Source organism: Pinus tabuliformis, chromosome J, assembly GCF_031772625.1.
Source record: "Pinus tabuliformis cultivar Carrire ecotype Pingquan chromosome J, CPIR1, whole genome shotgun sequence".
Taxonomy (NCBI): Eukaryota; Viridiplantae; Streptophyta; class Pinopsida; order Pinales; family Pinaceae; genus Pinus; species Pinus tabuliformis.
This window is the reverse complement of record NC_142295.1, coordinates 1,512,636,542-1,512,708,630: the sequence shown is the minus strand read 5'-3', so window position 1 is coordinate 1,512,708,630 and position 72,089 is coordinate 1,512,636,542. Positions and strand designations below refer to the sequence as shown.

The following is a 72,089-nucleotide window of genomic DNA, read 5'->3' as shown; positions in this document are numbered from 1 at the left end:
AATGTTTCAAAAAAAAATTGTCAGCTAAAATAATAATTTCAATATGATGAGCAAAACTATGCACTAAGTCTTCCTTGATTCTTAAGAATAACACAGGGAGGATATATAAGATGATAGACAAGAAAATAAATTTCAAATGAATCCTAATCACAAAGAAACCTTCATTCTAAAGTATGTTGATTTTCGATATATTATTTCATCAATTATTCCAATGGTTTCCGATAATTCAATAATTGTGACCCCGAACTTATGTTTACAATGGTGAAAGGATATGTTGGCCTGTGGCACGGACACGTCTTCTACAAGCTTAGACTGGACAATGGCCGAACTACTGAAGAACCCTCCAGTGATGAAGAAGCTTCAGGAGGAGTTGGAACGTGTAGTTGGATTCAATCGCATGGTAAGCGAGTCTGACCTACCTAGTCTCATTTACTTACAAGCTGTGGTGAAAGAAACACTTAGACTCCATCCAACGGGGCGGTTTGGGGTTTCCCCACGCTTCTGTGGAGGACTGCACTATATTGGGTTATCAAATCCCCAAGGGAACTCGCGTTCTGGTGAACCTTTGGGAGATTGCAACGAATCCTGAGTCATGGGGGGAGGATGCAGATACTTTCAATTGAGAGAGATTTATGTGTTGAAATATAATTTCAAGCGTGTTCGTTCGTTTGTACAATGCCAAAACCGCTCCTCCAAACCACCTAAACTTACTGGACCGCTTGTGGTCACAAAGCAATTTTCGTATAATTGAGCCCGATCCAATTATCCTCAGCGACGTGGTCCTCTCTATACGTCAGCAGAACTGACATTTCGGACGCTAAAGTTCAGCGTGAAGTGGGCTCCCGATATTCATTCCAGCCGTCCGATCGCCTTCAAAGTTCTATCGTCCATCTTTCAACCTGCATACGAGCCAACATTAAATACTTGCGTGGAGTAAAATCAAATTTGGTTGACCTCCGGTAAAATAATTTAATGAATTAAATGTGCCCGTAGAAGTATTGGTAAGAGTTTTAAATTTTAATGTTTTTTATATATACCAAAGTATGGGCAAGTCAACGTACTGATAAGTTTTTTTTTGTTTATTGATATATGTAATGTTTCTTATCCATTTTTGTATGTAACAAAAGAAAAGGCATGAAACGCACAGCGTGTGCGAAAAACAAATATTACCAGAGTCCATTGTGAGAGAAATTGCAAAGCAGTGCATGAAGAAAAGAACAAAGGGAAGCCCATATGTTTTTGTAGAAAGTTTTTATATGCGTTGTTTTTTTTGAAAGGAGGATATACACAACAGTGCGGGGAGTATGAGCATATAATTTCTTTTGGAGCTGCATATGTAAGTTATTTTTACAGCAGTTTATGTAAAATCTTTTTACAGCAGTAAAAAAAAATGGGAATTTTTCCAGCAGTGTAAATTCTCAGTTTTTGGTGAATACCTCTCAGCAAAGAGGATGAATATATATCAGGCATTTTGTTATAATGAATAGAAATCTTTTTCTGGGTATGTAATACTCTGTTTTCAAGAATTTTTTTTTTTTTAAAGCTTCCCTGTGCAAAGGATCATGTGGAAGAAGGAAACAGAGCATTGCCTCTGTGTGTGTTTAGTTTTTATTTGTTTTTGGAATTTTATCAGAAAAATCCCCAACAGTGGTATCGGAGCACGCTTAGGCTCTTTGAAGGTGTTGAAGAAGCTGAAGGGAGGAGTCTTTTGTTGCAGCAATAAATCTTCTCCAGCGAAGTGAAGTCTCAGGCAAAAGATTCAGGTATTCCTCAAAGTTTTCTTTTTGTTACTGCTGAAACAGTCAGTGTTTTAAAATACACAGTCAAGAAATTGAAGCATAGTTGAGGATGCAAGGAATGGTTAGCACCAGCACTAGCATGGGTATGTTTAACACACAGTTCCCACAGTTTAATGGAAAGAACTATGACTACTGGTCAATAACCATGAGAGCTTTATTTATCTCTCAAGATTTATGGGAATTAGTTGAATCTGGGTTTGAAGAACCAGCAGATGAAAATCAATTTAACAATTTAACTCAGGGAGAGAGAGATCTGCTGAAGAGAAATAGGAAGAAGGATGCAAAAGCCATTGTATTGTTGTATCAAGCAGTGGACCAGAGTGTGTTTCCAAGGATAGCAGCAGCTAAGACATCCAATGAAGCATGGCAAACCCTCAAAACAACCTATCAAGGCATGGAGAAAGTAAAGACAGCAAAACTACAGTTGCTGAGGAGAGATTTTGAAAATCTGAGCATGAAGGAGTCAGACACCATTGACTCATTCTTCACACATGTGATTGGTCTGGTCACACAGATGAGGACTCATGGAGAAACCCTTGAAGAAAGGAGGATTGTGGAGAAACTGTTGAGGGTCCTACCCTCAAAGTTTGATGTGATTGTCACCACCATAGAAGAGACAAAGGATCTCTCAAACTTTTCAGTTGATGAGCTTCATGCATCACTGATAACACATGAGTAGAGGTTGAGTAGAAATGAAAACTCATCTATAGAGCAAGCCTTTAAGACCCAGATGTCCTTTGGAAGAGGAAGAGGTCAAGGCAGAGGAAACAAGAGAGGAAGAGGCAGAAGCCAGAACAGAGGTGGAAGGAACAGTCCAGCAAATGCACAAGAAAGAGGCAACAATCCAAATCAGAACCAAAGCCAAGGCAGTAGCCAGCAAAGAGGACAACATCATGCTCAAGGACAAAGGTATGAAAAATCCAATGTCCAATGTTATTATTGTAAAAAATATGAGCATCATGCCAGTGAATGTAGGAAGAAGCAACATGATATGAGCAATAGACAAAATGCAAATGTCATTATAGAAAACATCAGCCAAGATAATGTGTTGTTAGCTTGTAACATGGCTGAAACAAACAGTGAAAACATATGGTTTTTAGACTCATGTTGTAGCAACCATATGACAGGAAACATAGCCCTCTTTCTGCTTTAGATCAAAATATACAATCAGAAGTCACATTAGGAACTGACAGCAAAATTTCTGTTATGGGAAAATGAGAGGTAAAAATATTTACAAAGCAAGGAGAAAAGAAAACCATAGCAGATGTCTACTATGTCCCTGGAATGAGATGTAACCTCTTGAGTATTGGACAACTTGTTCAAAAGGGTTACAATGTTTTCTTTGTGAATGATGTGTGTACCATCATGGATATAGCACCCAGCAAACGATGCATTGCTAAAGTGAAGATGACAAGGAACAGGATGTTCCCTCTTAGAATAAGGGCAGATTTGAAAAACAAAGGAGAAATTGCAGCAGTCACCCAAGAGGCTTTCCAAAGCGTGCCAAAGGATGAAAATTGGTTGTGGCACTTGAGATTTGGACATCTCAACTTTGGAGGTCTTAATTTGTTGAGCAGAAAAGGAATGGTAAGAGGATTACCATTGATAGAGAAACCGGACAGCCTTTGTGAAGGTTGCATTTTGGGGAAACAACATAGAGAAAGTTTTCCATCAGGTAAAAGCATAAGAGCAAAGGCACCCTTAGAGATCATCCACTCAGATTTATGTGGACCGATGCAAGCTCCATCATTAGCAGGCAGCCAATATTTCCTAACATTTATTGATGACTTTACAAGAAAAACTTGGGTATATTTTCTTAAAAACAAAAGTGAAGTGTTTGAAAAATTCTGAAATTTCAAAGCACTTGTGGAGAACCAAAGCGGGCTGCATATAAAAGTTCTGAGAACTGATAGAGGAGGTGAGTATATCTCCAAGGAATTCCTACGATTTTGTAGAGAAAATGGAATTCACAAGCAATTTACAGCAAGGTACACCCCACAGCAAAATGGAGTTGTTGAAAGGAAGAACAGGACCATCATGGATATGGCGAGGAGCATGTTGAAGGCAAAGCATTTGCCAAATGATTATTGGGCTGAAGCTGTAAATTATGCAGTTTACATTTTGAACAAGTTTCCTACAAAAGCAGTGTTGAACAAAGTGCCGGAAGAAGCATGGAGTGGGAGAAAGCAAGGAGTCACCCACTTGAAAGTTTTTGGATGTGTGGCCTATGCACACATACCAGATCAGCTAAGGAGGAAGTTGGACAGCAAAGGGGAGAAATGTCTTTTCATTGGATACAGTGAGGAATCCAAAGCTTACAGGTTGTATATCCCATCTACCAAGAAGTTTTTTGTCAGCAAAGATGTTCAATTCATTGAAGAGGAAGCTTGGGATGGAAGCATAGAGAAAACAGTGAATGTTAAAAACTGTTTGTCTCATGATGAAGATGAAGAGGAGATGGCTGAAATGGATCCCCAAACAGCAGCGCCAACACAAGGATAGCAAGGGACACCATTGAGGATAAATGAAAGTGCTTCTCCAAGCACATCACAAGGAGGAAATTCAAGTGCATCTTCAAGCACTTGCACACCAAATGAAAGAGGTAAGAAGTTTAGAAATCTAAGTGACATTTATGATGAAGGAATGAATTCCTTGTTTGTTTTATATTATCATGTTGATGATCCTATTCATTTCGAAGATGCAATTAAAGATAGGAAATGGATAGAAGCTATGGATGAGGAGATGAATGCCATAGAGAGAAACAAAACATGGGATTTGGTTGAGCTACCAAAAGGCAAAGAAGTCATTGGAGTGAAATGGGTCTACAAGACCAAAAGCAATGCTGAAGGCAAGATAGAAAGGCACAAGGCAAGGCTGGTTGTCAAAGGATACAAGCAGCAGTATGGGAGAGATTATGAGGAGACTTTCGCACCGGTTGCAAGAATGAAAACCGTGAGAGCAGTGTTGTCCATAGCAGCTCAAAACAAGTTGAAAGTTTACCAAATGGACGTGAAGTCAACATTCCTAAATGGAGTGTTAATGGAAGAGGTTTACATTAAACAACCTCTAGGCTATGAGAAGAAAGGTGAAGAGCACAAAGTGTGCAAATTGAAGACAGCTCTTTATGGGCTGAAGCAAGCGCCAAGAGCATGGTACAGCAGGATAGATTCCTATCTATTGGATAATGAATTTGACAAGTGTGAAGGAGAACCCACCGTCTACATCAAAGAAAAGGATGGTAAAATTTTAATTGTTGTCTTATATGTTGATGATGTTATTTTCACAGGTAATGATGATCAGCTCATTGAGAATTTTAAATCAGTGATGAAAGAGGAATTTGAAATGACTGACATGGGTTTCTTGAGATACTTATTAGGCATAGAAGTAGATCAAAATGAAAAAGGAATTTTTATCTCACAAGCTAGATATGTAAATCAAGTGTTGGGCAGATTTAACATGCAAGAATGCAAGGCAACAATCACTCCCACAGTAATGGGATTAAAACTCAGCAGAGAGGACAGCAGCGAGGATTTTGATCCTAGTTTGTACAAGAGTATTGTTGGCAGCCTTATGTATTTAACAGCTACTAGGCTTGACATTATGTTTGTTGTTAGTTTAATTTCCAGATTCATGGAGAGGCCAAAGGAAGCACATTGGCAGGCAGCAAAAAAAATTATGAGGTATGTCAAAGGTACCAAAATGTTTGGAATTTTATATACTATCTCAGAAAGTTTAGATTTAATTGGATACACTGATAGTGATTGGGCTGGAAGTGTAGATGATCGGAAAAGCACTTCCGGTTATGTTTTTCATATGGGTTTAGGAGCCATTTCATGGGCTTCTAAGAAGCAGTCCATTATAGCATTGTCTACAGCAAAGGCTGAATATGTGGCAGCTACAGCAGCAACATGTCAAGCAGTTTGGATGAGAAGAATGTTGAGGAGCTTAGGCCAAGAGCAGGCAAAAGCGACAGTGATTTTTTGTGACAATAGCTCAGCTATTGCATTGTCAAAGAATTCAGTGTTTCATAAGAGAACGAAACACATTGATACAAGGTTTCACTACATCAGAGAATTGGTGAACAATGGAGAAATTATCCTAGAACATTGCAGGACTCAAGAACAGGTAGCAGACATCTTGACAAAGCCATTGGATCAGAAAAGCTTTGAATTTTTGAGGAAGTGTCTGGGTATGACCGAATGCCCAGCAGTTGAAATTAAAGGGGAGTGTTGAAATATAATTTCAACCGCGTTCGTTCGTTTGTACAATGCCAAAACCACTCCTCCAAACCACCTAAACTTATCGGACCGCTTTTGGTCACAAAGCAGTTTCCGTATAATTGAGCCCGATCCAATTATCCTCAGCCACGTGGTCCTCTCTATACGTCAGTAGAACTGACGTTTTGGATGCTAAAGTTCAGCGTGAAGTGGACTCCCGATATTCATTCCAGCTGTCCGATCGCCTTCAAAGTTCTCCGCCGTCCATCTTTCAACCTGCATACGAGCCAACATTAAATACTTGCGTGGAGTAAAATCAAATTTGGTTGACCGCCGGTAAAATAATTTAATGAATTAAATGTGCCCGTAGAAGTATTGGTAAGAGTTTTAAATTTTAATGTTTTTTTATATATACCAAAGTATGGGCAAGTCAACGTACTGATAAGTTTTTTTTTGTTTATTGATATATGTAATGTTTCTTATCCATTTTTGTATGTAACAAAAAAAAGGCATGAAACGCACAGCGTGTGCGAAAAACAAATATTACCAGAGTCCATTGTGAGAGAAATTGCACAGCAGTGCATGAAGAAAAGAACAGAGGGAAGCCCATATGTTTTTGTAGAAAGTTTTTATATGCGTTGTTTTTTGAAAGGAGGATATGCACAGCAGTGCGGGGAGTATGAGCATATAATTTCTTTTGGAGCTGCATATGTAAATTATTTTTACAGCAGTTTATGTAAAATCTTTTTACAGCAGTAAAAGAAGATGGGAATTTTTCCAGCAGTGTAAATTCTCAAGTGGAGAGAGAGTTTTGTTGAATATATTTTTGGTGAATTCCTCTCAGCAAAGAGGATGAATATGTATCAGGCATTTTGTTTCAATGAATAGAAATCGTTTTCTGAGTATGTAATACTCTGTTCTCAAGAATTTTATTTTTTTTAAAGCTTCCCTGTGCAAAAGATCCTGTGGAAGAAGGAAACAGAGCATTGTCTCTGTGTGTGTTCAGTTTTTATTTGTTTTTGGGATTTTATCAGAAAAATCCTCAACATTATGAAAGCTGGCTCCATAGATTCTGTGTGTGTTCAAATTTTATTTGTTTTCGGGATTTTATCAGAAAAATCCCCAACATTATGAAAGCTGGCTCCATAGATTCTAGAATTCAGAACTTTGAGTGGCTTCCGTTCGGAGGAGGCAGGAGGGGATGTCCAGGACAGCAACTGGCAAGAGGCAGGAGGGGATGTCCAGGACAGCAACTGGCAACTCTTGTTGTCGAGTTTGTGGTGGCCCAACTCGTGCCCTGTTTCAATTGGAAGCTTCCTGAGGGCATGGATGTGAAGGACCTGGACATGACTGAAAAGTATGAATTTACAATGCCCAGATCCCACAAACTGTGAGAATAATGCAGAAATGGTTAGTTATGAGTGGTTGAACTGAATTAGTTGTAGGTGGTTAAACAGAATTAGTTATGAGTGGTTAGGAATTAGTTTGTATTTAACCTATATAAGTGTGATGTAATTGAGCAAAGTGATCAATAAAAGTTTGTGAGTTTTCTGTTTAATTTGGTATCAGAGCTCAGGGTTTGAGCTGGGGTGAGAGCGCAGGTGAGGAAGGCCGAGTGGTGGTTGCGTGAGGCCGGATCTGCTGTTGAAGAGTGTGGAGCCGTTGGACTGGAGCTGAAGGCTGTGTGAAGCCGGTTCGGTTTTTGAACTGTTGGTGCGGTGAGCAGTTGCTGGTGCTGCTATCAAGAACCGTCGCTGTCCAGAACGCAACCGTTACTGTCCCGAACGCTGTGCGAGGGTGTGTGCGTATACCGTCAAGGTGGGCAGTGCGTATACCGTCAAGGAGGGCACCGTTGTGCTGCCAGAACTCCCGTTGCAGCCATCAAGGAGGGGAGAACCATTGCTCGTGCTGCCAAAACGCAGAACCGTTGAGAAGCAAGGTGTCGTTGCTCGTGAGCCATCAAGAAAGGCTGCATGGAGCCAGTTTTTATGGCCGTCTTGTTGAAATAAGACCCTTCTCCTTTGTTTCGGTGCATTTTTTTGTTTGTTGAGTCGAGTTTTTTGTGGAGTCAAGTTTTGCTAAACTTGAAAGTCTGCGCATCTTGTTTTATGCGTTTTAGTGGACCACTGCCATTGTTGGCGTGTTACCATCTCTGCGTGGACTGAGAGCCGTCCGCGTGCTGCCAAGACCCCTGTCAAGAACTCGGGTAGCAGTTGCCGTTGTGCGTAACCGACAGTGAGCCGAGGTGCTGTGTGAGCCTTGTCTCTGTTTACTCCACAGGTACTTTGCTGGTGCGCTGTCCAGAACGCCGTGGAGGTTGGTGTGCTGTCGAGAAGAACCGTTTGCTGGTGCTGTATTGAACTCTGCCGATTGAAGACTGCTTCAATTGCTGGTGCTGTCGAGAAGCTGTGGTGAAGCGAGACAGTGAGGTGCTGTCCAGAACCGTCCGTCTGAGAAGCGTTGCATTCGTGAGGCTGTTGGGTAAAAAAAATCGAGTTTTGCAGACTTAATAAATTGGTGAGTGAAGTTGCTTGTTTTTGCGGTCGAGGTTTTTTAAACTGAAGAAAGGCTGCGTGGAGTCCCTGTCCAGAACGTTGCCTGGTGCTGTCGAAGACTGTCGAGAGACTGTCGAGAATCGTTTGCTGGTGTTTTTTTTTTGCAAGCTTACCGTGGTCATTTTCTTTTTCAGTCGGCCCGGTTTTCTTTGTTTTGTTGCAAAAATCGTGTAAGTGGGTCTTGTTCAAGAGAGTGCTGGTAGTGAGCACCGTTTGTGACAGCTGGTCTAATTGAAGGAGCCCGGAGGGCCAAGGAGAGCAGAGAGAGGCAGTAGAAAAGGCGTTTTGTTTGAAGTGTGATAAAGCTAACTGATATGTCTATTATTTTAGACAATGATCTTTTTAATGATCATTTTCTCATGAACCCATTTGGGATTAGCAATGTTTTTGAGTCCATTGACAAAGAGTTTCATGTTGTTGAAGATCATGTCCCTGAAGAAATCACTCATGTTGTTGAGGATCACGCTGTTGAAGAAATCACTGAGATTAAAACTTGCCCGGTTGTTAGAAGTTTTATTGGATCTACTTTCAAGATGATTGCTACTTTGGAGGATACTACCATGGATGTTCTTCGAAGGCCGCTCATGTTCAAAGATGACTGCATTTTGGTGAATCCTTCGTTGGTTCCTCATGGAAAGTGGGGAGAACATGAATTAACTTACCTCGTTCGAGATCTTGCATTGCCTCTCAATCCAAAAGAGGTTGTTGACGTTAAGTATGTAAGCAAGGAGCAAAGGAATTTCATAAGGAAACCCAAAAAGGTGAAGATGAAACTGCACCAGCAATGGAAAAGGAACAAGCATGGACCTTTTAATAAGAAGGCAAAAATGAAATGTTTTGTTGTAAGCCTAGCTGAGACTTAGACCAGCAGGCAAGTTAAAGTTTAAGTCGTCATGATTAAGAATATAGTTTCTTGTATATCGTGCTATAGTATATATTTGTTATATAGTTGGAATTAAGGGGGAGTGGTAGAAAGGTATTAATTCCAACTACCCTCTGTTAATGCAGTAGCTAGATCAATCTAGAGAATACAGCAGATGTTCAAAGTACAAGTTCTAGAAGTCAGTTAGGTATGGTAGAAAATCCATTTCTCCATTAAGGGAGGATGTGAGAATAATGCAGAAATGGTTAGTTATGAGTGGTTGAACTGAATTAGTTGTAGGTGGTTAAACAGAATTAGTTATGAGTGGTTAGGAATTAGTTTGTGTTTTAACCTATATAAGTGTGATGTAATTGAGCAAAGTGATCAATAAAAGTTTGTGAGTTTTCTGTTTAATTCTCTTTGCGGTTTCAACTACTCGATTTGCCGTAGCAGTGTAATTACGTATGTATCGTATTGCCAACTGGTCACATTACGTTGTGTGGGAGTAAAATAAAAACAGCAGACCACGTAGAAGCTGGTGAAATAAAGCCCTGGTCTGGTAGAAACTTCTTACCAGACGGGACATTATACTTTATAGTGTTTAATAGCTTGGTTATTAATTACATAGATGTTAGGAATTTTTACTTAATTCCAAAGATGTGATTTTCATTTTCTGCTCTAGAGCTGTGAATTTCTGTGACCAATTCGCTGCGACCAGAATTGAAAAACCTGTAACTGAGTTTCGAGACACTGATATAACAGGATTATACCGGATATCTTATAATATCCTCCTTGTCAGTAATACATTCACACGGAATATTGTTGAATTAAAATCTTACCATGAATCAGATCGTTGGATAGGAACAAGTAGTGGCGAAAAGTAGAAATAGTGGAAAAGTAGAAATTTGTAAAGATTTATCTTTAATATGGATTTGATACGAGTGGAAGGTTTTTATTTTCTTCCCTCGTACTTTTTAAATGAGTTTATATTATTCAATTGTTTTTTATTTTAATGAGTTTATATTATTTAATTGTTTTTTATAGTTATTTAATTTTTAGATTTTTTATAATTTTTGTTTTATTTTACTTGATAGAGTAAAATTTTAATTAGATTTTGATAACTAATTACACATCATACGGCACTATAGGCTTCTGGGCTTTCTGAGCTTTTTGTTGCTATAGTTTTAAATTAGAATTTGGAAAAATAATTTTTAATTTAAATATTTTTTTTAATATATAAATAGATTTGTTTAAATACATAAATAGATTCAAATATCTTTAAAAAAAATATATGGAGTATTTAAATTATATAGAATTCATATATCAAATTTATAATTCTAACAAAACTTTGCTATATTTTGAAAAAAAATAATCTAAAAATATATAAATAATTATTTACAATTATTTATATTTATATTGTAAATAATTTTATTTTGTTTCTTTTTGAAATCTTGTTTTGAATAGCTGACAGAGGTTGGGTCTCATGGCCATCGAACGATTTGCTAAGTCGTCTCTGTCATTGTGCAGGTTCGAGCCTCGTCTTAATCGAGGGTCGTTCTTGTGGACTGGGCGGTTTCTCCTAGAGGTTATAGTGGCAGCCAGTGGGATTTGACCCCGTTAGATACCGCCGTTGTGGGATTTGACCCCGTTAGATACCGCCGTTGTCGTTGATTTCGCTGGTCAACAAACAAAAAAATAATCTTGTTTTGAATATATATATATATATATATATATATATATATATATATATTCGAAAATATTTATAATAGTGTATACAAATCAATGATTGAGATTTATTTCCAAATAGTTGTCTTTTTATTTTTTTAATTTAATCTATTATTTAAAAACTGTTATATAAACAAATTTCATAAGATGTGAGTTATTATTTCTAGAGCATGTGGTATTGATAATCTATATGGTATTGTAACAAAAATATATATGCAAATTAAAAATCTCCATAATAAAGTGTTTGTAAGTTTCCATGATTAATGAGTTTATTGCATGTTTTTTTAAATATTTATATCTTTAACTTATATTAATATTTTTATAATTAATATTAATTTAAAATAAAATCATAATTTAATTACCTTTTATGATTTTTTTTTAATCTCATTCAAATATGTACTTACAAGCCTATGACAACATCATTTATTTTATATTTTAATATGTTAACCTAAAAAAATAGGTTAATAGCCAAATCTAAAGAAATAGGTTATCGAGGACCTACATTTGCCATGAGTGAAAGTTTCTCAATTTTTTACCAAGGGGGTATTTGTGGATAATTATTCCATTCATGAACAAGTGTAATATGCAACATTGCTTCTTAGTACCTGCTTCTTATGAAAAACGTAATTGATACGAGAACTTATTTGTTCCACCAAAGATTTCTATAAAGTAATGGTGGCCGAGGGAGAGGCCAAGAAAAGCTAGAAACAAGGATAGAAAGGACACATTCAGAAGGGATGAGAAGAGGAAATACAAAGATGGATGAATATTGGTAGCGAGGAGATGAATCAGCAAGAGCTACTAGTAGGTAGCGCTTAAGAGAAGAGAAGAGAAAGGGATTGCCTCTCAATCCCTCGAGGTTGTGGGTTGAGTATCTAGTCTCTTGAGCCTTGTAACAACTTAGGGTCCTTCGAGACAGTCGGTTGAGATAGGATCCCTAAATCCCTATAACAGCTTGGGTCCCTAGAGGCTATGGGTTGAGACAGAGGTCTTTGGATCCCTGTAGCAGCTTAGGTCTCTAGAGACTATGGGTTGGGATGGAATGTTTGGAGCCCTGTAACAACTTGAGTCCCCTAGAGGCTATGGGTTGAGATAGCAGACTGTTGAGCCCTTTAACAACTTTGGAAGAGACCATCCTAGAGTAGTAGTAGAGGAAGACTAGATTGAATACTTATGGTTACCGCCCTGATCGAACAATGGATTTTGGACTCCTTAGAAGGGGGAGAATCACTATGTGTGCAATTGGAGCTGAGGTTGGGAGACTCTAGACTCCTGGTGTCTACAAAGCAAGTAGTTATCAGTTAGTGGGATTGAGGAAGGAAGTCCTACGGGGTCCCTGATTCAGTGGCAGTTGATGTCCTAGTCCTAGAAGTAAGCTTCCCCCCAGACTCTAGAATTTGTCTTGGGGGTGACGACTGCAAGTAAGTGTGGTTGCAACTATCTATGGTTGGGTGGAGAGTCCTTGTCCTAGACTCAGTTTCCCATCAAGTTCAAAGATAAGTATCTTTGTATGTCATTTATCTTCTAATGAATCATGTCGAAGTATTATAGATGATGGTTCTAGATTCAGGGACTACACTATGTTGATTATGCTTGCATATGTGGTACATTTTCCTTGGGGATATGTTATTGATATGTATATACATATATGTGTTGATCATATAGATGCATGTGTGTGTGAAAGATGAAAGCAAGAATGCGTGAAATGATTGTGAATGATGGTCACAAAACATCTGATGCATAATAGGCATAAAAAACTACATGATAACAAAGGCTAAGCCACAACACTAAGCTGAGCCTAGACCTACATACATGTTTAATAATGTGGAAAGCAGCACATACATAACTTATTAAGGAAGAGACAGAAATCGTTACATGTCATGACCGAGCTATGAGAGCTTGGATTAATAGTTGAAAAATAGTGGGTTCTGAGACCCCTTTTATCAATATGTAGATTACATGGAAGACCCTCTGCATACTAGGGCTTGTATTCACTTATATGTCATTTTTTGTCAAGTTACAAGTTGTTGTGTTGCATGGCAAACAATGCATTAATGACAATGAGAGTTTTCCCCTAGAACCAATTGAGCCGCCAGCTTTGCTTGAATGTCTTTTAGCCTGGCATTTTCAGCAGGTTGGATACCTATTGTTGGCATCATTGGGTGGTTGTTGAGGCACCCGAAGGCTCCATGTAGTGTCATGTAACTTCTCATAGGCTCGACACAGGGTCCGCTACCATTGGCGTGTGGTAGAAGAGGTAGGAACCTCTCAAGACTACACACAAATCCCGTGGTAGGTAAGTGACGTAGGAGCGCCTATGTCACCTTGGGTAGCATTCCCTCCTAGTGGGAAGGGAAGAATTGTGGGCCAAGTACCCAATGGAGAATCTATCACCTAAGCTCAGGCAGGATAATGTTGTAGACAACCCTAAGAAACCAATGAAATCATCATGAAACCATGAAGCACATTTGGTAGTCCACCATATTCCTAAAATAGATCCATTTTCATCAAGACTGACTCAAGGAAGCCTGTGCGGTGGTAGAGCGGGTAGTCGAGGATGTTGCAGATATCTTTGTCTAAGACACTATGTGATACAGAGTCGAGTTCCCTTGACCGATTCATGGCAAGAATGAGGAGGAAGGCCTTGTTGTGGTGTAGAGGAGTGAGGCCATGAACTTATAGGAAAAGTGTGAGCTAACCTTATCCTTTGCTCAGTCAAAAATCTAGTCAAGGGAGGGTTTCAATTGGTAGAACCATATTCCCCCTCACATGATTGGTCGGAATGACGAGGCAAAAAATATGTAGAGCCAATGCCCAAAAGATAATTTAATTTGAAGTCAGGGACTTGAGGGTAAAGGGCACCAAAGTTCTATCAAGTGTTGGTCACGAAAACTTCTTCCTTCACTTGAATCCATTAGGCGGGGAAGCTACCAGAGGTGGCCACCCCAGAAGCCGAGAAGGTTGGAACCCTGGAGTGTTGTTAGATGGATTTCTTAAGGGGCTCCGGGTTCAAGGGTTCCCGTTTACTTAGCAAAACCAAGTGTCAACCTAGTCATCGGGGAATCCCTCACTTTCCTTAAATAAGGCAAATGACGACTTATCGTCAAGGTTGAAATGACATCAACATGACACTGTGAAGGACACGTCATAAGCATTTTGGGAGTGTTTGGTACCCAAAGCAGCCACACACGGGTGACATGTGGACCTCTTGCAAAACGACACAGTGTGGATGATGTTGACATGATGTCTTCCGAGCGATGGTGAGACCCCAGAGGTCAGAAACCTTGTAATTATGGATGGATGAAGGTCCTGAGAACCGTAGGTAGCAGGGATTTTCAGTTGAAAGTGCACTGGTTGACAGATAAATTCTCTGTCACCTGGGGCCGTTAACCCAAAAGTATTCTGATAAGGGCATCAGGGTTGTGGAGCCCACAGGGGCACTAGTGGATAGTGTGTGGATGGTTGCATGGTAGCTGGAATATTGGAAGTCCTTAACCATTACAGAAAATAATATCGAAAGTGTCAAGGTAACAAGATGGATAGAGTATGGGTGGTCAAACCCACACCAACATGGCAGGTCATTGATGGGAAAGAAGGTCATCATCGTAGAGTAGTGGTCTGTCAACCAAATGGTCAAATTTCGGGGGGAACCTCAACATTAGAGTTCAAGACACGCTGAGCGTCCTAGAGTCGTCACATGCCAGCCAAAAGATCAAGATTTCGAAAGTGACTCTGGATTGCAATTTCAAGGTGTGTTGAGGACCCAAAGCTGCATCGAATTAGTTAGTGAATATATATATATATATATATATATATATATATATATATATATATATATATACCCCCATTCCTTGAATGCAAAATGAAGGGATCAGGTACATTACAATATTTTGTTTTGGAATTTATTATAGGTCAAAATTCGTATTCACTAAAAAATATTTAAGGGGAAAGTCTAAAGGCACCTATAAATGGTCACATTCCAAATCATTATTTTATTTATGGGTTTTTCAAATATATATTAGAAAAATATTATATCATTGTAAATTATTTTTCTTCTGAGTTTGTAGTTTTTAAATGGAAAACTCAATTTTTTCTTTGGCATATTCTTTTTTTGGGAAAATTTTGAGTTAAATTACTTATTTGGCATTTTTTTTCTAGACAAAATAAATTAGATGACTTATTTTGCAAAAAAAATAAAAAAAAAATCATTAATTTAGTAAATTTAAATGAAATTATATATGTTTTAATCAATTTCAGGTTTTTTAAAATAAATTTTTATAAAAATTTCAATTTTAAAAATTATCTTTTACAAAACTAAAAATAGTTAATCTTTTTAGATTTTTCATTTTAATTATTTATTAAAACGATTATAATTTTTACTCTTTTGGGATAAAATCAAATTAGGAATGTCTAAATATATAAAAACATTTAACCATTTCCATTTTACAAAAATTCTAATACTCCCTCATACAATTTGTAATCAACCAATGAAATACATGTGAAATTTTCTATAATCAACATATTAAATACATATATACTCGTATAATTTGTAATCAACAAATGAAATAAATGCGAAACTTTCTATAATCAATATATTAAATACATATAAGAAATATAATTCAATTTCTAATAGAAAAATATAATAATTCAATTTACAATGGAAAAATATAATTCTATTTTTAATGGAAAATATAAATATCGTAAATAGAATTATATATTTTTGTTGACTACATAACAAATCTTAATATATAATATAATTCTATTTTTAATGGAAAATATAAGTATCGTAAATAGAATTATATATTTTTGTTGATTACATAGCAAAAATATATATATATATATATATATATATATTTTAATTTCAATTTGCTTTTAAAAATTTGATTTAAATATTTTAAATAAAAAATAAAAAATATTAAAATTTATTTTTTTTAATAAAATTTTCATTAACAATTATATTTTCATAAATATTTTAAATAAAAAATAAAAAATATTAAAATTTATTTTTTTTAATAAAATTTTCATTAACCATTATATTTTCATAAAGCTGGGTAAACATTATGCAAAATTTTAGAAGTCAAAATCACACTTTCAATCCCAAGTTATTTCCTGTGCAGCCAGGAACAAATAATGGAACGTGATCGAAGTATTATATGAGACAAGACATATCATCTTATCTTATGATTCTCATGATAGTTTGATGATGGATCATGTTTTTGGTTTGAATTAGCCACCATCATCAAAGTTGATATTTTTTCATGTAAACCAAAATAAAATAAAATAAAAATAAAAAAATAAAAAAAATAAGATGAATTTGTAAAAAAATTATATTTGAAAAATTGGATCTTTCTCAGCTCATATTAGATCTGTATTTAAGATGGATCTATGCTAGTCTTATTTTCAATATTAATCATTTATGTTTATTTAAGATAATCTGAAAAAATGAAAGATAGAAAATGGGAAAAACATGCAAGTAAAATCTAATAATATGAATGACAAAACCCTAAAACTCAAATGTAATGTAAAAAATGAGCTACTAGATATTAGTAGGCTTCAAGTGATCTCCATATACCAAGAAATTTATAGGTTAATCATTGTTCTCCTTCCATCCAAATTTATTCAACAATAAGTATGTCTAAATTAATCCTTATAATAGATCACAAAAAATAAATCTTTTAAAAGAATTCCAAACAAATTATCATCATTATAATAATAACTATTCTCCAACTATATATATAATATTGGGCAGGTACCAACGAAAGATACGAGGGAGAAGATGAGGGTTTTTCTGCTTTCTCACGCTGGGCAATGCGGAAACCAGATCGAAGGGAGTTTCTGGGAAGTGCTACGCGACGAGCAGGGGGTCGTTCCCACTGGGACTTCCAGAGGGAACTCTGATCTGCAGTTGGAAAGAGTGAATGGCTATGAAGACAGCAGAGGGCGCCAAATCCCTCGTGCGATTTATATGGATCTGAGGCCGGAAACCATAGACAGTCACAGGACGCGGCCCTATGGCCAGATCTTCAGGCCCAAAAATTTCGTTTTCGACCAGAATGGCTGGGCCAACGGGCTTTATACTGAGGGGGCCGAACTCATTAACCCCTTTCTTGAAGTCGTCCGCCAAATAGCCGAGAATTGTGTTTGCCTCCAAGGAGGGCTACGGGAGCTGATCATTGATGCCTTGGTTAGGGTTCTTACTACGACTACCACCGCCGACACTCTGCAAATCAAGAAGGGGAGCTCCCCAGATCTAGATCGATGGCCTAATGTAGTCGGGGGTATAGATCTCGGGCTATGGACAGAGCTATGCTCTGGATCTGAAGCGGAACCTGTTTTATTTGTCGAGGAGCTTTCTCTCCGCAGAACATGGCTGATCCACAGTCATGCCGTTTTGAATAGGACAGAGATCGGTCGTATTAGAGTAGGGCTGAAAGGACTCATTGGGATGGTAGAATGTGTAGCTGGGAAATAGAGACTGCCAAATACAAAGATCACTCCAGATCTTGGTACGGCCATAGGGGCAGAAGCAATCGAAGGCTCGATTGTGGGAAGAGAGGATTGCCAGACTGGATCCCAAGCCCAGATCGCTAGTTCTAGCTTCGCTGGATCAATTCCTCATAGATTGCAAATCTTCCTCAGAACGCCAAAGGGGAATTCAACCTTAATCTGGATTACTGCAACAGATAGTGTTATAGATCTGAAAAATAACATAGCCAATCAAATTGGTTACCCTGCTGGCATACAACACCTAATTACAGGGGGCAGATCGCTACAGGATCATAGAACCTTGAAGGATTACAACATCAAATCAGGATCCACAGTCATTCTCAATATGAGACTACGTGGAGGTGCAGCAACCAGCAAAACAACAGGGGGCAGTGGGTACAAAACCAACCCAGAGCACCAACAATACAACAATGAAGGAACATCTTACAAGAATATTTTACAAAGGGGAAAACCTCCACCTACTGCTCCAAAGCAGACCAGAACCGAACCAAGCCCTTATATAGTGGAGCAATTGCAGCACACACCAGAACTAACAATAGATATAGCAGAAGCAGAAAAGGTACGTGACAGCTATGAAAAGCAAGCCATAATATGTCGTTTTAATGGTTTTTGGCCCAAACCCGTAGATCTGTTTCATTGGATACTCACAAAATGGTCTCTGAACTGTGAGATCCATCTCTGCTCCAAGGGATTTTTCATAGTCAAATTCCAGTCACCAGAAGTCAGAGATGCCGTGATTCAGGAAGGACCATGGTTCTGGGGATCATCGGGTCTTTTTATCACTCCATGGTTCCCAGATTTTGATGCAAACAATTTTGTTGTTTCTAGGATGCCTGTATGGGTACGTCTCCATAATCTCCCTATCCATTTCTGGGATCCAAAGATACTTGCTTGCATAGGTAATTCTATTGGCAGATTTATCAAAATGGACACACAAAGAATCGACGAAAGAATATTTACCTTCGCACGTATATGTGTAGAAGTAGACCTTAGCAAAGGGCTACCGGAAAGTATTATACTAAAACATAAAGACCTCAGTTGGCTACAGTCATTAGACTATGAAAACACAGCTTTCAGGTGCAGAGTATGTCGGCAAACTGGACACTTGCAGAATGCATGTCCAGAATATAAAAAGAACAGTGGGAGAAAGAAGAAAACAGGCAACCATAAAAAAGGATGGAACTTCCCCCCCCAGATCCAGAAGAGGAGGAAGACAATGAGGACGAAGAACCCATCCCAAATGAATGCAACCAAACAGAAACCCAAAAGACATCTCCTCAAGAGCCTATGGAACCACAATCGGAGAAGAATCCAAATACAATGGAAAACAGTGGAATCAAAAGGCAGCACACACCAGACACCTCTGATTCAGATAGAGAAAATTCTCGACCCGGCGAAGACAATCCACTTCAACTTGTTCCCATAATTCCGTCCCAAGGAGAATGGCGGAAAGTTGAGAAGAAAAAGGGGAGGAAGACATGATCTTCCCAAATATATAGTTTTTTCCCGCTGTGGCCTTTCTCATAATTTTTGGTTTTCCTATTCATTGAGCTCACCTGTATGAGCTGCTTCAAGACTCCCTGCGTGGAGAACAATGATAACCTTCTTGTCTTGATAGGCAACTTGCCTCCATCTGCATATGCTTTAGCATCTACAAAATGTAATTTCTCTTTATTAATAGAAATTACTAGTTTTTTCCAAGTGAAAAAAAAAACTATTCTCCAACTGACCAATTGCTATTATCAAATTAAATTATAACAATGAAAAAATATATATTTTAAAATTTTTACAAATTTTTAAATATAAAAGTTAACCTTCTATGTAATTTTTTAATACAAAAATTCCATTTTTTTATGAAAACTTACCAAAAAAGAAAAAGAAATGTATTGTAAATCTTCCGGTAGATGGATGCATGCTACTTAAAAAAGAAAAAAGAAAAAAAAATAATTATAAGTTGTTTGGGAGTATCTTGATTGGAATAAAATGAGTGCAATATAAAAGTGAAGTTGTTTTTAGTGTGATTTTTCACATTTTCTAGTCCCTGAATTTTATGGAAAAATTTGAGGTGAAATATTCATTTGTGTTATTTAAATTCAAAATTTGAAGTGAAATCTTGATTTGTGTTATTTAAATTCATTTTTTTGACTGTATATATGGATTTAGCAACCTTAAGACAATTCTATCAAGCTAGATTACACATCAAACGTATGATTTCAATAAATTCCTACCGAATTTTACAGAAATTAAACTAAAAAAACTGACCTAGAAAATTTAGAAAAAAAACAACTTGAAAAAAATTACGTGTCCACACCACTTAACATTGACGCTAATGAATTCTTGGTCATAAAGCATCAATGATGTTCTTATAATTGAACCTGAGAATTACACGTATTCCTGTCATGATCTTGCATGTGTTCAATAATTTTGACTGGCTACCAAAAAATTCCAATGCCCGTGAGGACGTGCTGGTCGATTAGGGTTCCAGCAACACTTCGACTGACGAAAACGCACGACCAAGAAACACAATTGCAGCTTGAGCAGTCACATGACCGATGCGAAGGTCTGATGACGCCGGGGACCATTAGAAAAAAACAAGAGTAGATCTGAAGAGTCTCTGTGGCCGGGGCATGAAAAGTTATTTAGAATGCATGTACGTTCATCAAAGATCATTAAACAGATTATCATTCTCTCTCCTAAATGTAAATAAATACTCTTTTCAAAGTAGTGTTAAATAGAGTCAATAACAAGTTAGAATCGAACAATAATTAAAAAAAACTATATAGTAGTCAGTACTTGCGATTTAGTTTAAATAGAGTTTAATAAATAAAAAAATAATAAAGACAAAGATTTCATCACAAAATAAAATTATTAAGAAAATATTGTATTGTTGAATGTCATCACCAAAAATTAAAAAAATTAATTAACTAATATTGTTTATATTAAGATACATATTTATTTTTATTGATATATCTAATTTTTTATAATTAAATTTCTTAAAATATGTTTTTAATATAATAATAAGTTACTTTAGATTGAAAATATTGTGAAAAATTTATAATTTATGAAAAAAAAAAACTTTAAAGAAGAAAGAAATAAAATTAGTCACTAATAAAAATGGAAGGCATTTTTGCTATCAAATTCTTATTTGTAATGATAAAAAAATTATGATATTTAAATTTATTAATTTAAATAAATTTAAAAAAAAATTATGATTATAGAAGTTTTACATCTACAAGACCAAAGAATTCATCACAGTTTGTTATTGTAAGACCCATTCATCAAAATCAAATTTGAAAATGACGTGACACGTGAATAATAATAATAATAACAGAAAAGTTGAGAAGAGAGGATGTTATGGCTTCGTAACTCTGATTCATGGGTAGGAGAGTTTCAACATAGATTATACTACATCGACTAATAACAATGAACAAATACTCTTAATTCATCTCCTCAATTAAGGCTTCTAAAACATCATATATTTGTTCAATGTATGTTTAGTATTGTGGGCAATTTTGGTATGAGTGTTAGTTTTTGATTGAATGTCTTTGAAGTTGCTAGTTGAGTTTATGTCTTGGGTCGGATATCTACCAGAAAATAATTGCATTTGTGCTTCAGTTTCGATTTTTTTCAAGTTTATGTTTAGGTTGAGTGTAATTTAGATTTGGTTGGTTAGTTTAAATGGCCATGGATGAGTTTGGTTTTGATAGGATAATTGTTTCAAAATATTATTGTTGTTATAAGTTATTTTTGAGTCAAATCCTAGGGAAATTTTGCAAGAAAAAAGAGATTCAAATATTTTTTGGGCACAAGCCCAAGCATTAATCTCTCTTAAAAATTTTAAATGCACTTATATACCTACAAATTTAAAGGGAGGGGGTTTGATCCCCTGACCTCTTCCTGCCTCACCCTTTTTTAATTGGAAATTTCCATACAAACAAATCAAATTAGAGGAAGGGTTCAAACCGGTGACCTCTTCCACCTCAAATTTTGGTATTGAACTATAATGAAAATCTCGTTATTCGAGGATGAGGGGTGGAAATATATATATATGGGGCTTTCCACCCCTCATCCGCAAATAGTGCATGCAACTAACCACCATCAAACAACTGGAAGCACCTACCTCCCAACCCCTCTAAATGGTCCTATAATCCAAGAATATCATTGCTTACGACATGAAAACCTCCTTCAGTGATGGTTTCTACCATTTCTTACCTACCACTCATCAATCATCACTGTCACTTCTCTATCAGTTTTTGCAATGCAGAGGGATTAGGGGCATATCTTACCACTTGTGTGGAGCCATCATAACTACTCTTTTCCACCACCAAGGGTTTTGGTTTTTGTTTATTTAGTATGTAGTTTCTTATTTTATTTATGTTAATTTTTTATTTTTTTCCCATATATATCTATATATATATATATATATATATATATATATATATATATATATATTCGCAAGGAAAATTCATGATTTTATTAATGAAAACAAAATTACATGTTGCACATGCTTGAAAGCATTCCATCATCTAGTCAATGATTGATGATCATAAATTCATACAAAATAATCAACTAGTCAGACGAAGAGAATAGATTAAACTTTTCTGCATTCCTTTTTTCAACCTTTCGCTGTTCTCCTTGAGATGGCAATGGGGAGACGATGGCTAGTTAATTTCCTTCTTCTATTCTTGGATTTCCTTGTCTGAATTAGAATTATCTGATGTGTGATGATGTTTGTATCCACTAGAATCCTTTGCTTCTAATATCCTGGCTAGCTGTGTCGCAGTGACCTGTAAATCAGTTGGTTCTTGAGATACTTCCCCCTTTCCTTCATTGTCTTGTGATTTCTAATTTTCCACATTGGCAGTGGATATTTTTTCTACTTCGTCCTCTTCCTCATCTATCTCATTTGGTCGAAATTGCCATCCTTTGGGCTACTTCTGTGGTTTCTTCTTCCTTCGTGGTTCTTTCTTGGCTTCAGGGCACAAGTTTTGTAGATGTCCTATTTGTCAGCATATTTGACATATAAAGGTTGTGTTCTCGAAATATAGGAGCTGAGTCCAGTTCTACTTGTTGTGTATCAATTGTATGTGATCCCATAGGCCTTTACTGAGGTCCACTTATACGCATATTCGAGAAAAAGTGTAGATTTGTTCCTCCATTCTTTGTGTATCTATATTTATGTATCGTCCTAAAATATTCACAATGCCTTCTAGCACTTGGTCATGCCAAAAGTGTAGGGGGAGGTTATGAAGTCTAACCACGATGACATTTTTTATACAGTCATGGTGTTTGCATCAAATTTTGGGAACCATGGGGTAATGAAAAGCCCCGTAGATCCCAAAAACCATGGGCCTTCCTAAAGTACAATTTCTTAATCCTCCGATCATACTTTACGATGAAGAATCCTTTAGAGAAAAGATGTATTTCATATTTTGTTGTCCATTTTGTGAAGATCCACTGGAATAGACCCATTGGTTTTGGCCATAAACTATTAAATCTGCAAATTATGGTTTGGGCTTCATAAGTTGTGCATAGATTGATTGTTTCTAAAATATCTATGACTAGTTCTGGAGCATAATTCACTTGTTCCACTATGTATGGACTAGGAGTGTTAGGAATTTGTTCTGGCCATGTTGTAGTTGTTAGATCCCCTTGTAGAAAGTTTTTGGAGAAGAGAATTCCCTTGATAAGTTCCTTGTTTGTTTTTGTACCCTTGGGTAAACTTGATCCAACATCCTCACTTACTGCCTTTGACTTACTTGAACCCACAGCTCCACCTCTCAGTCTCAGATTTTGGATGATGGTGGTCGCAAGATGAATGTTGTAATCTTGTAGAATCTGATAATCTTGCAGAGATCTGTCACCATAGATCAGGTTTTGTAGATGCGTAGAATAGCCTATATTGATCATGATGTTCTGCTTCAGTTGAGAAACCTTGTCCAATGTTTGTACCGAAACTTATGATGATTTTCGAGCAGGGGTTTTTAAAAAAATTGTATTGTATTATGTTCTACCAATTCTTCCTGATCCAGGGGGACATATGTTACAGTTTTAGTATCAGTGATATATGTCACCTCGGAAGCCTCCAATGAACTCTTCGTTGTGGGCATAATCCATATCGTTTTACGTTTTCTAACGAAATAGGGTCGAGCTGCATAAAAGGGTTCTTGTGGGCATAGATTTGATTATGATTCGACCTAGCTGAGAGAGAAAAAATTTGGATCTAAAATGGACAAATCTAGCATAGATCGACTTTTCATTGACAATTGTACTAGTTATCTACATTCCCGGTGGTGGCTCGATGAAATAGATAACCTCTTCGACAGAGATAAAAATCTGAGTTAGTTGATAAGATATCTTAACAGGTGCAATCACAGATACAAATATCCAAAACCGGGCAGTGCAAAGGGTAGATCTGAGTGTGCATTGACACGTCTCTACATGTGTGTATCGAGCCCAGAACAATAAGTCAATTAGAAGATAGAAATTTTCCTCCCTTTTGCAGATAGGAACCAAATCAGATATGTTGTCTGTAAGAAATTGGAGGGATTTCTCATGGCTTACCGATCTATCCAGCTCAATACAAAGTTTCTACATATTTCCATCTGCATACTGGGCAGGAGATGCAATCCCAATGTCAACAATCTCCCAAACTATAGAGATCTTTGAAACCCTAGTTTTCTTCATCCTTTGAAGGTAAGCATAGTTTCTATTCGCATCATGGTGGAGAAGGGATAGATCCTCCGTCGCAAATCTTCACCTTTGACTCAAGCCTTCCATTGCCGCAGATCACCAACTCCTCAGATGCTCTTTTGCTGCAGATCTTCACCATCACAGATCTATTTTTGATATCTTCCTATCTTAATTCAATTCTCTTTGTTTTTTCCTTATATATATGAATTTAATAAATAAAAAAATTGTATATATACTTGAAACGCTATATTAAAAATTCATTTTTCTTGCATCCCCAAGGTTATTGGGCAAAGTAATATTATATATTCTCCATGCAAAGGTGGTTTTTTTACCATGTTCAGGAAATCACACAAAAACATTGAACGCATCTACAACCATAATACTTAGTAATTCAACCTATATTCTCATAAAAAAATCAAGAGTTATATGGGCGCTAAATTTCTCCTTGAGGTAGGTGTTAGAAGGGGCCATAATTGGACACCTCCATGAACAAATTTCACCAAATCAAAAGGAATCTATTTCAGTTATATTGTAACAACATATCAATTCTAGAATTTGTTTCAATTTTTTGGTTTAATTTAGAATCCCCCGAATCCCCACCTATATTGGCCTCTCAATTATTCGTTTGCATAACTTTTATAAGCCCATATCTCACTTATCATAAGTTGAATTGGTGCCAAGGGAAAGGCACATGGAATATGGTGTGAAACAATATAACATGAAGGCAACATTTAGGTCTCCATAAGTTCCACAACACCTGAGTCAAAGGAAGAGGCTTCATAACACTATGACTAAGTGATCATTCAGTCTCTTCGCATCATGGCTATTGTGCTTAACCTTGAGTTTAGTGGGATGGATGAATTTGCACTCATTTTAGTATATATATCACTTATTTTTCACTTGTTTTTCCTAAGGGTCCCACATACCAAAAAAAAGCCCAAAAAACCCAAAAAACATTAAAAAACAAGAGGTAAGGATCCATCCAGCAAGAGAAAAAAAAAATATCTGGTTGTTGTACTTGCATATATACACGTGTTATATGTGACTCTATGCATGAAGCTGGGTTACATTTTTTGGCAAGAAAGGGCGCATTTTGGGTGTAAAACAACAACTCAATCGAGCCATTTTAAGTGCTTTATTGAGCAATCTTTCAACCTTCGATCGAGTTGTTTGAGGGCCTAAATATAGCTCGATCAAGCATTAAAACAAACCCTCGATCAAGCTCTTGTGTAACCCAAGGTTATTTAGGAGCTTGATCAAGCCTTAAAGGTAGATCGAGCATCCGTTTAACCACATTAAGGGCTCCATCAAGGTTTTCTTAAACCCTTAATCGAGTTATTTGAATTTTATAACTCAAGTGCTTGATCGAATGTTTTAAGTGCTTGATTGAGCTCTTGTGGTCATAAAAATCACAATTTTAGTATCCCTTTTGTAGATTTCTATGCAACACCATCTTTTACCCTAATGGACTTAGGGCGGAATTTGTCCTTAAGTTGAGGAATTTGTCCTTAAGTTGAGGAGTTGATCATGTTGGATTCGTGAAGGAATCCTCTATCCAATGACATATGAGTTTCACATTTTTGAATTCACGTGATATTTTTCATGTAATTTCTTTTAACAATAATGTTTGAAATTTTCTGGATAGTTTCAAAGGGGTTGAATAAAAAATCAATAACATAAAATATACACAATGAAAAATTTTCAAAAAATACTAATATCTCATTTACAAGGCCTTTTCAAAAGGGTATTCTTGGTTTTTCAATTTATTTGAATAGTTGAAAATAAACTTACGTGAACACATGTCTGAAAAATGCAATTGAAATATTACTTCGCCAAGTTTGAAGAACAATAAAAAATATATTTTTGCATAACTTAGTTCTTTCTGTGTAGATCATATATATATATATATATATATATATATATATATATATATATATATATATATATATATATTACACACTTTAGACTAAGTTATGCAACAAGAATACACACATACCTCTTAAGATGTGCGAAAAATTGCAAGGACAAACATTTCATTTAATGAAAAATTGACAAATCATACGACACTAAATTCATTTTGCAAAAAATATCATTAGGGAAAAATCATAATTCTTTACAAATTTCCTTTCTATCCCGAATCAAAATTCATAACTCTTATTGAATTTGAAGGCTTCAATTTGAGAAAAGAGTAACATTTTGAAATTTGATCACAACATTTAGCCCATAAGTGTAACTTATATTCATAAATTCACCAATTAATTAGATATATTTCACTTTTAGTTTTCCTAACAAAGAGACATGATTGTAAAAGCAATGCATGATCTTACCTCATGGATGGTTCGGTATTTTCATTTATGCATTGACAAAATTTTAGAATACTAACAGTTAAAGCCAAGGAATTCTCATGAGGGGCCCCTTGAAAAGTTGTCTTTCCCATATGAAAATTGAGTGAGTTCTTGATTCACATTGGTTTTACTATATATTTTCAATCCTTTGAATTGTGAATAGTTTAACCGAAATTAGAATACTACACTACTTAGGTAATCTCAACCAAAATCCATTGTGGTGGCCTTGAGCCCCTCCCTTTCAACATGTATCCTATTGTCATCTATGCAACTTTAATATCTTGAAAGAGTTAGTGATCAGAAAGGGCCAACCCTCCTTTAAACTGCATGGAGCACTCGTTGTTCCATTAAAGTGGTGTATGCCAACTCACTCAACTTATACTATTTACAAGATAAAAGATATGTTCCTACTCAAAAGGACCTTCATAACTGAGTGGTAGCTTGCTTGCTTAATTATCTAGATTGAAATCTAAAACCAATACATAGTTAAAATAACAAAACTTGCATTAGTCCACCCAACATCTCGATAATATTATTTTGGAAACCAATTACCCTTTTTGCATAGCTATAATAGCTTACTGAGGGGATGGAATTGAGATTTGAAACCCCATTTTTATACACAACTACCCAAATCATTTTCTTAGTGATTTTGATTAGTTTTAGGGTAGTTTTAAATCCATTTGAAGTGAAAACATTTTGTATTCACAATGTATAGTCATGTTAAATCATGTTGCTATAGCTTTCCTAAGTATTTTGTAATCCTAAATTTGATAATTTTACACAAGTTATTCACTATTTAATTGGTTTCAAACTCAATAATTGAACTCAGTAATAAGTTTAGACTATCTTTCCAATGTCACAAGGAAGTGAACATCTTTTTGCTCACTTGTTTTAGTTCACAGGTTTGAAAATCAACAAGCTCATTCTTGCAACTCCTTCTCAAAAAACACATATTGTCCTTTTTGGCAAACTAAGCAGCTAAGGGAGGACAATATCTATGTTGGGAGGTCCTAATAGGGCTTGCACACAAGTCCTCCACCTCTCTTTCTTCCCCTTTTCATCACCTTAAACACGATACCATCTAAAGTATATGTAGCTTATGCCTTGTGCTAAGTTACCAAAGAGATTGTAATTGGCCTCACTACAAGATAAGTGGGATTTGTCTCAATAAATAATTTTTTATTATAACAAGTACTAAGGGATTTATTAGTACTTCCACATTTTAAGTATTTTATAAAGCTAACATTATTCTACCTATTCATATAAGAATCCCAGTAATGAAAATTCCACCAGAAATTCAAGAAAAACCTAATGATACACAAAATTAATCGATTTATACCTATTTAACAAACCAAATAACAAAATACAATAACAAAAATGAAAAGAGGACTATGGAAAATATGAGAAGCTTGATAATCCTTAGATAAAGTCTTATATTATATAAAATATTTGTTGAAGGTAAAAATTCTTATTCACTACCAAATTTATTAAAAAAAATAAAGTTTAAGGACATTTATGAATGACATTTTCCTAAATATGTTTTATTTAGTTATATATTAAAAATTATTTGAGCACAAATTTTATTTTATTTTAATTTCTTAAATAATATATTTTTTTTATTATTTTGAGTTTGCGGTTTTGAAATCATAAATCTCAATTTTGTTTTTGTATGCACTCTTTTTTCTTGAATTTTTGAATAAAATAACTTATTTTATGGAAAAGCTCATTACTAAAAATCAATTCTATGTGCATTTTAATAAAATTGTCTCTTAAATATTTATATGGCTTACCATTTCATGTTTTCTTTTTAATAAATTTTTAGAAATTTCAGTTGAATGTATAATCTTTTATTTAGAACCAATAATTCTTAATATTATTCTTTCGAGTATAAAATCAAATTATGGATATTTTAACATATAAATAGATATAAATTTTCATTTACATTAGATAATCATCCCAATTTGACTTACACGGATACCACTTAGCTATAAAATTAATTTTATATACATATAATATGAAAATGAAATTCAATTCAAATTTTAGTGGATAAATATATATGTTTTTGTTGGAATTATAGATTTATATTTACTGCATAACAAAATATATGGTAATAGAATGATTTCACAAACGTTATTATCATACATATGAAGTAAAGAAATATTGAAAAGACATAATTGACCTACTTATATAAAATTTTTAATTGTAACTCTCAAATTTCAATATGTTTTTGATTGAAATTCTGAAATTTTAATATGCTTTGAAGATAATGTTTTGAGTATTTTTTACTAAATTGAGTTATAAAAAGAAAAAAATATATTTAGATTTTAATTATTAAATAGATATTTATGTGAAAATAATTATAGAGAATAAATTTAATGAATAAAAAATCATTAATCAAAAATCATTAATCAAAAGAAATAAATTTTTTTAATTTTTTAAATTAACCATTTACTATTATATAATTATTATATTTTATATTTATATGTCTATTATTAATCGAAAATTATAATAAGTAAATAAAATTGAAACATTTATATTATTATTTTTGAAAATTCAATATTTAATATAGTTGTATACATCATTTTATCATAAACCTATTTAACATATTATTTGGCATGTTGATAATTTATTTATTTATTTATTAAATTTCAATTTGTAAAACAACTATTGACATATATCTCAAACACATAACATTTACTATTATTTGAAATCCTATTTAAAAAAAAACACACACACACATAAATTTCTCATCATAACTTTTTATTAAATTTCAATTGGTAAAACAACTATTAACATATATCTCAAATACATAACATTTACTATTATTTGAAACTAATTGTAACTCTCAAATTTCAATATGTTTTTGATTGAAATTCTGAAAGTTCAATATGCTTTGTAGATAATGTTTTGAGTATTTTTTACTAAATTAAGTTATAAAAATAAAAAAAATATATTTAGATTTTAATTATTAAATAGATATTTATGTGAAAATAATTATAGAGAATAAATTTAATGAATAAAAAATCATTAATCAAAATAAATATTTTTTTTTAATTTTTTAAATTAACCATTTACTATTATATAATTATTATATTTTATATTTATATGTCTATTATTGATCAAAAATTATAATAAGTAAATAAAATTGAAACATTTGTATTATTATTGTTGAAAATTCAATATTTAATATAGTTTTATACATCATTTTATCATAAACCTATTTAATATATTATTTGGCATGTTGATAATTTATTTATTTATCTATTAAATTTCAATTTGTAAAACAACTATTAACATATATCTCAAACACATAACATTTACTATTATTTAAAATCCTATTTAAAAAAAAAAACAAAAAACAAACGAGCACACACACATAAATTTCTCATAATAGCTTTTTATTAAATTTCAATTAGTAAAACAACTATTAACATATATCTCAAATACATAACATTTACTATTATTTGAAACCCTATTAAAAAAAAACAAACACATACATTTCAACTAAAGTAAAAGAAATATTAAGTTAAAGAGTAGCCAAACAATTTAAAGATGATATATAATCATAATAATAAGCTAAAAACAAATAATTTTCAATTGTTTATGTAAACTAGACCCTCAATGGGGCACAAATTTTAGCTTACTTGTTGGAACATTTCCATTTTAATAGCTATGGTATGATTTTAGCAACATCTTGCATGAGAATATCAATCTTTCTCTCAATTATAGCATTGATATTGGGCATGGTCTTGATCTAGATCTTTGAGTCTCATCATTATACATATCTCCATTCACATTATCATTCCTTTTGGGACGTCAGTGCTTCTTCCTTGCTAGTTCATTGTCTAAGAGACTTTCTTCCATAAAAACTAAAACATTGAAGACATAATTCACTCAGGAAGAAGCATTCTCTAAAGTCAAGTCCTTATTTCTCGTTGAATTTAAATGATCAATTTTCCAATATTATAGACCCGCAACTTCCATAAAAGTATAGTCATTTAGATTGAAGGAAATAATTCATCAACATTTCAAGTGGATAAGCGCAAAAAAATAAAGTAACACCTAATTTTTGAAGGATATTAAATTAAAATCTAATCTTAAACGCATACTTATTCAATCTTGAAAGTAAAATGAAAAGGAAATTCCTATCATGCTCTTAACAATTCAATGCTTATTTATCAGTTAATAATTATTATGCGTTTGGAAGTTTGAGAGATAGATTAATGGATAATCACAAACATTTGATGCTTAATTCATGTAGCATGTGAAAATTTGTTAAGAACTCCATTACCCAATAAATTAGCCATTGAACTTCAATCTTTGATGCTTCATGGAGAAGAATCATCACCATTTAAAGCTCGATGTTACAACTATAATTGATTTTACACAATTAATGATTATATATTAATGGAATTTTCTTTTTTATGAGGATATTATTATGATTATGGTTAAAGTTCAGTGAAATTTATATTAAGTATGAAAAAAAATTTGGCGTAAATCACATTATAAAATATTTGTCTACATGTTTCGAACTAACGAGAGTGTGGTTCAACAAGTTAAAGAATTAGATCATGGTTGCATTTTAATAGGGAGAACAAATCTTCCAACAGCTAAGATTGACTAGGAAATAGCTACAAGCCACTGATGATTATATTTGACGGTTCAACAAGCTAAAGAATTAGATCATGGCTGCATTTTAATAGGGAGAACAAATCTTCCAACAGCTAAGATTGACTAGGAAATGCCTACAAGCCACTGATGATTATATTTGACTAAGTAACAGCTAACTTTGACTAGACAGTTAGACTAGACATGGACTAAGGGATAAGGACATAGACAAATATGTATATATTATTAAAATATATTTTGGGTTCTGAATGTTAAATTAATGATTTTATGAATATTTCATTTTAATATTATAATTCTTAACTAACTTATATTAAGAATAGTTATCAGAATGTTAATAAATAAGTAAAAAGTTACTATATTTAAGTTAAAATGTTTAATAGTGATTAATATTAATAATAGTGTGTATCTATTACCCTAATATCACTATAACTGTAATAATAATATTATAGATTTAAAATTATATTATTATTATCTAATAGTTAGTAATAGTATTATCCTAATGTTACTAATGGATTGTATAACCTATTAGTAGAGCCCAATAATTAAACATGTATATTTAATTTATCTAATAAATTTTAGATTAATAATCATTTATAATCCCATTATGATAGTCATAAAAGGGGTCATCAAATAAATCTAAGGGAAAGGAACTGATGGAAAATTATAAAAAGACTAGTAGGACAAAAACAAAAATTATGGACTTATAACTCCTAAAACTTTGACATTGATATTATAACTTTAATTATTATAATATTCTTATTTAATAGTTAATAATAGTAATGTTCTTCTTGATATTAATATTGTATAACTTATTAATAGAGCCTATTAAATAAAACTCAAACCATTCTAATAAACTCAGAACACTGGTAAGAAGATGGGAAAAAAACAACTAGGAGGAGAGGGCAGGGATCCAACAACAGTTGATCTTCGACCAATTATCTCTATTGAGATTGTTTGGCCCTTTTTCAATCTCAATTGCTTCTCTAAACTTCCGGTAGTGAAAATGCAAAACCTTCGCAATAACTTAAGCCTCCTCAATACAACCATGATACTTGGTTGTCTCAGCGATGCAAGAGCAAAAGACCGGGTCCTCCGATGTTTTAAGTCGATGCCAGAGCAAAAGAGCAAAAGACCGGGTCCTCCCATGTTTTAGTTCGATGCCAAAACAAAAGACCGGGTCCTCCCATGTTTTAGTTCCTTAAACATGCGTGGCTTCCGGAGATCTATTATTTCAACACGACATTAACCTAAACCAAACACGATAAACATGTGTCTATTTTGTTGAAACCAAGGAAGACCGTTCGGAACGTCAACATAAAATCAGAGTACAGAGAGTCGAGGAGTTGGAACAGCCACGAGTTCATAAGCCCGGGGCAGTGTCAGTCCATTAAACCTTTCACTCATATCCAACTCCTGCCCATTCATCTTCCCTGGGAGCCTCCAGTTGAAACAGTGCAACAGCTGCCCCATCCCAAACTCTACAACGAGCCTTCCCAATTGCTGTCCGGGGCATCCTCTCCGTCCCGTTCCAAATGGAATCCACTCAAAGTTTTGAACATTTACATCCACCTCTTCCGCCCCAGTTTTTTCCTGCATGAACCTCTCTGCATCCTCCCACGACTTTGGATTCCTCACAATCGCCCAAAGGTTGAGCAGAGCGCAAGTGCCACCAGGGATTTCATAGCCCGATACACTGCAATCCTCCAAAGATAAATGGAGAATGGCAAGAGGCCGTGGTGGGTGGAGTCTAAGCGTTTCTTTCACCATAGCTTGTAAATTAACGAGACAAGGCAGATCATATTCTTGTACCATACGCTCCATTCCAACCACGCGTTCAAGCTCCTCCTGAAGCTTCTTCAGCAATGGCGGGTTTCTCAGCACTTCGGACATTCCCCACTCTATCGCAATCGATGACGTGTCCGTTTCGGCGGCGAACATATCCTGCAAAGACAACGTACACCAATCTCTATTTTTTAAAAGTCATTGAAATGGCTGGAGCTAACCAGCCATATATTGGGTATTTAATGTTCTCTGAGTAGCAGGCTACTACGGGAGCGGGTAAATATTATTTAATGTCGAATTTGCCCGCTCCCATGTTATCACGTTAAGTCACATGATGCTCTGAAGCCATTAAATACCCAATATATAGCTGGTTAGCTCTTTCCCCTTGAAATTGTGTGTTTTATTGTGAAAAAATATTTGAAGTACACCAATGACGCCTTCAATATATTTTCGTTTAATTTGGAATTCCGTATCATTATCTGCACAAGCAAAACGTCCACAAGATCAGGGGTGACGTTGGGTCATTCCGGGCAACGTGTTCCTCTATCACATTATTGAAGAAATGGTCTACCGTCTTGTGTATTCTCTTAAATCGCCGTCCCAAACCTTGCAAATCCAGCCACGCCAAGTATGGTATATAATCTGCGATATTGAAAGTACCGGCTAACAGAAAACTTTCTTTGATGCTCTCAATTGACCGTTGGTCCGAATACTTTCTGCCGAAGGCCATCCTGCATATAATAGAAGTCGCAAGTGTTGACACAGCTTTGCTAATGCTTACGGGAACATGAGAACCCTCACTTCTGCAATAATAGAACGAATCATAGCCGACACTTCCTCTTCTCTTATGAAGCGGAAGGACTCCAAGCGTTTGGAGCTGAGCAACTGTAAAACGCAGATCTTACGCATTTGTCTCCAGTAAGGACCATACGGAGCATAGCCCACGTTAGAGAAATTATACGACAAATACTTAGCAGCCATGGATTGAGGTCTTCCAGCGAAAAGGCGATCATTATTCTTGAGAAATTCCTTGGCCATATCTGCGGAGGAGACGACTAGGGTGAGGGCAGAGGACCCCAGGCGCAGAGACATGAGAGGCCCGCATTTGAGAGAGAGAGTTGCTAGGGCTTGGTGTGGAAGGTGTCCGAGCAGGAGGTGTAGGTTTCCAAAGATCGGCAACGGAAACGGCCCCGGTGGCAACCTCCGTTTTCTCACTTGGAACAAGAATGCGCATGACACCGCCAATGCAAGTAGGATAGGAAAGGAAAATTTTATACAAAACTCAGCACATTCCAGCACTGGCCGCTCAGAATACAACAAATTCGCCATTGCTAGCAAATTAGCCACCCATAACGAATGAGGTACTACACAGGCTCGTCACATCTATATATAACAAGAATTGGATCTGGCACTCCTAAGTGGAGTCGTCTACCGAGTCGTAGGAATTGTCGGAATCGGAGAAAAAAATTCAAATTTTTTTGGAAAAGTAGTGTTCGTGTTTTTGATGGTGGGAATAGATTCAGCACCATCAAAAAAACATTTAGAACACCTAAAATTTTGAAATTTAACAACTATAACTTGAATTTACAAAAACCCTTACTAAATATTAAGACAAAAATTTTCATAAATTTCTAAGCTATTCCTGCAGCTAGACTACGGCCTCCTGAGTTTATGTTCTAAAGTATACTGTAAAATGATGTGATTGACCGTAACTGTGCACCTGTAAACCAGCCGGAGGAACCGCATTTTCAAATAAATAAATAAATGTAACTAACTTCGTAAGTTTCATACGCACACACTGCCCAATAGAAAGGTATGACGACCTTCATAAAATTAAAGATATTTTGTTCACTAATACTGCCACATTGTCGACATTTTCAACCTGCCACGAAACTGACAAAAATTCTTGTCGCCCTTTTATAAGACAAGAATCTCGGGAGTAGATGTCTCTCTTTTGCTGAAAGTTGATTAATATATGGAAGTGGAGTAATTGTTTTAATAGTTAAAATTAGTGGGAATTTGGGTAAAAAAATTTCAAAAAATTTTGAAGATGCCGTGTTTGAATCATGTTTTTGATGGTAGGAATAGATTCAGCACCATCAAAAACATTTTGGACACCTAAAATTATGAATTTTGACAGTGTTTAATTGAATTTCCAAAAATCCCTGCGAATTTTTTTCAAAATATGGCCGCTATTTCCACAACTTTTCAGGGCAAAATGCATAATTTGTAGACTACGGCCAAAGGTAATGTTGCCAAGGAAAGAAGAAAATCAATGGTATCTAATAAGTATGGTTTGTCAAGTATGTTTTACTTAATATATATATGATTTTACTGTCAATTCATAACATAATTCATAATATAAATATCATTAGAACATAATAAAAAAATTGATATGGGTAATGTTTTTATTTTTTATTATTACTATTTTTACATAGTTAAAAAATTTATTATAATTTAGTTGCCAAATAAGTAATAGGGATATTTTTATTACTATTATTTAAGGTAAATTACATTACCGAGAATTATTAACTAGTAGTCTATAAGGGACAGGTTTTTCTAGTGCTATATGCTCTTGCATTTTCCTTACTTTTGAGGAAAATAAACTCTTAGCCAATCACAGGAAAAAAAAAAACACTTATGATATTCCATAGGAAATCAAGAACAAAATGCCAGATATATCTTATATCTTAAACATATCATGAAGCTTAACTAAATCTTATTTGAACAAGATCAAACAGTTTAAAAGACAAAATAGATAACACATTACTATTAGACACTTCCGAGATGGATACTAACCCAAGATCTAATCGCAAAGCTTCTTGGATAACACACCCCAAAGCATTATTTTCACTCTATGTATGAAGAATTTGCACATCTTTATATTCCTCATTATATTGCTCCTATAGCTAGAAGATTTTCCTTTCCCACAATTCTAAATGAAGGATTCTTAAGACAACTCTTCCCTTAAACTAGTCTACAAGGACTTTTGAATCTCATACTGTAACGTCCTGCAGATGTGCGACGCGTTTGGGCGCCGGGTGAACTGGGCGCGCGTGCGGGTAGGCGACGAGTTGTAGCGCACAGTGGTTGTGTGACGTGCGCAACACGGGTGCGACAGACTTGCGACAATACTTGCAACGATATGCGATACAAATGAAAGTGCGATGGAGTTTATACCCGCTTTGAGCGTTTGGTGATATACTTGAGGCTGACCTGCAATGGAAGGTGGGCCGACTCATGTGTTGGGCGTTGAATGATGGCTAAGGGGTGTGCGCACAAAGGTTGGGTGGTCGGCTGGGCAAGCCCCACCCACACATTGCGATGGCTATATATGAGTGCGTTTTGGAGAGCATTCGATCATCATTCATTCGATCAACACTTCACACAAGTAGTGCGCAGTTCAAGTGCGCAGAAACAAGAGGAGGTGAGGCGCATATCTCATGCGCTAAGTCTTGGTTTAGCCGCACGGTTGGTGAACGCACTTGGAGTTGGGTGAAGGTGTTGGGCAAGGTGTGCCCGTTGGTTGGTTAAGGCGTGCACGGTGAACGTGTGGCGCCCGATTTGTGCGACGGCTTGGCGTGGGTGTCTTGGCGACTCGGGTGAGCGCCCGCCCATCGTGCAAGTGTGCACGAAGTCTTGTTGGTGTGTTGGGTTGTGAACGGAAGTGTGTCTCGGGTGGAGGCGCCCCTGTGTGGCGACTTGGAGGTGCGCCCAAGTTGGGCAAACGACACGATTGTGCGACGAGGTGAACAAAGGGTTGGAGAGTCGTGCGACGACCGTGCGGAGGCGCCGACAAGCTGGGCAACCGAGTTTTCCTAAGTTGTTAAAATTTACTAAGTGTAAATTTTGGGTTTCCCAAGATCTAACTTGTACATTGTAAAAGTGAAGATTGTATAATATATTGATATCAAGCAGACTCATATTGCAGGGAGTTGCCCCTCCCTTTATACTGTGCAATTGTTTTCTTCGTTTATAATTGCTGATGTTAATGAATGTGTATGGGTATTCATTGGTATAAAGAAACACACTAATAATACTTGGTTGCGAAACAAAAACTAAGTAGGAAAAGTTGAATGTTAGGCGTAGTCCACGAACATAAGTATTGGTGAAAAGAAAGTGTTCGGTGGTGCCGCACCTCGCTATAAGCAGTTGGAAGACTACCACAGGTGTAGGGGCGTGACTGTTGGTATCAGAGCTGATATCCTGGTTGAAGCTGCTACACAACTTCACTCAAGTGAAGTTGGTATCAAAGCTCGGTTGGAGCTGGTGTTAGAGCAGGGTTTCTCGTGACGAAGTGTAGGTGTGGGTACACTTGGAAGCTTGATAGCTGATGACAGTGGAAGCAGGTACTTGCAGGTGAAGGAAGCTAGTTTCACATACAAGTGGAACAAGGGCCGGTTCATGGTTGCAGGGAACTTGGTGAAGCTGGTGAATGGTGAAACAGGTTTAGCAGGGGTAAAGCTTAGTGCTTGGGCCAAGCTGAACGACAAGGCATGGTAGGTTTGGAAGAATGCGAAGGGAAGCTCTTGCTTACCTTATACAGGTTGAAGCAGTTGAAAGAAGAGAATCCCCGGATTCGAAAAGAACTTGAAGTCTTGGAAAAGAATGTTGAACACAAACTTCTTCAACTTGGTTGGACAATGGAGAAAGATGAAGTTGCAGATTGTGCTGATAGGGAAGAGGAAGCCGTGATGATTGATGATGTTGCATATGTGACAACGATGGAGGGTGAACTTGAGATTGATCAAGTTGGGCCAAGATCGTGCAGTTTGCAGGCATGGATGGATGAGGATACTCATATGGAGGAACCTCATGATGATGATGTAAGTGCTATTGATACTTGTGTTTCATTTGAGCATTTGGTAGATGGACCGTATACAGGGAAGGGCAAAGTCAGTTTGCCGATGCTAGGGAGCATCTTACCATGGATGACTATGATGAGACCTTGTATGGAGAAGTAAGGATTGTTGATTGTTGCAGGACTTGTTGGGGTTGTTTGTGACCTTATGATAGAAGGTGCAAAGGCCCGTGACAAGGGAGGAACATGATGATCATTGCGGAGGATTGGGTCATGCTTTAGCCACTTTGGCTAAGTGCCCGGCATGACCCATGAACAGATTGGAGGAGGGCACACACTTGAGGTATGATGATACTTGGGTGGACTTCTCATGGCCGAGACCAAGATCAAGTCTTGGTGGAACCTTTAGTGGGGGAGCTATGATGGAAGGGACTCGTGATGATGATGATATGGTTGGGTGACCGAGTTCACTAGACCGAAGATTGCAGACTTGGATGAGGATGACCAATTGTTGTGATGGGTCTACTTAGTTGGACTACATGGGCAACTTAGTCATGGACATCAGGTTGGAGACATGGAGCATGGCAGCCTTATGCAAGGACATTATGCAGGAGCACTTGTAGAGGTGTCACTTATGGGCATCCAATGAGGAGTGCCAAGGCAGGGATGTTGTGCAGATGGATTTGCTAGTGTGACATGGAGACTTATTACTTGTGAGCTGATGGAGAGGTTGTGCACTCTTGTACAACAAGGCCATGGACTTGGATGGAATTGTGAGCAGACTATGGAGCATTTATACTACGTGGAGAGCTGAGGCATCTTGCAGAGACCTTTGGGCCGAGACTTCTATGCTTGCTAGGATGTTGGTTGGGGATGACTTATGGAGCTCATGATGACATGAGATTGTTGTGACTTTTGTGAACTTCATATATGGTGGACTTGGGGACACTTTGGAGCAATGGAGTTACAATGATGATGATGCCTTGGTGGCAACACTTGGGCATGGGTTGAGCTGAGACTCAACCACTTTTGACACCTGGGAGCTGATTGATCTATGATCATGGGTAGCACATGGATAGATGAGACAGGTGTATACTTGTTTCTATGGCAGACTTGAGGGATGGCACATTGCAGATATGATGGAGGTTGCTTCATGGACCTAGATGTGGCACACCGAGAGTTGGAGATTGATGAGATGATCTCTTCATATGGAGGAGATACACATATGGATGATGATGTTGGGATAGATGCGCCTGATTTCAGGCAGCACATTGACACCAAACATCATGGACAACATGTTGCACATGAGATGAGGACTACTTCATGGACCTGAGCATGGCTTACACCTATATGGAGATGGATCCTTGATCGAGTTGAGGATGTGATGGGATGTTTTGAGAAATGACTGATGATGGCATGAGGATGTTCACTCCCATGGTTTGAGCGTGACAGTTGGATTAGCTACCCAACTAGTTCAGACATGGGGTCGCGAAGTGTGCAGAGATGTGTTAGCATTATGTTGGAGTATCATGGCAGCAGTTCACATGATGACACATGACGAGGTCGACACGAGATGTTGCAGTGGGCATGTAGCTTGAGATGGAGGGACCAGCCTTCCATGGTGAAGAGCAGCATGTGGAGATTGTGACAGGGTGATCGATGGTCATGGACTGAGATGATCTCTGACGTATGACATACCGATGAGGTGTATACCTTGGTATGGTGATCTTAGTGACAGAGGGTTGCCAAGGCGAGACATGGTGGAGACGGTGGTTCTACATATATTGCAATGATGGTTGTAATATGTGGAGGAGTTGATATCATGCATATTGATGATCTTGGTGGATGGCTACTAGGATGATGTGTTGTCGAGGATGACAACAATTTCAGGTGGAGGAGGATGTAACGTCCTGCGGATGTGTGACGCGTTTGGGCATCGGGTGAACCGAGCGCGCGTGCGGGTAGGTGACGAGTTGGAGCGCACGGTGGTTGTGCGATGGGCGCGACATGGGTGTGACAGACTTGCAGCAATACTTGCGACGATATGCGATACAAATGAAAGTGCGATGGAGTTTATACCCGCTTGAGCGTTTGGTGATATACTTGAGGCCGACTTGCAATGGAGGGCGGGCCGACTCATGCGTTGGGTGTTCAACGATGGCTAATGGGTGTGCGCACGAAGGTTGGGTGGTTGGCTGGGAAAGCCCCACCCACACATTGCGATGACTACGTATGAGTGTGTTTTGGAGAGCATTCGATCATCATTCATTCGATCAACGCTTCACACAAGTAGTGCACAGTTCAAGTGCGCAGAAACGAGAGGAGGTGAGGCGCATATCTCATGCGCTAAGTCTTGGTTTAGCCGCACAGTTGGTGAACGCACTTGGAGTTGGGTGAAGGTATTGGGCAAGGTGTGCCCGTTGGTCGGTTAAGGCGTGCACGGTGAATGTGTGGCGCCCGATTTGTGCGACGGCTTGGCGTGGGTGTCTTGGCGACTCGGGTGAGTGCCCGCCCATCATGCAAGTGTGCACGAAGGCTTGTTGGTGTGTTGGGTTGTGAACGGAAGTGTGTCTCGGGTGGAGGTGCCCGTGTGTGGTGACTTGGAGGCGCGCCCAAGTTGGGAAAACGACACGATTGTGTGACGAGGTGAACGAAGGGTTGGAGAGTCGTGCGGCGATCGTGCGGAGGCGCCGACGAGCTGGGCAACCTAGTTTGCTGAAGTTGTGAAAATTGACTAAGTGTAAATTTGGGGTTTCCCAAGATTTAACTTGTACATTGTAAAAGTGAAGATTGTATAATATATTGATATCGGGCAAACTCATATTGCATGGAGTTTCCCCTCCCTTTATACTGTGCAATTGTCTTATTCGTTTATAATTGCTGATGTTAATGAATGTGTATGGGTATTCATTGGTATAAAGGAACACACTAATAATACTTGGTTGTGAAACACAAACTAAGTAGGAAAAGTTGAATGCTAGGCATAGTCCATGAACATAAGTATTGGTGAAAAGAAAGTGTTTGGTGGTGCCGCACCTCGCTATAAGCGGTTCGAATCTGAATGTTTTTACCTGAATGTTTTTACCTACTTTCAACAAACATTCCTTGTGGGACACTATACATTTTTTTTCCATTTATTTAACCATTATATATATATATATATATATATATATATATATATATATATATATATATATATATATATATGAGACTAAATATCCATAAGTATTTAATTAAATATTTAGAATAAATAAGCAGTAGTCTAACCACCTAGCAAGGTTACAATTGTCAAACTTCAAGATTTTGGATGCCCCGGAGATTTTTGATGGTGTTGAATCTATTTCCACCATCAAAAACATGATTCAAACACTCTTACAGTGAGATTTTTTGAAAAAAAAATTGCCGAATTCAAGTCACTTTTAAACAATCTCACTACTTTTGACCACTTTTTACCCTTGAGACAATTCTGCCTACGCCATTTCTTTATATTAACATATTGTTAAAATTGATTGTACACATAATTAATTCTTTTTTAATATAATCCTAATCAATAATAACAAGTTCTTTATATTAACATATTGTTAAAACTGATTGTACACATAATTAATTCTTTTTTAATATAATCCTAATCAATAATAACAAGGTTTTATTAAATTAAATATTTTATATCAGATATAATATATAAATAAAGATTTTAACTTAGATATAAATATGGAGTTGTCTTTAGTGTGATTTTTTGGACTTTACGGTGCCGGAATCTAGTGGAAAAATTTGAGGTGAAATCTTGATGTGTGTTATTTAAACTAGTTTTTTGATATATATGGATTCAGCACCGTGGAAAACCCGTCAGCACTTCGATTGCACAAGATTACCCATCAAGCTTGTGATTTCAGTGAATTCCCTGCGGGATTTTAAAGAAATTAGACCCAAAAAACCTACCGTAAAAGCTTCCAAAAAATCACACTTAAAACAACTCTATTTATATATAAATGTTTTAAGTATATTATTTTTTGGAAAATATTTATTTTAAATTTTTATGTGTGAAAATTGAATATTTAAATTTAATCATTAGTAAATAGGAAAAAATATGCCAACATTAATTTGGCTAAATATTCATTAGTATTTAATTAAATATTTAAAATAACTATTATTTCTTTATATTAACATAAATTGATTGTACATTTAATGAGTGTTTTTTTTTAAATATAATCTTAATCGATAGTAATAAGTTTTTATTTTATCATACATATTATATATATATATAAATAAATTTTTTAACTTAGATATAAATAATTATATTAATTTAGATATAAATATTTATATATAAATGTTTTAAGTATATTAATTTTTTGGAAAATTTTTATTTTTTATTTTTATGCGTGAACAATCAATATTTAAATCTAATCATTACTTAATTTTTAAATCTAATCATTACAATATAGAATCCAAGAGGCTTCCAAAAATTGCTTCTAACTTTAGTCAAAACCCCCTCAATCTTGATTCAACCTTTGGGGGATTAAGGGGGAAATCATTATGGGAAGCAAGGACAGTATCAAAAATATGAGTACCTCCAATTTTAAGGACAAGATATGGGATACTAAGGAGTTGGAAGGTAAAAGGAAGCTAAGGTACTATAAAGAGGTTATCAACCCAACTCTCTATAACCAGAATTATCTCTCTATGTTGACTAGCACCAAGAAGAAAATGAACATCGCTAGGATCAGAACTAACTCTCATGAGCTTCAAAGTGAGACTCTGAGGTGGTCTACTCCCAAGACTCTATGGGACCATAGAATTTGTCAGATTTGTGATACTAAGAAGTTGGAAGATGAAAAGCACTTCATTTTAGAGTGCCCAACTCTTGCCCATATCTGCTCTCAATTGGCTATCATCAGCCGACCTCCAATCTTCTTGACTTATTAAGCTAGCCCAACTATAGCTATATTGGAGCGCTTCTTCCCTTGGTCTTTGATCACATAAACACGATTTTGAAGAATGACAATTAGACTCTCCTTTTCTGAGGTCCAATAGACCACATTAATCTTACTTACGTTAATCATCATCATCTTCATTATCAATAAAATAAATAGATAAAAATATAAAAACATTAAAATTTACATCGTAGATATTGTATTATTCTTTTTTTATTATTATAACATTTTTATAACTAAAAATATGTAATATAATCCCATATATATCTATATATATATAATAAAAATTAAATTAAATTTAAATATAATAATATAAGTATACCAACCCTAAATTTAAATGCTCTTATGTACCTATAATATAAGTATAATAATAATTTTAGATGCACTTATGTACCTACAAATTTAAAGGGAGGGGGTTTGATCCCTTGACCTCTTCCTGCCTCACCCTTTTTCAATTGGAAATTTCCATAAAAGCAAATCAAATTAGAGGAAGGTTTCAAACCGGTGACCTCTTCCCCCTCAAATTTTGGTATTGAACTATAATGAAAACCCCGTTATTCGAGGATGAGGGGTGGAAAGATATATATATATATATATATATATATATATATATATATATATATATATATATATGGGGCTTTCCACCCGTCATCCGCAAATAGTGCATGCAACTAACCTCCATCAAACAACTTCAAGAACCTACCTCCCAACCCCTCTAAATGGTCCTATCATCCAAGGATATCATTGCTTGCAGCATTCCATCATCTAGTTAATGACTGATGATCATAAATTCATACAAAATAGTCAATTAGTCAGATGAAGAGAATAGATTAAACTTTTCTTCATTTCTTTTTTTCAACCTTTCACCATTCTCCTTGAGATGGCGATGGGGAGACGATGGCTAGCTAATTTCCTTCTTCTATTCTTGGATTTCCTTATCTGAATTAGAATTATCTGATGTGTGATGACATTTGTATCCTCTAGGATCCTTTGCTTCTGATATCCTGGCTAGCTGTGTCACAGTGACATGTAAATCAGTTAGTTCTTGAGATACTTCCCCCTTTCCTTCATTGTCTTGTGATTTTTGATTTTCCACATTGGGAGTGGGTACTTTTTCTGCTTCGTCCTCTTCCTCATCTAGCTCATTTGGTCGAAATTTCCATCCTTTGGGCTGCTTCCTTGGTTTCTTCTTCCTTCATGGTTCTTTCTTGGCTTCAAGGCACAAGTTTTATAGATTTCCTATTTGTTGGCATATTTGACATCTAAAGGTTGTGTTCTCGAAATATAGGAGCTAAGTCCAGTTCTGCTTGTTGTGTATCAATTGTATCCGATCCCACGGGCCTTTACTGAAGTCCACTTATACGCATATTCGAGAAAAAGTGTAGATTTAATCCTCCATTCTTTGTGTAACTATATTTATGTATCATCCTAAAATATTCACAATGCCTTCTAGCACTTGGTCATGCCAGAAGTGTAAGGGGAGGTTATGAAGTCTAAACATAACAAAATTTTTTATATAGTCATGGTGTTTGCATCAAATTTTGGGAACCATGGGGTAATGAAAATCCTTGTAGATCCCCAAAACCACGGGCCTTCCTAAAGTACAATTTCTTGATCCTCGATGATGCTTTACGATGAAGAATCCTTTAGAGCAAAGATGTATTTCATATTTTGTTGTCCATTTTGTGAAGATCCAGTAGAATAGATCCATTGGTTTTGGCCAAAAACTATTAAATCTGCAGATGATGGCTTGTGCTTCATAAGTTGTGCATAGATTGATTGTTTCTAAAATATCTATGACCAGTTCTGGAACGTAATTCACTTGTTCCACTATGTATGGACTGAGAGTGTTAGGAATTTTTTCTGGCCATGCTGTAGTTGCTGGATCCCCTTGTAGAATCTTTTTGTAGAAGAGACCGCCCTTGATAAGTTCCTTGTTTGGTTTTGTACCCTTGGGTAAACTCGATCTGACAACCTCCATTGCTGCCTTTGACTTACTTGATCCTGCAACTCTGCCACTCATTCATAGATTTTGGATGATGGTGGTCGCAGGATGAATGTTGTAATCTTGTAGACTCTGATCATCCTGCAGAGATCTGTCACCATAGATCAGGTTTTGTAGATGCGTTGAATAACCTAGATTGATCATGATGTTCTACTTCAGTTGAGAAACCTTGTCCAATGTTTATACCCAAACTTATGATGATTTTCTAGTAGGGGTTTTTACAAAAAATTGTACAGTATCTATTCTACCAATTCTTCCTAATCTAGGGGGACGTATGATACATTTTTAGTATCAGTGATATATGTCACCTCAGAAGCCTCCAACGAAGTCTTCATTATGGGAATAATCCATATTGTGTTGCGTTTTCTAACAAAATAGGGTCGAGCCGCATAAAAGAGTTCTAGTGGTCATAGATTTGATACTGATTCAACCTGGTTGGGAGAGAGAAATTTTGGATCTAAAATGGAAAAATCTAGCATAGATCGACTTTGCATTGTACTGGTTATCTGCATTCCCGGTGGTGCCTGGATGAAATAGATAGCCTCTTCGACAAAGAAAAATCTCAGTAAGTTGATAAGATATCTTAGCAAGTGCAATCACGAATGCAGATATCCAAACCCAGATAGCGCAAAAGGTAGATCCGAGTGTACATTGATGAGTCTCTATAAGTGTATATCTAGCCCAGAACAATAAGTCAATTAGAATATAGAAATTTGCCTCCCTTTCCCAGATAGGAACCAAATCAGATATGATGTCCGTGAGAAATCAGAGGGAGATCTCATGGCTTACTGATCTATCCAGCTCAATACAAAGGTTATAGATATTTCTATCTGCATACTGGGCAAGAGATGCAATCCCAATGTCAAGAGTCTCCTCAACTGTAGAGATCTCCGAAACCCTAGCTTTCTTCATCCTTTGAAGGTAAGCATAGTTTCGATTCGCATCATGGTGGAGGAGGGAGTTGTAGATGCTCACTCTCTTGACAGATTCTCCATCGTAAATCTTCTCTTTTGCCTCACGCCTTCCATTGCCATAGATCACCAACTCCTCAGATGCTCTATTGTTGCAGATCTTCGCCATCACAGATCTATTTTTGATATCTTCCTATCTTAATTCAATTCTCTTTGTATATATATATATATATATATATATGAATTTAATAAATAAAAAAATTGTATATATACTTGAAACTCTATATTAAAAATTCAATTTTTCTTGCATCCTCAAGGTTATGGGCAAAGTAACATTACATATTCCTCATGCAAAGCTGTTTTTTTACCATGTTCAAGAAATCACACAAAAGCATTGAAGGCATCTACAACCATATTACTTAGTAATTCAACCTATATTCTCATAAAAAAATTCAAGAGTTATATGGGCACTAAATTGCTCCTTGAGGTAGGTGTTAGAAGGGGGCATAATTGGACGCCTCCATGAACAAATTTCACCAAATCAAAAGGAATCTATTTTAGTTATATTGTAGCAACATATCAATTCTAGAATTTGTTTCAAATTTTTGGTTTAATTTAGAATCCCCTGAATCCCCGCCTATATTGGCCTTTTAATTATTCTTTTGCATAACTTTTATAAACCCATATCTCACTCATCATAAGTTGAATTGGTGCCAAGGGAAAGGCACATGGAAGATGGTGTGAAACAATATAACATGAAGGCAACACTTAGGTCTCCATAAGTTCCACAACACCTGAGTCAAAGGAAAAGGCTTCATAACACTATGACTAAGTGATCATTTAGTCTCTTCACATCATGGCTATTGTGCTTAACCTTGAGTTTAGTGGGATGGATTAATTTGCACTCTTTTAGTATATATATCACTTATCTTTCACTTGTTTCTCCTCCTAAAGGGCCCCGCATACCAAAAAAAAAAGCACAAAAAACCCCAAAACATAAAAACAGGAGCTTGGCATCCATCCAACAAGAGAAAACAAAAATATCTAGTTGTTGTACTTGCATATATACATATATGTTATATGTGAGCCTATGCATGAAGTTGGGTTACACTTTTTGGCAAGAAAGGGTGCATTTTGGGTGTATAACAACTCGATCGAGCCATTTTAAGTGCTTGATTGAGCAATCTTTCAACCTTCGATCGATTTTTTTAAGGACCTAAATATAGCTCGATGAAGCATTAAAACAAATCATCGATCAAGCTCTTGTGTGACCTGAGGTTATCTAGGAGCTTGATTAAGACTTAAAGCTAGATCGAGCATCTGTTTAACCATATTAAGGGCTCCATCAAGGTTTTCTTAAACCCTTAATCGAGTTATTTGAATTTTATAACTCAAGTGCTTGATCAAATGTTTTAAGTGCTTGATTGAGCTCCTGTGGTCCTAAAAATCACAATTTTAGTAGCCCTTTTGTACATTTCTCTGCAACACCATTTTTTACCCTAACGGACTTAGGGCTGAATTTGTTCTTAAGTTGAGGAGTTGATCATGTTGGATTCGTGAAGGAATCCTCTATCCAATGACATATGAATTTCACATTTTTGAATTCACATGATAATTTTCATCTAATTTCTTTTAAAAATAATGTTTGAATTTTTTTGGATAGTTTCAAAGGGGTTGAATAAAAAATCAATAACATAAAATATACACAATGAAAAAATTTCAAAAAATACTAATTACGAGTCCTTTTCAAAAGAGTATTCTTGGATTTTCAATTTATTTAAATAGTTGAAAAAAACTTACGTGAAGACATGTGTCTGAAAAATGAAATTGAAATATTACTTCGCCAACTTTGAAAAATAATAAAAAATATATTTTTGCATAACTTAGTTCTTTCTATGTAGATCACACACACACACACACACACACACACACACATATTAGACTAAGTTATGCAACATGAACACACACATACCTCTTAGGATGTGCGAAAATTTGCAAGGACAAACATTTCATTTAATGAAAAATTGATAGATCATATGACACTAAATTAATTTTGCAAAAAATATCATTAGGACAACATCATAACTCTTTACAAATTGTCTTTCTACCCCGAATCAAAATTCATAACTCTTATTGAATTTTGAAGGCTCCAATTTGAGAAAAGAGTAAAATTTTGAAATTCAATCGCCACATTTAGCCCATAAGTGTAACTTATATTCATGAATTCACCCATTAATTAGATATATTTCAATTTTAGTTTTTTTAACAAAGAGACATGATTGTAAAAGCAATACATGATCTTACCTCATGGATGGTTCGGTATTTTCATTTATGCATCAACAAACTTTTAGAATACTAACAATTAAAGCCAAGGAATTCGCATGAGGGGCCCCTTGAAAAATTTTCTTTCCTATATGAATTGAGTGAGTTCTTGATTCACATTGGTTTTGCTATATATTTTCCATCCTTTGAACTGTGAATAGTTTAACCCAAATTAGAATACTACACTACTTAGGTAATCTCAACCAAAATCCCTTGTGGTGGCCTTGAGCCCTCCCTTTCTTAAGATCTTGAAAGAGTTAGTGATGATAAAGGGCCAAACCCTCCTTTAAAGTGCATGGAGCACACATTGTTCCATTAAAGTGGTGTATGCCAACTCACTCTACTTATACTATTTACGAGATAAAAGATATGTGCCTACTCAAAAGGACCTTCATAACCAAGTGGTAGCTTGTTTTCTTAATTATATAGATTGAAATCTTAAAACAATACATAGTTAAAATAACAAAACTTGCATTAGTCCACCCAACATCTTGATAATCTTATTTTGGAAACCAATTACCCTTTTTCCATAGCTATAATAGCTTATTGAGGGGAGGGAATTGAGATTTTAAACCCCATTTTTATACACAACTACCCAAATCATTTTCTTAGTGATTTTGATTAGTTTTAGGGTAGTTTTAAATCCATTTGAAGTGAAAACACTTTCTATTCAGAATCTCTAGTCATGTTAAATCGTGTTGCTATAGCTTTCCTAAGTATTCTGTAATCCTAAATTTGATAATTTTACACAAGTCAATCACTATTTAATTGGTTTCAAACTCAATAATTTACCTCAATAATAAGTTTAGACTATCTTTCCAATGTCACAAGGAAGTGAACATCTTGTTGTTAACTTATTTTAGTTCACGGGTTTGAGAATCAACAAGCTCATTCTCACAACTCTTTCCTAAAAAGAAACGTATTGTCCTTTTTGGCAAGCTAAGCAGCTAAGGGAGAACAATATCTATGTTGGTCGGTCCTAATAGGGCTTGCACACAAGTCCTCCACCTCTCTTTCTTCCCATTTTCATCACCTTAAACACAATACCATCTAAGGTATATGTAGCTTATGCCTTGTGCTAAGTTACCAAAAAGATTGTAATTCGCCTTACTACATGATAAGTGGGATTTATCTCAATAAATATTTTTTTATTATAACAAACACTAAAGGATTTATTAGTACTTCCACATTTTAAGTATTTTATAAAGCTCACATCATTCTACCCATTCATATAAGAATTCTAGTAATGAAAATTCTACAAGAAATTCAAAAAAAACCTAATGATACACAAAATTAATCGATTTATCCCTATGTAACAAACCAAATAACAAAATACAAGAGGATAAATGAAAAGAGGACTATGGGAGATATGAGAAGCTTGATAATCCTTGGATAAGGTCTTATATTATATAGAATTTGTTGAAGGTAAAGATTCTTATTCACTATAAAATTTATAAATAAAAAAAGGTTTAAGAGCATTTATGAATGACACTTTTCTAAATATTTTTTATTTATTTATTTTTTAAATATATATTAAAAATTATATGAGCATAAATTTTATTTTATTTTATTTTAATTTCTTAATTTTATTTTATTTTTATTATTTTGAGTTTGTGGTTTTGAAGTTTTAAATCTCAAATTTGTTGTTCTACGCACTCTTTTTTCTTCAATTTTTGAATTAAATAACTTATTTTATGGAAAAACTTATTACTAAAACTCAATTCGATATGCATTTTAATAAAATTGTCTCTTAAATACTTATATGGCTTACCATTTCAGGTTTTCTTTTTAATAATTTTTTAGAAATTTCAATGGAATGTATACTCTTTTTATTTAGAACCAATAATTCTTAATATTATTCTTTTGAATATAAAATCAAATTATGGACATTTTAACATATAATTGTATATAATTTTTCATTTAATATTACATAATCATCCCAATTTGACTTAAGGGATATCACTTAGCTATAAAAAATCATCCCAATTTGACTTGAGGGTACCACTTAGCTATGAAATTAATTTTATATAGATATAATATAAAAAAAAAATTCTCACAAAGGTATCTCCCAATCTGGTACAAAGGACGAGCTGGTATGGTCATTTGAGAAGCCCTCCCTCCCTCTCACTGTCAAAAACCTCTACTCTCTCCTCTTATCCACCCTCCCGCCATCTCTTCCGACCTTCCCCTCCAAGCTCTGGAAAGCTCCCTGCCCTCTAAAAGCGATCCTCTTCTCATGGCTTCTCTTCTCCAACAAGAACCTCACTTGGGAGGTCCTCCAAAAAAAAGGATGGTTCGGTCCGAGCAGGTGTCACCTATGCTCAGCACAACAAGAAACAAACTTCCACATGTTTTTCGAGTGTGCTGCCTCTTCTTCAATCTGGTACGAGCTCTCTCTCACTTATGGTTTCTCTCATCGGTCTTTTCCTTCTGTACAGGATGGCTTCTTCTGGTGGAGCTCACAATGCCCAACCTGGCGTGCTCTCTTCATCCTTACTTGCCGGTTCATCTGGAAATGGAGGAACCAACGTGTCTCCCAGAACTCCTGCCAACCTCTACACTCCATTTTGATCTCTATTGCGGGCTCCTTGCCCCCATTGGATTAGTTCGATTCACTCTACAGGCGGTTTCTCTCCTGATCTGATCCTATGTTCCTGTATTTTTGCGCCCTTCAGGGCCCATCTCATATCTTTTTTTGTCAATTGCTGGACTCATATATGGTTATTTATCGGGTTATATCTACACTTTTGATAAGAACAATCCCAAGATACATGTCTTTTTGCGGCCTCTGCGGCCCTTCATTACAGGTTTCTCTCCGTCCTCCTCACGGGGGCTATATCATGTCTTATAATGCTCTTCTCCATCTGCTAAATGTCTCCTCTGAGACATCTGTAATGCTGTCTGTTATATTATCTTAATATAATTTATCTTGATTTTTTCCTCTGAAAAAAATATAAAAAAAAAATTCAATTCAATTTTTAGTGGATAAATATATATGTTTTTTTTTAAATTATAGATTTATATGGACTGCATAACAAAATATATGGTAATATAATGACTTCACTAACGCTATCATCATACATATGAAGTAAAGAAATATTGAAAAGACATAATTGACCTATTTATATAGAATTTTTAATTGTAACTCTCAAATTTCAATATGCTTTTGATTGAAATTCTGAAATTTCAATATGATTTGAAGATAATGTTTTGAGTATCTTTTACTAAATTATCTTATAAAAATAAGAAATATATTTATATTTCAATTATTAAATAGATATTTATGTCAAAATAATTATATAGAATAAATTTAATGAATAAAAAATCATTAATCAAAAGAATTTTTTTTTTTTTTAAATTAACCATTTACTATAAATATAATTGATAAAAATTATAGTAAGTAAATAAAATTGAAACATTTATACTATTAGCATTGAAAATTCAATATTTAATATAGTTTTATATATCATTTTATCATAAACCTATTTAATATATTATTTCGCAGGTTGATTATATATATATATATATATATATATATATATATATATATATATATATATATATATATTTTCAATATGTAAACCACTATTGACATTTATCAAAAATACATTTGAAACCCTATAAAAGGAAAAAAACACACACAAATTCTCATCATAACTTTTGTTTTAAAGAAAAGCAAATATTGAGTTACATAGTAGCCAAACAATTTAAAGATGATATACAATCATAATAATAGCATAAAAAAAGGATAATTTTAAATTGTTTATTTAAAAGATATCTTTAATGGGGTACAAATTTTAGCTTACAAAGTCGTCTACGGAGGCGGAGGAATTGCCTAGACGGCCAAAAGTGGCCGGAATCTAGGCATAAAAATTTCAAAAAATCTTGTAGATGCAGTGTTTGAATCATGTTTTCAATAGTGAAAATGGATTCATCACCATCAAAAACGTCTAAAGCACCTAAAGTTATAAATTTTAACAACTTTTACATGGATTTACAAAAATCCCTGCCCCATTTTTCAAAATATAAACGAAATTTCTATAACTTTCAGAACAAGAAAACATAAATTTTAGACACATGCTTAACATAGTCGTCTGATCATTTTCATTTGAATATCTCTCGTTTGATTTTAACAAACATCTCGAATTAGAATATCAAGTTTTTCTCTCAATTATAGCATTGAAATTAGGAACAGGGCTTGATCTAAATCTTTGAGTCTCATCATTATGCATATCTCCATTTTTCAAAATATAAACGAAATTTCTATAACTTTCAAAACAAAAAAACATAATTTTTAGACACATGTTTAACCTAGTCGTCTGATCATTTCCATTTGAATAACATAGTCGTCTGATCATTTCCATTTGAATAGCTCTCTTTTGATTTTAACAAACATCTTGCATTAAAATATCAATCTTTCTCTCAATTATAACATTGAAATTAGGAATAGGCCTTCATCTAGATCTTTGAGTCTCATCATTATGCATATCTCCATTCACATTATCATTCCTTTTGGCACGTCAATGTTTCTTCCTTGCTAGCTCATTGTCTAGGAGACTTTCTTCCATAAAAACTAGAACATTGAAGACATAATTCACTCATGCAAAATAAGCAATATTCTCTAAAGTCAATTCCTTATTTCCCATTGAATTTAAATGATCAATTTTCCAATATTATAGACCCACAACTTCCATAAAAGTATAATCATTTAGATTGAAGGAAATAATTCATCAACATTTCAAGCGGATAAGCGCAAAAAATGAAGTAACAACTAATTCTTAAAGGATATTAAATTAAAATTTAATCTTAAATTATTCAATCTTGAAAGTAAAATGAAAAAGAAATTTCTAACTCAATGTTCATTTATTAGTTAATAATTATTATACGTTTGGAAGTTTGAAAGATAGATTAATTGATAATCACACATTTGATGCTTAATTCATGCAGCATGTGAAAGTTTGTTAAGGACTCCATTACCCAATAAATTAGGCATTGAAGTACAATCTTTGATGCTTCATGGAGAAGTATCATCCCATTTAGAGCTCGATGTTACCACTATAATTGATTTTACACGATTAAGGATTATATACTAATGGAATTGTCTTCTTATGAGGATATTATTATGATTATGGTTAAAGTTCAATTAAATTTTATTTTAAATATTATTATGATTATTGTTAAAGTTGAGGTAAATTGTAGTTTAAAATTCATTATTGATAATATTTGTGAGAGGAACTAAAAGTTTGATTAAATTCAAAGAATTATTTTTGGCTAATCATAAATTTAGTGTCAAAATTTTAAATATGGTGAATAAAAAAACATAAAATAATTGTTGAAATTAAAGTAATTGTATATTAAAAAAATTCCTGAATATATAATTTGTGGGGGTTTAATGGTTAAGAGCATGTGTTTCATTTTAAGAGATTACAGGTTCAAAACCAAAAAGGGGTAGAGTATGTATGCGTTCATAGATTTAGTAGTCAATTTGATACCAATTTGATATATGGATTAGTAGTCAATTTGATATATGGTAGTCAAATATCTACACAAACAAAGAGGTCTCATACACCAATTTGATATCTGGCTTAGTACCAATCTCTGCACAAACAAAGAGGTCTCATAAACCAATTTGATATCTCGCTTAGTAGTCAATTTGATATTTCGTAGTCAAATCTCTGCACAAACAAAGAGGTCTCATACACCAACTTGATATATGGCTTAGTAGTCAATTTGATATTTCGTAGTCAAATATTTGCACAAACAATGAGGTCTCATACACTAATTTGGTAGAGGTCTCATACACCGATTTGATATCTGGCTTAGTAGTCAATTTGATATTTGGTAGTCAAATCTCTGCACAAACAAAGAGGTCTCATACACTAATTTGATAGAGGTCTCATACACCAATTCGATATCTGGCTTAGTAGTCAATTTGATATTTGGTAGTCAAATTTGTGCACAAACAAAGAGGTCTCATACACCAATTTGATATAATTTGATATCTGGTAGTCAATCTCTGCACAAACAAAGAAGTCTCATACACCAATTTGATATCTGGCTTAGTAGTCAATTTGATATCTAGTAATCAAATCTCTGTACAAACAAAGAGGTCTCATACACCAATATGATATAATTTGATATCTGGTAGTCAAATCTCTGCACAAACAAAGTGGTCTCATACAACAATTTGATATCTGGCTTAATAGTCAATTTGATATCTAATAGTCAAATCTCTGCACAAACAAAGAAGTCTCATACACCAATTTGATATATGGCTTAGTAGTCAATTTGATATCTGGTAGTCAAATATCTGTACAAACAAAGAGGTCGCATACACCAATTTGATATAATTTGATATCTGGTAGTCAAATCTCTGCACAAACAAAGAGGTCTCATACAAGAATTTGATATCTGGTTTAGTAGTCAATTTGATATCTGGTAGTCAAATCTCTGCACAAACAAAGAGGTCTCATTTACCAATTTGATATATAACTTAGTAATCCATTTGATATCTAATAATCAAATCTCTACACAAACAAAAAAGTCTTATACACCAATTTGATATCTAACTTAACTATAACCTTAAAATCAAAAAATAATAATAATAATAATAATAAATAATTAAAATAAAAATAAAAATTAACATCACCCTTTACCTTTCCATTTTGTAAAGCTAAATGACATCATTTAAAGCTACCTCATGCTTTGTAAATCCCGTATCCAATTTACATGAAATTTCGTAGTAATTGTGTTATATGAGATACCATTGATGGTATACTCATACCTAGATTTCTACGACCCTACAAGAACCCGCGTCAGTCAGCCCCTATGCTGATCACTGTCTACCATCCGCCATTACCGCCAAATTTGTTCTTCAAAATCGTTCCCCCTCAAAATGTAATGAAAAAACGATTTTCTGCCACAAAATTAATGAAAAAATATAAGTCACATAAAAAACAATTACAGCAATGTTGAAAATTTTGGAGGTTTCTTCCCGAACAAGATGATCTAAATGTCACTTATCAAACCTTAATGATTATTTGGAAATTTTTATAAGTAACCGACTGTCCTCAAATTGTACAAATTTAACAAAATAACAGATTAAATTTTCATTCGGTTTAGACTTTGATTTAGTTAAACCTTAATGAGTATTTGGAAACTTTTATCAAGTAGCCGACTATCCTCAAATTGTACAAATTTAACAAAATAACAGATTAATTTTTTATTCCATTTAGACTTTGATTTACTTAAATATATTTTAAATTTGATTTTTTTAAATTGTAATTTTTTTTTATTGTTTAGATTTTCATTTAATTAAAATTATTTTAAATTATATATATATATATATATATATATATATATATATATATAATTTTTTAAATTGTATATATATCATTTATTTATTTTTTATTTATATTTATTTAAAATTTGATAAATTGTAAATATATGTGTTTAGAAAATAATTGATGCAAAAGTAATGATCAGATTGTAAATATCTGTTTTTAGAAAATAATTGGTACATAAAAAATGGTCAAATTCATAGAGGTGTACTTTTTTTTTCAAATTTTCATTTGACATTAAATATGGATCTATGTTAATTATTAATATGTCATTTGTCAACTCCATGTTTATTACGAAAATATTACACTTCTATCTCATGCTAAGTAACACTTTATTTAAATGTATTAGCTACTATGCATTGTGAGGGATTAAGTTCTTAAGTCGACAAACCTTTCCTCAAATTTTGATCTTTTTTTATGTGTGATGAATCTAGAGTTAACATAGATTTAAGTTGATTCTTAGAATGTTATATGTAAACTTCATATTAACTATAAAAATAATTATACATCTCCCTTATTTATATTAAGCAACACATTATTCAAATATTTTATATTTTAACTATAAGAATCTCAATTGTATATTTAAAAAGACAATTTAATTTACTTCACATATTTATGTTATCTTCTTAAAAATTACTAATAAATCACTTAATATAATGTGAATTTTTAAACAATAATAATAAATCAACAATAAAAAACATGAAGTAATACCATTAATAATAATTTTATTAATATCATTTTAATAACTAAAATCCAAACTATAATTATTATTATAGCTATTAAAAATTGTAAATTTATTAGAAAGTTAGAAATGTGAAATATAAAATTAGGCATATTACCAAAGTTTACCTCATGGATTTTTAAATGATTAGTGACTAATTTCTTAAGAGTCGCATGCCAACAACAACCTAGTGACTAATATTTTATATAATGTTATTATTCTTAATATAATCATTTAAACCAATTTATTTATTGTTGAAAACATTTTTCTATTTACAATTTTAGTTATTTATTGTTTTTATTTTAATTAAAGTGTTAATTTATTTTTACATAAGAGACAAATAATAAACAACCGCCCTGCATATTACACTTGTTTTCTTATTGATTTAGATACCATATTTGAATTACACTTGTTTTCTTATTGATTTAGATACCATATTTGAAATGTTTCTACTACCCAATAGGTAGAAATCTCTTAATAAAAAAGATTTGATTACATATTTCAATTTTCCTATTAATTGAACATAGGAAATTTTTATTGGTAAATTTATTACTAGAAAATTTAATCATTCCTCAACTAACACTACTTCTTCTAACATTTCTTTCTCAACTTTCAATGTCTTGTTTAATAATGGGATATAATAATGAATACACTATTGATAACACATTCATAAAGTTTATCTTATGGTATCATAGTCCAAATTAGTAAGCTATGCCAAATATTTATGCAATGCCCTCCATGATCAATTTTCCTAGTTTTATTGACTAAAATATTTTAGTTATCCATCCTACTTAATTTAGTTGATTATGTATTACCAATTTTCCAATTTTGAGCATTTAGGGTTGTACACAATTTATTAGCATGGTAAACCTTTTTTGGTTTTAGAGTGGACAAGGATTGTTCCAAAACCAAGGTTAAGAAAACGATTTTGATTTTTTTTTATAAATGATATCATATTTATTGTTTGTACATGTGTACACTATGAGTACACACTAAGATTATTTTTAGAATGACAACATCTGTTTTAATTGAATCTTGATTTTAGAGTAATAAAGTAGTTGGTTTAGAGATCAACCACCCCTACTTTCAAGTTTTCCTAACTCTTACAATTTTTTCCTTTCAAGTATATTAAGCAAATATTAAACTTATTCTTTATTATTTTGCTACAAAAATTTAAATATTATTTTTTCCTACCTACTAAGGTTTTCTCTTTTATGATGAGAATAAATTATGCTCTACCCATGGTAGAGAAATTTATGAAATCTTTTAATTTATACGAGGGAAGGGTTGGACTTGTCATACATATAAGGTTACTTATAACTTGAGAGTTTTCATTAGCTTCGCACTTTATATTCATCATGTTAATATGAAAATAGGGATATTATCAAATAAAAAGAGCTTGTTAGAAGTTCAAAGAGGTTCTACAAACTCATCATGTTATATCAAATGTAAGAGAAGCTAATTAAAAAGAACTAGCCCATAAGAAGTAGATATTGAATGGGATTATTTCAATCGATGATGACTATCCTTCAAACATATTAAGTTAAATAGTGAGTTTTATTGCAACAATGGTAGTGGATCCATATAATGGGAAAACAATGAAAGAGATGGATTATATCATGGAGACTACCAAGGAAAGTAGAAGTACATAGGAAAAATAGACAAGAATATGATGCAATGGAGTAATATAAAAACAATGAAAGAGATGGATTATATCATGGAGACTACAAGGAAAGTATAAGTATTTAGGAAAAATAGACAAGAATATGATGCAATGGAGTAATATAAAAGTGATTCAACATCAAAGAGAATGAGAATAAGAATAGATTCAAATTTAGAATCAAGGGAAGATTCACATAAACAAATTATTGAGAAGTAGAAACAAAATAAGAAAAATGTTGGTGGATTGATTCTTCAAAAGTCTATCATTTCAATTTATTCAGACTCTATCTATTAGTATGATCCAAATTTAAACCGGAACACAAAAAATTAAAGATATAAACATAAATACAAAGACGCAATAGAAATAACACTATCTTTCATTAATATCCAATAATAAAATATGCTTATAAACAGAATGGAAATGAGACTAGCTCAAGCGATGGTAGCTTATATCTGAAAAGAGATGTGACAGCTACATGCCTCTAAACTGATTTACAATGAGGCTCCATGGCCTTTTTATTATTAAACAATAAGAGAAAACCATAAACAACCAAAACCCTAACCTGAGGAGATCTAACACCAAGATTTTATGGGCCCTGCTGGTGTTAGTTGGGCAGCCAACTTCCCGAGGTCGTAACTTGGTCATATTCTCTATTTGACGCACATGATACCTCGTTGGAAAGATCTCTCCTAGGACTACAACTGAAAATGTCATTTAAATGAAATCGCTTGAAGAGATATTTCCAAAAAAGCATCATTTGGGGCCTCAAAACAGCTCCAAAAGTTCATGACCTGAAAAACTGCCAAAAATAGTAAATTGTGCTACAATTGAGGAAACTGAAAAACTGAGAGAAACAATGGTGGGCGTCCATGTGGAATAGGCGGGTGGACAGAAATATCCACCTGGACCATTCCTCTCCCCTTAGGAAGCAGTGGTCTCCATTGCGTTGAATTCCTCCATGAGATGAGGAAACTTCTGCTGAACTTGGTCCCTAGTGAGCCATTTTCCTTGGTGCAGGAGTTGGATGGATTTGATAACTCAATATAGTTGGATATTTTGTTGGCGAGTGTTCTTGATCTACTTTTCCATGATCCAATCAGCTGCAGCTTGTTCCATACATTTTGGATTTAAATATGTTGGTGTTAGTTGTCGGTGTGGGTATTAATGGAGTGTTAATAGATTGATCTATTGGGTAACGACGCACCTAGGGTCAGATCAATGGAGTGTTTGACCTGACAGTGCAGAGGCACCCCTAGAGGGGAGGTGAAGATGTCCTCGTACTCCTCCACAACCTTGTCCATCTGTTGTTATCGTGCAGAGGGGTCCTATCTGGAGGTCGTCAACATGATGATCATACACATTTTGTGCATGTACAACTCAAAGCATCCACGCACATGGGATGAGAGCCTCCCCTATGTCCAGCACAGCTACAACCTGGCTCTCCGCAGCTCGACTAGCCACAACCCTTTTCAGGTGGGCTTAGGATTCCAACCACTATGTCCCATTGATGTGGCCATACTATTTGCAGCGACTCAGGCAGATTTGATTCATGTCCAGTCCGATACCGACAAGGAAAATAGCTTTGTTGAGCACATTCAACACATCCGCCAATAGGTCCATGACATATTGGAAAAATCCAGTGCTAAGTACAAGTAGCCGCATGATTAGCATCGGGTGCCACACAAGTTCCACGTGGGCGACAAAGATTGTCAACATTTGCAGAAGGAGCGCCTCGTTAGGCCCCGCCGCAAGATTCAATTGCTTCGATATGGGCCATACACAATAACTAAGGCTGTGGGAGATAATGCTTTTGAGCTCAACATTCCTCCATTCCTTGGCATGCACCTAGTGTTTAATATGGATCGCCTTCAGCCATACTTCCACCATTACTGGACACATCCGACATTGTAGAACAGCTCACACCAACAGAGTTAAATCTAGACTGCATAAAACAAGCTGTAATTGATCGGATCATGGACATGCAAATCAAGAACACTTGCCAACAGAAGATCCAACTGTATCGAGTTGTCAAAGCCGGCCAACTCCTGCACCAAGGAAAATGGCTCACTAGGGACCAAGTTCAGCAGAAGTTTCCTCATCTCACGGAGGAACTCAACGCAATGGAGACTATTGCCTCCAAAGGGGGGAAGAATGATCCAGGTGGATATTGGTGGTCCCCCGCCTATTCAACATGAACCCCATCATTGTTTCTTTTAGTTTTTCAGTTTCCTTAATTGTAGCACAGTTTACTATCTTTGGCAGTTTTTCGGGTCTTGAAATTCCTGAGCCGTTTTGAGGCCCTAAACGATGTTTTTTTACTATATGTAAATATAATAATAATAATATTATTATTAAATTCATTAATTAATTTAATTAGATAATAATTTTTGTTAATAACAGATTTCAATTAAAAGAATATATATATATATAGATATATTATCAAAAAAATAAAAATAAAAATAAAATAAATAAATAAATAAAATCAAGATATAAAAATGTATTTATATATATCGAATAAATAAATAAAATGATAGATTAAAAAAAAAAACTAACAAGGAAAAGGGACTCACTAGTTGTTTAATTTCCATTCATCGTTCCTATTAAGTGTTTTTCTCCTCTTTTCAATTTCAATGGCTTCTCTTAATTTTTAGTGATGGAAATAATCAACCATTGTGAGGACTTTAAAATCCTCTAAACAAATATGGTGCTTCAATTTTTTCATTTTAATTTAAATAAAATAATTTAATTTTTAATTATTTGTTTAATTTAATTAAAAAATTTAATTAATTTTTAATTATTATTACATTAATGTTTAATTACATTTCATTAATGTTAATGTTTCACTAATGTTTAATTACTGTTTCATTAATGTTTAATTACATTTAATTAATGTTAAGTTTCATTACTGTTTAATGCTTCGTTAGTGTTAATGTTTCATTACTGTTTAATGTTTAAATATTGTTTCATTAACATTTAATTAAGTTTCATTAACGTTTCATTATTGTTTAATGTTTCATTAATTAATCACTATCTCATGGCAGCTTGGTTGTGATTGTGCTGGCTACATAGCGGACCCGCTGACGCATGAGTCTAAAAGTTTGGCATAGATGGGCAACAATATTTTTCACAAGAACGGTTCATGGTCCCCACCGCCATAGCCATTGATCTCGAACTCAGACGAAAAATATTCTATTGGGTTCAATCGCGGGCGTCCACAGGTTTAAATATTTTGGTGATTAATAAAATCAACATCGGTACATCCATGGGGCGGGGTCGATATAAACGTGGTCGATATAAACACGTTTATAGGCAAATAGTCAAATTTTATTATCGACTAAAATTGAAAACATAATTCTCAAAGCCTTTTTATAAAAATTATTCGTATGTTTGCCATTTTCATACGCTATAGGTAGCACAAGTGAACAACAATATTATCGTAATGAATCAAAATAATAATCTATAATAACGTTGAAAAAGCTAGCAACAATATTATTGTAATGAATAAATTAATAATATTTTTTTATGATTTTAATTCAACAAAATTAATAATAACTTAGGATAAAAGAGCAAAAATAATTATCATAAAAAAATATTAATTTAATTTTTAAAAATAATTTGTTATATATATAAAATAAATTTATATTAAAATTAAAAGTAGAAAAGAAAAGAAAACACACTTATGATATTTCATATTAAAAAAAAAAAAAAAAAAACAATTTCTTGGTTTCGTAGCAACAAACATGATAAGTTAAAAACTGAGTTGAGAACAAAATCCGAGATATATCTTATATCTTAAACATATCATGAAGCTTAACTAAATCTTATTTGAACAGGATCAAACAGTCTAAAAGACAAAATAGATAACACATTACCATTAGACACTTCCGAGATGGATACTAACCCAAGATCTAATAGCAAAGCTTCTTGGATAACACACCCCAAAGCATTATTTTCCCTCTATGTATGAAAAATTTGCACATCATTATATTGCTCATTAGATTGCTCCTATAGCTAGAGGATTTTCCTTTGCCACAATTCTAAATGAAAGATTCTTAAGACAACTCTTCCATTAAACTAGTTTACAAGGACTTTTGAATCTCATACAATCTAAATGTTTTTACCTGCTTTCAACGAAAATTCCTTGTGAGACACTACACTTTTATTTATTTATTTAACCATTATATATATATATATATATATATATATATATATATATATATATATATGACTAAATATTCATTAGTATTTAATTAAATATTTAGAATAAATAAGTAGTAGCCTAATCACCTAGCAAGGTTACAATTGTCAAACTTCAAGATTTTGGGTGCTCCAAAGGTTTTTGATAGCGCTAAATGTATTCCACCATCAAAAACATGATTCAAAGAGGACCATATTTTTTTTTTAAAATTAGGTAACCACTTTTAACCGTCAACCAATTCCACCCACACTATTTCTTTATATTAACATATTGTTAAAACTGATTGTACACGTAATTAGTTTTTTTTATATATAATCCCAATAATAATAACAAGTTTTTATTAAATTAAATACTTTATATTAGATATAATATACAAATAAAAATTTTAATGGGGATATAAATATTTATATATAAATGTTTTAAGTATATTAATTTTTTGGAAAATATTTATTTTAAATTTTTATGTGTGAAAATTGAATATTTAAACTTAATCATTAATAAATGGAAAAAATATACAAACATTAATTTGGCTAAATATTCATAAGTATTTAATTAAATATTTACAATAAATATTATTTTTTTATATTAACATAAATTGATTGTACATGTAATGAGACTTTTTTTAAAATATAATCTTAATCGATAGTAATAAGTTTTTTTTTTATCATACATATAATATATATAAATAAATATTTTAATTTAGATATAAATATTTATATGTAAATAACTATTTTAACTTAGATATAAATATTTATATATAAATGTTTTAAGTATATTACTTTTGAGGAAAAAAGTTTATTTTTTATTTTTGAATGGAAATTAATATTTAAATCTAATCATTACTTAGTTTTTAAATCTAATCATTATAATATAGAATTTAAGAGGCTCTCAAAAATTGCTTCTAACTTTAGTCAAAACCCCCACTTGTACTAGCTCAGTGTTGATTCAACCTTTGGGGATTAAGGAAGAAATTATCATGGGAAGCAAGGAAAATATCAAAGATATTAGTACCTCCAATTTTAAGGACAAGATGTGAGATGCTAACGAGTTGGAGAGTAAAAGGAAGCTAAGGTACTATAAGGAGGTTATCAACTCCACCCTTTATAACTAGAATTATCTCTCTATGTTGACTAGCACCAAGAAGAAAATGAACATCCCTAGGATTAGAACTAACCCTCATGAGCTTGAGAGTTGAATAGCACCAAGAAAAAATGAACATTGCTAGGATTAGAACTAGCTCTCTTAAGCTTCAGAGTGAGATTGGGAGGTGGTCTACTCCCAAGACTCTGTGGGACTATAGAATTTGTCAGATTTGTGATAATATGAAGGTGGGAGATGAAAAACACTTCCTTTTAGAGTGCTTGGTTCTTGCCCATATTATCTCTCAATTCCCTATCATCAACCCCACCTCCAATCTTCTTGACTTATTATGTCAGCCCAACTATAGTGATATTGGAATGTTTTTTCCCTTGTTATTTGATCACATAAACAAGATTTTGAAGAATGACAATTAGACTCTCTTTTCTTGAGGTCCAGATTAATCTTAATGAACTTTAATCATCATCATCATCATCAATAAAATAAAAAATATTAAATAAAAAAACATTAAAATTTACATTGTAAATATTGTATTATTCATTTTTTTATTATTATAACTTTTTTATAATTAAAACATATGTAATAAAATCCTATAATATAATATAATATAATATAATATTATATTATATTATATTTATTATATATATATATATATATATATATATATATATATATATATATATATAGATATATATATATATAATATTATATATATATATATATATATATAAGCATACCAACCCTAAATTAGACCTTCAAATATTAGAATTATGAAAACACACATATTAAACCACAACAAAAATATAAATACATCAATATGTGGTATTGGGAACCCTTTAAAAATTCACAGTAAAGAGCACAACAAAAGAGTGGCTAAGTTGAATTGAATAAAATAAGGTTGGGAGGACCCATCCGGGCCGAGAGCGTGGGATGTCACTTTGTCTTTATCTTTAAAGATAAGAAAACCAACTACTTACCTTCTTTTTAAGCTTCCTACTGACAACATTACCATACAGTGGGGAGGAACCCATCAACCATCTCATCCTGTCACTGGGACGGGACTTTATCTTCTCTTTAAAGGCAATAAAAACAACCGTGAGCTGCTACCTTCACTTTTTAACGGAAACCAATCACGTGGCCGTTAATAATCTATTGGTGGCTTTCTTCCACATCACACGAAGAGGAAGTTGGAAATGGTATGCAACAGCTGCTTATTTTGTCACAATCAACACTCCATCAATGTCTTCAGCCAAATGATAGCTTAATTGTCTTTGGTTGGGTGGTCTATGTTTATGATAACCACTTATTAGTCCTTGTCTCCGGCATAGCAGGGACTATAGCGTTTGATTGAGCGTTGAATCCATATTAAGTTGGGTTGACCAACTCATTTAACCAATCTTTTAAAAAACCATTTCACCAAAAAATCTTTTTATCCAAAGTTTCCGGTTTGAGGTCTTATTGTCGGGCTATGGATTTTGTTCCTCCAAAAAATGTTTTATCCAAAGTTTGAGAATACCCATCCACCTTTTTATCGAAAGTTTGAAACTGCAAAGGTTTTATCCAAAGTTTGAAGAAACACGCAAGTTTTTTTATCCAATGTTTTTAAAATGGAGGTTGAGGTAAGTATTTTTATCGAATGTTTTTAAAATCGAGGTTGAGGCAAGTATTTTTAACCAAATTTTTGTTTTTAAAGGTTAGGCGTGACTAGCTAAGACCTTCGTTTACACCTGCCACCAACATGCCACCATTGTACACATGCCACTGTCTGAGCTTCAAGCTCTGCCACCATTGTACACCTGCCACCATATGAGCTTCAAGCTCTACAGATTCTTAACTCCTCTGCCTCTGCCCTAGTTGCATTTTTTTCATGCCCTCCAGGTACTTGCAAAGGAATTTGCGGAGTGATTCAAAAATTCTGGAGTGGTTTTTTTGCTTCCTGCAAATATAGTTCACACAGATACATTAGAATTTGTAGAGTGTCATCTTGTCAATTGTAGAATGTAGTTAAACACTAAGATTCTGAGTAGCAGTGTATTCATAGCATCCCAAAAGTCGCTCAAAAGTGTTCATAGCAAGCTCAACAGTCTTCAAAGAAAAAAGAAATCCCAAAAGTTGCTCAAAAGTGTTCATGGCAATTTCAACGATGTTCAAAGAAAAAAACAAAAACCAAGACAATGGAAAAACTGAAACCAACACACTGAAAGGTATGTTCAAATTTTAACAATTATTCAATACATAGTAAAAGAGCTAGAGTAAAAATATCAATCACCAGTAATTTTGTTATAATTACAAAAAAGAAATAGCAATATGTGCTTACATTTTCTAGGTTTTATTTCTTATTTATACTTGCAAATCACTTTATCTCTATTCACTGTATTATTCCCTGGCATTGATGTCATAGACTACATAACTTCGTACAAATATACAAAGAGAGAATGGAATTCGTGCAAATGTACAAAGAGAGAATGGTCGAAGGAAAAAATGGTGGCCTCAATCATACCTAAATATGTTTAGGAAAGAAGAAAAATGTAATTTAAAATTGCAGGAAGGAAAAACTAGAAAACAAGGTTTCTGTTTTCGTTTTGATGCTTTCAATGTTGAATGAGAAGGTATAAGAAGGTAAATGGTGGCCTCAATCATAGGTACAAATGTTCAGGAAGGAATAAGCAATTTAACTCTATTATGATCTGTAAGCATTTCAAAATGTTGGTTATTCATACCTCTATTGTTATAATTTGTAGTGTTGGACTCTTCCGTCATCGCATTAGCATGTATAACAAAGGTGCAAAAATTCCTGAACCTCTGAACAGAGTCACGTCACCTCATCATTATGCATACGAGTTTGCATCTTCTTGGTATAAACACATATCTGCAACTACTACCATAAATGCATACGTGATCTAACAAAGAGTTAACACCCTCCCCTGCATAACCATACACATATGCGTTAGCCAGTAAGAATATAAACAACATTTTATAAATGCATAAAAATGAATGTTTAGCAACATCAAATATTGCTGCATAAACCAAAACCCGCTCGAGCCTGAGAAAAGTTGGACTAGCCCTCAATTTCTTTCGACCAACCTGGGTTTACTTCAACCAACCGACCCTTTTCCCAACTTATGGGTTCGATGCATCAGCTCAACTTGCGTCAAGGCAAAGGCATTAAATGTTCTGAGCCGAAGGTTGGACTAGCTCTCAATTTCTTTCAACCAGCCTTGGTTTATGTTGAAAGCAATTGTCTTTTGCTAGGGCTCCTGCATGATTTTTATATTTCATTTTTCTCCAAACACAGTAACCTGGCGAGTGCAACCTCGCTGAGCTTACCCCCACACACTTGTATCTTTTCACTGGTCAAGTTGATCCACTGGCATTTGCTGCAACAAGTTTCCTTGATGCCTTCGCCTCCGTCCCAATCTAGCCTCCATATCAGTTGCTACCATAGCCCCTAAACCAGTGGATCTACTTCATATGGGATTCTCAGACGGTCTTCGCGACTGCCTCTTGTTAATTTTGATTAAGGGGCTTGGTGTGGGTGTCGTAAGAGAATAGGGATGGAGAAAAACCATAATACATGGCTAGAATTGACTATGCATGTACCTCAAATTATCGCAACCCTTAATTAACCATCAACCAACGATGAAGATCACAAAATTAGGTGACAGGAGATGTCTTGCATGTGCCCATCTGTTGACCACTTGTCCACGCTGACATAGCATGACCATGCATGTGTATCTTGGCCATGCATGTGTATTTTTTTCCTTCCACGTGTTCCTCATACCTGTCTTTTTCATTCTCCAAAGCTGCTTCATCCATAGAGTAACTTGTCCCTCCCCAAATTTTCTCCATCCATAAAGTAACGAAGCAAAAGAAGCCATCAACTAATGCACCCTGTTATGAAATTTTTTCTACATAGGCTCTCTTAGGCGATGAAACAAAGGCACGTCGAAGGAGTATCTGTTTAGAAATAGATGTTTCCTACTTGCAGTCCTTAATTTAAATAGTCATACAATGCTTGCAGGTGTTGGATGGTCGACACGGACCCCCATTGACTAATGATGCAGTGATGCAGAGCTTTTAGATTCATATATCTATGTTACCTCCTTTGACTCTATCTATGTTTTTTGTTTTTACGCTTCTAAATTTGGCTTGACTAATGATGCAGCGATGCAGAGCTTTTAGATTCATATATCTATGTTACGTCCACTGACTCTATCTCTATTTTTGGTTTTTAAGCTTCTAAATTTAGTAATGACACTATTGGTAATGACATGAGGGTTGAAGATGGGAAATAATGGCTACGAGTTGGTCTTTATGCCGTTCCGAGATTGAATTTGCAAGTCGATGAGCTTTATCAACCCTATCGGCATGAATGCAGTCGCATATTTTCAGGGCTCTGCAAATGAATTATATCCCCTCGCCTCCCCAGGAAAGAGCGAGCCCAAAGCTATGCCACAGCTAAGAGAAGTATCATGCATGTGGGGTGGTTTTATGTTTCACACCACTGACCAGGGAATAGGCATAGTTAGGAGTAGAGATGGCTATTGTAGAGCCCTAAAAATTGGGTACAGAGAAAAATATTGTCAATAATGGCCACTGCACACAGAGGCGAAACGCCAAGAGAAAAATATTCGAAAGGCCGAAAGAAAAAGATTGTCAATAATAATGGATGTTGTTATCTTCATTCTTGCCATTTCATGGAAATGGCATCCTACAACACTATTTGTTTCATGTAAGTGCCATGCGAGAACATTGTTTGTTTCATGTAAGTGCCATGCGAAGACAATTGTTGGGTACATGCAAATGAATGACCACGTGGTTATCTTTTTCTTCACGTATGGACCCGCGTTCATAGACATTTTCCAATGTAAGGTTAATCATAATTATGATTTTCTACTGACACTGCCTCATATAATATATGAGTCATATTTGGCCTTTGCACTAGAAAAGGTAGGTAAGGGGCCATTGATGAGAGTGTGATTGATGTCGTTGTGCCTACTTGAGTTACACAAAGAAATGGAATCTGCAAAATGATTATATATTGATGTGTGCATTGACAAAAATTAATGAGATTGACTTTCTATGCATTGTTTCATTATATTGCTTGCGGGATAAAGTCTGAATGTAGCAAGGGCTAAGTGATGTGCAATGACATGCTGCGCAATGATGGCAGCAGACAAAATATGTATAACAGAGTGGGTTGAATAACATCAATATTGTGACATTCAAGCAACAAAAAATTATGTTTTGAAATTGCATTTTTGTTTTGAAATTGCACATCTTGCACATCAGCAGGGACTGCCGCTATGCCAGTAAACCTTGTTGACTATCAACAGCAACCTCACATTCACATTGGCCTGCTCAGATATTCACATTAGCCTACTCAGATCGGTGGACACCTGATCGAATCCTCAGACAAACAATAAACTTTTCGAATGCTCGTTTCAGATTCAAAGATTTCATTACCCCCTTAATAAAATGAACTCATCGTAATAACTAGATCATGAAAAGGATTACAATCTCGATATACAGATGGCATGGAATTTATTTTAGGTTATATAATGTGATTTGTGATTTATATTATGAAAAGTGAAAGGTAAAAAAAAATCTGTAAAAATCATATTATCAGAGTTTTATGGACGCTTTTTGAGCTATCCATTGTGGTTTATCTTGTTTTCAAAATAAATCAAACTAAATAGTTGGAAACACGTCAACAAAATTTTAATGATGTGACTTTTACCGAAAATTTTCTTATTTTTCAAAGTGATTTATATTTAAGTACCAAGATATTTTACAATTCAATACAGAGAAGTTATCACAACAAACTAATCAACAAACAAAATGCTATGCTGAAAAGTTAGTTAATATCCATTATAAATTTGATTGGTCAAATTAATAATAGAGATCAAATTTAAAATCACGATAATGAATTTATATATTAATAAATTAATATTTAGTAATGTTCATTCATTGTTTTGATGAAGAATCCTCTTCTGTCCAATTGTTGACAAAATTTAAGTAATAGTGTGGAAAATCCGAACTATTTTGATTCGTTTTAATTTTTTTAAAAGTTATCTCTCTTATATATATTTAATTATTAATTATTTATTTTATTTAATTTTATGTTTTAATTTAATTTTATATTGTGTAAAATAAAGTTGGTTTTTTTTTTTTAATCCGAAATGTTACCCTTGTTATTTAGGGTTATAAAGTATATATGTATATGTATATAAAATAAAACAACGGAAATCTATATTAAACTTAATTTATCAATCAGTTGTTAAAGGGGTTTAATTTAGGAAATATTAAAAAAAATAATAATATATAAAATAAAATTTAATAATTGAATCTTAAATTTAAATTGATTTTAAAAATAAAATATTAGGTATTTACTTTTCTTTATTTTTAAAAATTATAATTTATAAAAATTATATAAAAAAATAAACTTAAAAAAAATATTTATATATCAAAATTAATATAATTACCACTTCCATATATTTCTAAATATTTAATCTTTCACAATTTAAAGTGAAAAAATTCTATCAATCTCATATTTATATATTTATTATTTATAATTAATATAGGTAAATATTTTGAAAATTATATAAATATAAATATAAAAGTTAAGAGATTTAATAAATAAACTTATAAATGTAATTGATGATAATTAATTAAAAGTTGTCTTAGGAAATGATTAGATATTACTAACATAATTACATGATAATGAAATAAATTTTATATTAAAGAGTTGTATAATAGAGTAGAAATTGTATCAAAGGAGAAATTGCTTCTAAGGTCTCAATTTGTTTAAGCATTTATATTCTAAATGATCGTTTAGATACAAGCTTTCCCATGAAGTCTTTTTAGCAAAAACTCAAATATCTAGAAAGCTATATCAAAATATGGAATAAGAATGAATTTGGGAAAATATGGAATAAGAATGAATTTGGCAACGTCTTACAGGATTAGTGAGCTCTTGAAGATTGCATCCAAGAAATAAAACAAAAAATCATCATGGATGATAGATCAAAAGGCATTGCGACAAAGGAAGAAACCCTCATCACTCATCTCGAAGATCAGAAAAATTAGGATGAGATTCTCTGGCATTAGAAATCATGCATAATATGGCTCAAAGAAGGTGCAAAAAATTCTAAAATTTTCCATTTATAAATACTTAATCACAAAAGTAGAAATAAAATCTTCTCCCTAAGAATTTCAGTAGGCATCAAACTCTAAAGCACGTCCATATTGAAGATAAGCTCGTTTCATGTTACCAACATCTCTTATTGGATTCTTCCCCTTTAAAAGTTGAAGCAATTAGAAAAATCACCTTTGCATCCTTACTTTAGTCATTTTGGAGAAAAATTAGGCTTTTCTTCATTATACTACTATAGAAGTAGAAGGAACGACCTTTGGAATGCCTAAAAGAAAAGCACTAGGGCCTGGTGGCTTGATCTCTGATTTCTATTAGGCATGTTGGCCATTCATAAAAGAGGATGTCTAGATAGTTGTTGAGGAAACTTGATCAACAAAATTTTCCCTACCTTCCCTAGATGCTACTCTTCATACCCTTGTGCCAAAAAAGGAAAATTTATAGGACATTAATGGCTTTTGTTTATTTCCTTTTACAACACTATCTACAGAATTATTTATAAAGTCATTTCCAATCGTTTGAAACTCCTTCTTCCATCACTCATCTCTCTGAAGCATATATACTATGTTGAAGGAAGACAGATTCTGGATGGGATAATAGTGGCTGAAGAGTTGGTTCATTCCCTTCATCTTTCAAAAAAATAGGTATGTTCATCACGCTCAATTTATCTAAGGATTTTGATCAATTAAGTTAGTGTTACATTTCAAAAAAACATTAGAGTTTTGCTTCCTTGGAAGCCTAGATCATTTGGATCATTTCCCTTATCTCGTATGGCTTCTTCTCTATCTTAGTTAATGGCTCTCCTTATAAGGCCTTTAAACCTCCTAGAGGAATTCATCAAGGAAATCATGTTTCCCCCTTTATCTTCAACCTAAGGGATGAAGGGTTGGGACAAGACCTAAAACAAACTATTACTACTTGTGCTAGCAAGGGTCTACATTTCTCCAACTCTAATGAGAATGCTTCGCACGAACAATTTGTGGATAATACGATTCTCATGGGTATTAAAACTATCTAAGAATCATTGGCCTTTTGAAAAGTCTTGGATGATTTCCTAGCTACCTTATGCATGGACATAAATTTGCAATATTTTGAGGTCTTATTCTTCAATACTCCCCTTCCTATTCATTGTCATCTCAGTGATATCTTTGTTTTCAAGAAAAGAACCTTAGCCACTACCTATCCAGGTTCCCCTCTAGATCCCAGTTCCATGTGTACCAAACTTTGGCCTAACCTCATTCAAAGTTTACCAACCAATTGTATAGATGGACTTTCTGCTCAATTAACATATCTATCCTCCTTAAATTTGTCTTGCATCTCTTACCCATGTATCTTCTCTCCTCCCTTGTACTCCCAAAATCATCCTTCATCTAATCAAATTCCTTTGGTGAACTTTCTTATGGGGAGAAGCAAAAAAAGAGAAAAAATGGGAACTAGTTTCTTGGGAGAAAGTATATATCCCCAAAAAATCAGATGTATTGGGATTCTAGGATTTAGAAACTTGAACATTATCTTAGGATCAAACCTTTGGTGGTGTTGGCTACAAGAAGGTCAAGACTTTTGGAAGAAAATATGGTCCATTAAATACAACAACCACATTTCTAATGAATAGTGCATCTATACAACTATATTTCCAAGAGGATCATCTATATGGAATCTGGCTTGTAATGAAAAACATTTTATACAATAAAATTGCTTCTAGGAAGTCAAGCATGAAATAATTACTCACTTTTGGGATGATTCTTGGCATCGATTTTGAAAACATTCTTCCTAGGAGCATATTCAAGATATACACTATGTTATGGAATCTCATGTGGGGATTCTTACATCTA

At 34.1% G+C, this 72,089-nt stretch overlaps 3 pseudogenes; 2 read left to right on the top strand and 1 right to left on the bottom strand.

Moving 5' to 3' along the window:
- Positions 1-589, top strand: part of LOC149233217 (cytochrome P450 71AU50 pseudogene) — a 2,578-nt pseudogene extending 1,989 nt beyond the window's left edge.
- A 16,345-nt stretch (positions 590-16,934) lies between these two features.
- On the top strand, positions 16,935-17,630 carry LOC149233216 (tubulin beta-6 chain pseudogene; annotated as a pseudogene).
- A 15,022-nt stretch (positions 17,631-32,652) lies between these two features.
- On the bottom strand, positions 32,653-34,443 carry LOC149233215 (cytochrome P450 71AU50 pseudogene; annotated as a pseudogene).
- Positions 34,444-72,089: the final 37,646 nt, after the last annotated feature.